Source organism: Dermacentor andersoni, chromosome 10 (genome assembly GCF_023375885.2).
Source record: "Dermacentor andersoni chromosome 10, qqDerAnde1_hic_scaffold, whole genome shotgun sequence".
NCBI lineage: Eukaryota > Metazoa > Arthropoda > Arachnida > Ixodida > Ixodidae > Dermacentor > Dermacentor andersoni.
The window spans coordinates 111,860,426-111,921,965 of record NC_092823.1 but is presented as its reverse complement, the minus strand read 5'-3'; the positions used below and the strand labels follow the sequence as shown (position 1 = coordinate 111,921,965).

At 43.1% G+C, this 61,540-nt stretch overlaps 1 protein-coding gene across 2 annotated transcripts; it reads right to left on the bottom strand.

Annotated features, from left to right (window-relative positions):
* Window positions 1–1,204: 1,204 nt before the first annotated feature.
* On the bottom strand, window positions 1,205–37,961 carry LOC126544687 (uncharacterized). 2 transcript variants are annotated; one of them, XM_050192139.3, is made up of 5 exons: window positions 37,230–37,961; window positions 26,174–26,242; window positions 22,703–22,789; window positions 2,780–2,866; window positions 1,205–1,360 (listed from the first exon to the last, which is right to left on the bottom strand). In XM_050192139.3, exons 1-5 carry the CDS (start codon window positions 37,336–37,338, stop codon window positions 1,311–1,313), a joined length of 402 nt encoding a protein of 133 aa, XP_050048096.1. In that variant the 5' UTR covers window positions 37,339–37,961; the 3' UTR covers window positions 1,205–1,310. The 2 variants fall into 2 exon arrangements, with proteins under 2 accessions (XP_050048096.1, XP_054933779.1); XM_055077804.2 differs by lacking the exon at window positions 37,230–37,961 and adding an exon at window positions 27,230–27,276.
* Window positions 37,962–61,540: the final 23,579 nt, after the last annotated feature.

The following is a 61,540-nucleotide window of genomic DNA, read 5'->3' as shown; positions in this document are numbered from 1 at the left end:
CCAACGGCCTGACGTAACACGTCTGCTTAGGAGACCAGGCGAGTGCCTAATAAACCTTCGTATTCTATTTAATGGCATCAAGGCAAGACCCTCGCTATGAATGACAGAAATGAATGGAAACAGAGTGGCTCTTTTTTTTCCCTTGTTAATCAAGACCATATAGCATCAACACTCTTCCAGTATTAAAACTACTTCTTATACTCAACCAAGGTTATGTGAAGAATCACGGGCCTATCCCAATAGTATTCCTCCACTGGTTGAATAGTGACTGAGAGAATGATGGGCCGGCAAGAAGGAGAAAGCTTGAGAAAGTTTAATTGGTTTATTCAAGGCTGCACAAATAGAATCAGGAAGGGCTGAACCCAACGTCGCTGGCCACAATGGCCTCACCCTATTGCGGAAACAGCCTTTCTTTGCGTTCAGATATGCAGTCCACCCTGCATGTTTTGGACAACAACGTTAGTTAACGTCACTAGCAAGTCTTCTAATGTCACGTTAGTCACAGGATTGAGAAGGCGGTTAGTTTTCCCAGCTGAGGCTATCACACTGTAACATTTTCTTTATTGTCTGTCTTTCTTTTTCTTTGCTTGACATTGGCAACAGTTCAGTGCGTGTATCGTATTTGACGACAGTGTGACTGCTATTCTCCTGATATGGTCAAGCGCTGATTGCTGAACCAGCAGACACATAGATGCCTCAATTCGACGGTGGCCCAATAAATTTCATTCCCGGGGCCGTAAGTTCCGCAGCCCTAATTTAGCTGGGGTCACCTACGAACGAATTACCAGTGGTCTCGTTTGCATACTGTGTTTCCTAGCTCGCCTTTGGTACGTATATATATGTATATTACAACACATCGGATGAGTTTTGTTTCTGACGCTATCTCAATACAAATGCCTTGCATTCTCAAGTTGTATCGAAAGTTTTTTATCAAGTGTGAGTTCCAAGCCAGCTCTTCAACAACATCAAAAGTGCTCCGCCATAGCAAAAGTGTTTACTAGCCACTAGCGAAAGAGAAGTGAAAAGAAAGCAGCGTGATGTACGTCGAACTTGTCGCAACAGCCTTTCTCTGTCTTTTGCTTCAATGACCTGCAGCAAATTCATTCAACAAGATACTTTTTAATCATTAACTCCACATCATTCCAAGCATTAGAAGCAGAATACCTTCAAAAAGCATTGAAGAACTGACCCACATAAACACACATATTACGCATGTTCAATGCGTTGTACTTTATTACAAGTTGTTTCACGGCCGCAGAAGCTTTCTCGGCGATTCGATGGCCAATCGTGTCATAAACTCCCGCAGATGTTCATCTTCTTTTAGAGGAGGAGGAGTTTTGAATAAGTACCGTTGCTGGGGCTGCGAGAACAGATATTTTTTAATCAATAAGAAAATTCATGTTTCATTTATGTACACACATATGAAAATTTAACTGCAGAACTTCCTGCTTATCTTTTGCAACTGCGGCGTTATCCTTCAGAGTTATCCTTCAGAGCACGAACGCATAAGAAATCCAATGTAAGTGCAGTTAGGTCGAGTCCGCAGTGTGTGTCCAGAAACATGTGACAGGAAACTCTGTTCGCGCGTTTAGCTGGCTTGACCGGAAAATACATCACGCAAACTCCATCGGGTTACATTATCCCTCAAACGTTTGGCTCGGTCGCCTTGCTACGTAATCATGTAAACAATCTTTCTTTCCCTCGTGGGGTGTGAATCGGCACAAGTTTTCGTCCATGACCTAATGGTAAGTTCAAGACGTTTCTGGCAGAGACAGTGGCCTAAGGCAGCGGCAATCTGCTGCAAGGCAATTGCAGGAGCCTCGAGCTGTGTAAACTTGCTCACAGACACTGGGCTAACACCCTAATTTCACTCGAGGTTGGCTGAACGCTCTCGCAGTGTCCTCAACGGGCTCCACCTGTACACTGATGATACGCTATCCTTAGTAGTACATATGAGTGCCCGAACGTGGCCGCTGTTTCCCCTCTGTGCAGACGAGAACAGGATTTCAGTTATTGTAAAAGCGTTCGTAATATTCGTGAAAGCCCCGCGTCAGTACAAACAGCCCTTACAAAAGAAGGCATCCATTATTTTCCACCTCCGTAGCCGATTTTTCGGCGACTATTTCAGAGTTTTCCTTAATGTTGCAAAAATTCCGCAATGTGAAAAACGCAAGAATTGAGCGTGAAGAAAAACAACTGCTTAGTTGCTTGTTTTATATTATTTCAAGGTATGCATCTGCCTATAAATATGACAGTTTCGTTCTATCAGCTGTCTCTAGAGAGCAAATAATCTAAAATTCATATCCCTATTTTTTTTTTATTTTTTTTTTTACAATTCAAAAGGGCCGAGTGCCTTCAGTAATGTACTACAATCGCGCCGGCATACTAACTGCGTCTTGAATACTAGGGGGTTTCTGTCGACGCTTGAGACCAATAACTTTACCATGAAAGTGTAGTTGAAGATAGACAATGAAAAATAACAAATATAGCAATAGAATAACGGAACATATGGCTGCTCACTAAAATTTTTTGAGGTGTTTTAATGCTTTTCGTGATTACACCCAATATGTCAGTATAGGCAGATATATAAGGAATTGAAGTCGCTTACGCAATCTCATTAGAGAGGATTTTTTCTGCGTAGCATCGGCGACAATAGGATATTCCGGGATGTTGGCCGGCTGGCGTTCCCATTTGGGCACTACTATAGCTTAGGACTCTCACAAGGTTGACGGGAACTTAAGTCTCCATCGTGCGGCTTAAGAAGGAGATCGCTACGAACCTGTATTTGGCATCGCAGCAGGGACAGTTTCGGAGACGCCTGACTGGGCACCTTCATCCTTCTCGCCTAGTTTGGTCTTTCTGTAACCTAGGAGGCAGCACCCATAAAATGCGTAAAAATAAAATCGCACAAACACGCACTCCATCACTTTCGCATCGATTAATCACTTTATGTTGACTGAATAATCTTTTACACATAACTGTATTGCTTTATACGCCTCCAGTGCATTTTACGCCTTACCATGCATTTCCCAAAGTTTGTGTATCACGTATACGTATCACGTGTACTGCACTTGTAAATTCGAAACCACACTTGTGAGATTTGGCAAACTGACAACTGTAGAAAGAGAATGGCCGTGTAATATATCAAGCCCCGTGAAAAAGGCAACACAAAGGTGTCAAGGTTTATCGTTTGTTTGCTGAGAGCCTGCAGTAAGGTGAACATTTCGACGCATATAGCGAAATCTTGCGAATTTCTTTGTGAAAAGTAGAAAAACACAAGTGGGCCGCCAACTTTACATTTTCGTTTAGTTTGTCATGATGCTCTCGTAAAGATCACTGGACAGACAGACAAACAAGAAACTTTATGTGGTCCTAAGGGACTATGTTGTAGTCGCGCGCCGCACCTGCGATTGAACAATAGTCTGTGGAATCGGTATAGTATTTCCCCATTTGCTATACCCACTTCGGAAATTTGAAACAGGTTTTAGAGAAAATAACACTGAACTTTTCGGTTCTGTCATCACATATATTTGTCTTCTTTCTATACCCTACCTATTGTGCAGCTCTCTACTCTCCTATACTTATTGCCAACACGATATATGTTCCCCTGCGGCAGCCGCTAACGACGAACAAAGCACACCTCAACGTCAAGGCTTCGAGGTAGAAATGCCTCTCTTCTGACTCAAAACTGAAACCGAAAGACAAAACCGGAACGAAAGACAGAAATTCTCGTTGTTATCGTATTTTCTGTCTGTTTCTCTACTTTTGTTGTTTTTTAAGTGTTGGACGGCCCTGAGAGCAATCACAAAAATAAAACGTAGCTTAAAACGACAATATAATGAGTGAGGTGCTAAGGCTCTGTTCATTTATCAAACAGATGTCCAATAAGTTCCCGCAGAAGCCATCTCGCGATGAGTGTCGACGTTGATGCGGTTAGCACTGACTCAATGTAGCGACGCCATGTTACTAAGGCCGAAACGCGACATGTAGAAGGCGCGTATGCAACTGGGCTTCTCTCTCTCGCATTGCTCTGGGCACGCTGTGCCATCTAGTAGTGCTGCCACGAAGTTTCCGTGTGACGTGTGACTCAGTATATATTCTGACGTAAATATGAATATGTATGACGCGGTTTCAATTCCTCGTAGGACAGAAGAAACCCTGAAGGAGTTTTTCTTTTATCGAACTCCCTGTACAACGGCACGTACCCAGGGGGCACATATCCAGGTACCCTAGTTGGCGTCGAGGAGGTTAATTGAAGAGTAACACATAAAGGAGAACATACCCAGCCAGTGACCCAACAGAGTGGGAAGGAAGCTTACTGAAGAGCTGCACATACCCAGTATCACATACTCATTGACCCATGTTTGTCAAAAAGATGGTTCATGCACTAACTCCCTGCATTTGGCGGGCAAGTGGTACAAACATAGAAACAAACATGCAAGAAAGTGCGTGAAATATCCTAAGACTCCTAATCGTATTGAAACATGGGGATAAGAGAATCGCACTTTCCAGTGTACTTTCCGCATTTTTTAGGTCCTTCTTTCGTGCGCCTGCTTTCAAAGTATGTAATAAAACATCAAAATTCCTGCCAGAAACTTGCCTGGAAGGGCGTGATATATTACGCATGCGAATTTATATATATAGCGTCGCTGTTACCTTAATTCATACGCATTTTCTGTACAACGAAGGAACAGTATTACCACCAAGAAGTTTCGGAAGCTTCAGCTTTATAGGTTGTTGCCGACGCACTACTAGCTAGAAGTTGGTTAGGCCATACAGATCCGGGTATGGCGTTTATAATCGTTCAAAATCCACACGAGATGCTTTTGTTCTTGTTCTGTAGCACACGCAATGAAGAAGAAGAAAAGGCTGTCGTTGTAAGATTTTTTACGATAACACATGAAGTTGGATTCCTTGAAAGTGTAAACACACTAGACTACAATAAAAAAGCCTGCGAACACAGCCGAACGCTCACTAATAAAACCTTGTACTTTATATTGCACCTGCCTCTGAGCAATTAAATAGATCCTTTTTAGTGCAGCAGCGGGGCCAACCATGCAGGGTGGCAAAAGTTTTTTTCTCAGATTTCTAATGAACGCAAGATCGGTAAATAGAAAGGAGACAACATTTTTTTTCTTAAAGTGTACAATGGCAAAACTGTTTACAAACAGCGGTACTTTAAAGAAAACATACATCTCAGAACGTAATGATCATTTGCTAAAGAAAGGAATATTGGTGTACTACAAATTTGTTCTCGATTGTTTTTTTGTCAGGAATATTGCTGAGTGGAACGGTTTATCTGAAGAACGAATATGGTCATAAACATGAATGTTGCCCCCCCCCCTTACTATAACTCCTTTTCGCAATACGCAGTGAATCGTAAATAATATAAACAATTTTAAGAGCCTGGAGCAATATTGTGATAAGGTCATACATTAACACAGTTTCGGCATACCCTCTATAAGTAGTGTCCGCATGCAAAACGGTTCGTTTCACTAGTAAGGTAGCCCATATTTAAAGGAGCAAAACTACAGGTTGCAAGACATTCCAAAAATTGTGTCGCCTATAAATGAGAACTTATTAGCCAATGATTCCCGTTGCTTTAGCAATATTGACACGTGTACTTATCTTTATCGGGCGACCACGTTTCGCCGCCGAACAAATGTTATCGCACAGCGCGGGACGCGCCTGCATGTATCCGAAGTTTCTGGAAAGTTATCGATGCTTCTATCCGCTGTCTGTTGTCGCCGAACCTTGTATTATCTGATTTCATCGCGTGACGCGAATGGTGTAGAACTTTGTGGAAGGCACGAGGGTCCGAACGATTAGACTGGAACATTCGATGACTGCTGTATAAAAGCCGACGCGCTTGACCCGCTGATCAGATTTTCGACGATCGCCGACTGTGTTCGCCGCTACACTGTAAACAAAAAAACACCCAGATGGGCGTTTTTTGCTTGTCCTCTAGCGCATTCCCTTTTGTACATCTTTTTGCTCCCATTGAAAGGGCGTACGATAAAACTCCCATTGACGTGGGCATCAATTGGGCACACAACGGGGGTACCGTATACGCCCACTTCACCCCCCCCCCCCTATTTGACTGGGAGGTACAATGGGAGTATTGTGAAGGAATTAAAGGCATCTTAGTTTAGGTGCGGCAAGCTCGTAGCGAAATGCATGGTGGCGCGGGTCACGCGCCTACGCAGTACCAGACGGAACACCGCAGGCCGAAATGTCGAACGCCGGCGATCAAGGCTCAAGGGAACTCGGCCGTCCGTGAGCTGCCACCCGAGCAGGCGTCGCACCTGCTCGGAGCGAACGCCGGCGTCCGACACCTTGACCTGCGGTGTTCCGTCTGCTGCTGCATAGGCGCGGCGTACCGCCACGATGCATTTCGCCGCGGGCTCGCCACACGTGGTCTAATCGACGGCACAGGGCCACCGCTGAATCGACCAAGTCACGCGCACACGTGGTCCAATGGCGAATGAACCCGTCACCGCACGTCTTCATTTTTTTTCCATTTCGCTGATCACAGAGCCCCTCTTTGCAAAGCTTTTATACAGTCGTCCTAGCTTATCGGCAGTGCCTCCGAGGCCAGCAAACGCCTTCGAGAGCAGTTGCTACTTGCTGAAAGGAAAAATGCACGAGACACACACTGACAGTGAAGAAAATTTATTTTACACCAAATGTAAGAAATATAATATGTTCACTTCCGGGCCCAAAAGAAAGCACATTTCTGCCCCAGTAAAACAATTGTCTGGATTTTAAAAAAGAGCACTGTACATTGTAAGCATGCCAGTTGCTAGTATTCTACATGTCCTAATACAATGAAATTAGTAAATGAAAGAAATGCTAAGAAATCTTATCTCGTTTCATACTGAACTGTAACTACAGAGCCATGTGTTTGAACTGTTACTTTGTACTGACGCTCCACACTTTTGCACAGACTATATACTGAGCTCGCTTGACTAAGAGTAAAACTTCATTTGGCCTAGTTGGCACATAATTCTGAACTTAAAACTTACAGCGCAAACACCTAAGACGAACCGCAAAAGGCAGACACGACACACGCTGGCACTAACTGACAACTTCTTTATTTCTTCGTCGTCGATGCATATATATGCCCTAGGCCACACAACTGCACAGGCACACACATTACATTACAGAGATCTCCCAAATTATCACATATGCAAACGTAGGAACTCAAATTCAGATGGGTGCAGGGACAAAGCTGTGTCACTGATGCAATTATCATTTTGCCTTTTTATGTCGTAGGCCTCTAAGGCAAGCCACGCAAGCTCATTCATGCTTTTGCCAAGAATCGACGTCCCATCAAGTCGTGCCTCACAATTTTTGCAAGAGTTTATATGCGCAACAATGTGCACTCTTCTATCTACATTTTTGTTTACTTTTTGTGCATGTTCCCTGCGCGGTCCCTTAAACACATAAGGTCATCTATCAACTCAAGAAAATTGCTTGCAGGCATAGTGTTCCTTTGGCGTTTTCTGCACCGAACAAGCTTTTAAAGCTATGCTCCCGCACCTGCGGAGAGGGCAGAGGAGGACGCCAAATTCGGCATGATGCTTCATACGTGCTGTGCGCGGTCGGCGTGGTTTATACAATTCACTCTCATGTGCTAAGACATAGCTTGGCTAGATATGGCATTGCATCAATGAGCGACTCAGGGAACATGCGCAACAAGTAAACAAAAATGTAGATAGAGGAGCGCACCTTGGTGCGCATATAAACTCTTGCAACAATTGTGAGGCACAACTTGATGGGACGTCGATTCTTGGCAAAAGCAAGAATGAGCATGTGCGGCTTGCCTTAGAGGCTTACCACAAGAAAGGCAGGGCGATAATTGCATTAGTAAGATATCTTTGTCCCTGCATCCATCTGAATTTGACTTCCTACGCTTGCGTATGTGATAATTTGGCAGATCTCTGTAATGCAATCTGAGTGCCTGCGCGGTAGTGTGGCCTAGGGTTTATATTGCATCGACGACGAAGAAATAAAGAAGTTAGCACCAGTGTGTGTTGTATCTTCCTTTTGTGGTTCGTCTTAGGTGTTTGTGCTGTAAGTTTAAGTTGCTTGACTAAGCCATTCCTAATTAACAGTGGCTGGTATAATGAGGCCGATCAGTGGTATTTTGCATGGACTAGCACACAAATATGATAAATGTCAAAGTACTAAATTAAGAAATTGGGACTCATCACACAAACAAGCTACATAATTTAGTGCTGGATTTCTGAGCAAGCTATTAAAAATTATTGTATTTTACGAACCAGAACCCACCTTCTGATTATGACACATGCCATAGCGAGTAACCCGAATTAATTTGGACAACCTGGGGTTCTTTAACAAGCACCTGCCTAAGTACACAGGTGCTTTTGCATTTCGCTCCCACTGAAATGCGGTTTTGTTTAAGACTACATTTACGAAAGTTCCAAACACGATCCCCCCTATATTTTTACAGTGGGTGCTCTTTAAATGGAGCCTCAAGGTGCCAGGGAAATTGGTTCCATTTACCAGGCATTATATTTACTGAGAGACATTGCAGAGAGCCAACCAATTATCAGGATGGTGTCCTATTTAAGCGGCAGTTTCGAAGCGATTTTCGTTTATCGAGATTCCACTGTAGTCCATATTAGTGGATGAGTTGTGTTCCGCATGGACACATTAGCATGGCTACCATGTTTAGTTGAATATTGTGCAAGCAGCAACATTTCACTGTACTCAGTGCAATATATAAAGCCAGCAATGTAACATGTTGCAAATGCAGCCACGAACAAGTACCTTCCCTGATCATATCCAAAAGCAGCATCTTTATACGAAATTAGTCATGCTTTCTCCCGTTTAAGTGCCTTGTTTTCAGAAATCAAATCCTCCTTATCACATTGACCTCCAATTGTGTCATTCCCCGAGCTGAGGTCATTTGAGATTGCATTTAATTGCCCTTCAAATAGCATATTGGTCTTATTTAAAAAGCACATGGCATCACAGTGACCACCTAGACATAGAATTCGAGCTGCAACACAGTAGCAAACATTCTGAGGTAGAAGCCTAACTATTCTTTTGAATTTGGATGCATGCTCAAAACACTGCTACGCAATTGCAGACAGGGCTGATAGTGTAGCAACCCGGACAGATTTAACGGACATAAAGGAGCAAAATTGTGTGAGCTTCGAAATATTATTCTCTCTGAGGAACCATGCTGTCCAATTATAAAACGGGGATCAAAATAAAGTAATTGGATAGCAAATCTGCATTTCATTAAGTAAATAAAATACTGTTCATGCTACCTTCCAGGGTGCACACTACATTCCCTTTCCTTGAATGTGAATTTGCTACCTTTCCATGGGTTGCCAAATGTATAGGTGTATTGTTGGTCAAGGGTGGTGGAATGGATATAGGTCTCAGGCTAGAGGAAATATTTAGAGAAGGAGACTTGCCAGGTTGAACAACTAATGTCTCAGGCTGGAGCCATTTGGTTCTCTTGCAAAGATGTTGCCTCCAGCTTGAGACTTCCTTTGTTGGACAACTGTTGATGACTAATTTCGCCATCTTTTCATTTACCCTCGTCTTATTCAACCTATTGCTCCACGCAGCAGCTGCACTTTCTTTAAAAAATAAAGATATTAATGAGCTCAAAGGCTTTGTGCATGGCTGCATCCCCAAGTGCAAAAATTTGTTTGCAGATTGAATGACAGAGTTGATACCTTTCTTGAGAATTCAATAGGAAGAACCAAAAATTAAGCTAACAGACTGGTTATGACGACAAGTAAACATGAATTGATGTGGAGTGCCATTTCTTCATTTTGCACCAGGCTTGGGGCCAGCCAGACTTCTTCCTAAAATTGAGAAAATTTTTCTAATGAAATACATATTAAGAGTATTTTCTTCATAATCTGAAAATTTAAAAACATGGTTATTTGGTTAATCATATTTAGTTGGGAACAGTGCGAAGGACAGTGACGAAGTAAGGGCTTATGCAGTAATGCCACATAGTGCTGGCTGAGAACAGATTCAATTTTAGAACAGACAAACAGTTAAGTACTTTGGAATGCTTCCTAAAAGCCATAAAAACCAAAGCAGGAAGCAGTTGTACAAAATAATGTATGTGCATGAAAAATGCATCTGATCATCAGTTCGCAGACATGTATGCCATTTGCTTGTCAGTTAACAAAACACGTGTTACACTGAAACATTTCTCCTACAATTTGGCAATTCTGTGGGCTTTCATTATTGCTCAGGTCAGTTGGTTTATGTGGTTACTGCTACTAGTGTACGGTGAAGTGTAATGTAGATGGGCAAGTACTACTGACAACTATGAACATTGGCAAATTTTGCTGCACCAGGATAACGCATGCATTGTCCCGCTGCAGCGAAACTTTCCAGTAAACGTCCACAGTTGTCTGTAGCACTTTCCCATCTGTCTCGCCTCACACTGTTCCATCTATAGCGCTTCACCATACTGTAATATGCACCACCGACACAAAATTCTACCCTTGTGAAGTTCATACTGCTACTTCGCACTCGTCACATTCAGGCCGCCAGGCGTACTGAGCCCAATGTAGTATAACTGCATAGACTGGCAGCTCCTGTCATGGACTTATTCTGGTGTAATGGCACCACAGAAGCAAACGAAGACAAAGACATGCAGGACACAAGTGCCTAACCTCAACTCTCGCTTTAATAAGAAAACAGACATCATATACATCACATAGTGACAGGAAGTGATGTCATTAATTCAAAAACAAATTCTTTGTGCAATGTAGCTGAGAATGACTGATGCATTTGTCCTTTTCGTGCTAATCTGCCAAAGCTTAATTATCTTATGCACATCTGCTCATAATTTTTGGCTACAAGTTTTGATGAACACAGGAACGAACCAATCTATTTTGCAGTGCATCACTATGTGCGAATGAGAGTTATTCCACACAAACTTCATTAGCCGCAATCTCAAATTAATACAATGTGTGTATGCAATGCAAGCATGACTGGATGGGAATGGCTGACTGTACATAACCTCCGTTGCACAGTGCACCGCCTGCAAATTGTGCTGCACGCAACAAATTAATTTGTTTTCCTGGCTTGTCTTTTTTTCTCATCAGAGCAAATCTCTCATCACATGTTTCATACAGAAAAAAAATTTTTGCCCGTAGAGACCAGCTACACAATTACCCATGAAAATTACAAATGCATACGAAACAACTGCAACCACTTTTTTACTTCATCTCATTCATTATATTCCATATTCATGCCTAATTTAGTTGCGCAAATCATTGTTTTCTTAGGCCCTTGTTAGGAGAGTTTTGTGCTGTAATAAAAGGCAGAAGCCAAAAAAAGGAAAAGGTTGGTTGTGGTTGAAGCACAATATGCATCTAGTGAGCTAGGCCGCAAGCGTTGTGTAGTCTGCTGCCATCATAAGGCCGTGCCTACATTGGACAGATGGGATGCTCTATTAATGCGAAATCAGGGAAATTGAGGGAGTATGAGTCATCCGTGTGAAACAATCCTCCATCACACAATGTTAAATACTGCAAAGAATGTGACTGCGGTCCTGTGTTCCACAAAACTTGCGTTGTAGCCAGGTATTACGACCTGACAACATGCAAGGTAATTGTGGCTTGCAACATTTAAAAAGTATGACGAATGTATCAGTGATCCATTAGTTGCACTGCATAAAGAATTTCTTTTAACAGATATCATCACATCATGTCTCCACCTGTTATTAAATATTGCCTGTTTCCTTATTTTAAAGCTTGAAGTGAGATCCGGTGCTTGTGTCATGTGCGTACATATCTTTGTTTACTTTTTGTGGTGTCATTACACCAGAATTTATATAACCAAATGGCCACACACTGCTTTTGTCACGTTATAGTGGTGCTTGCAAAGCCTCCCAAACAGCAGCCTATTTGGTCAAAACATGCTTTTGTACATATGCTCTTCCAAATAGAAAAGCTATCAAGAAGGTAACAAGAATCAAGAGCATTAAGTTAAATCCACTGCAATGCTTTACTTTTTTGCCTTTATTCCTTACACCTAAGTGGATAAGAAAGAGTGTGAATGTTACAGAAATGCACTAAATAAGTTGTTGAAATTATGCAAAAATGTTAACGCAACTAAGCATAGATTTATGTGCAATAATAGACACCAGTCTCAATTTCTTTCCTTCTGACATAAACATAGTATATCTTATTCCTTTGGCATGAAGGAAAGCATATGTAGACCAGACAAGCTTATATTTGAATGAGAGCCTTCACGATTAAGCACCACTATAATGTGACCATAAGAGTACATACACTGTAAACAGTGCCGATGACAGCCCAAATTTCATAAGTGCAACATGTTAGCGAAAGCAGCAACCATTAACCCAGAAACTAATCAAATCCCACAATATAACAACAAGAAAAAAAAAGATTAATGTGTCAGCGCAGCACATGTTCTGTGAAGTTACAGAAAAGTGGTATGCTTATTAACAAACCTGAAACCACAGCACATTTGTATCCGACCACCCCCTGCCTCTTTATGTGCTTTCGTGCCTCTGACAAGGCATTACTGGATATTTATTTGCTTGTCTGTTGCAAAAACACATCAATTATTAGTCAGTGCACAGTGCACCATGCCATTTATCTATTGGACTCACTTTGTGCCCTTAGCACTGCTCTCACCCATTCAGAACTAAGGATTGCAAAAAGACTTGTTCCACTTAAATCTACATGCCTTAATATGTGGGTTCTGCAGTTGAAATAGGGTAATTATAAGTAAAATGCATGACATGTTCTGATGAACTTTGTTTTCATAATCTAATTGTTTATTTGGGCACATAACCAGTCAGATCATTTGTACTAAAACAAGAAAACAAATTCAACACACTAGTTTATACTGGTTGGTGCTCTATTGACTTTAGTACACACATTGAACAAACGACAGGCAGTGAGAAATACCAACAACCACTAACTTCCACACGGCATTATTGGTCACATGTGCACGATATAGCTACAAAAACCCAAAAGAAAGTAGACAAAGAAAAAAGTACATTTTAACAGAAAAAGAACAAGACAAAAAAACTTCTTTTGGTAGCTAAGTCACAATCAAGGTGTAAATGACAGCTATAGTTTGGCAAGCACACATGTAGTTACTTTGCTCAGTTCCTCGATATCCCAATTTCTTGTTTGACAGCAACACCAACGGGACATTTACGCATATCTATTGCACATGCCATTTTTGCTCGCTCCAAAATCCTTTCGTGGTTATTCATTTAGTACCTGCTTCGCCTGTACTGGCATTGCAGGGGGGGTATACATTCTGTGTAATGTAACTTACATTCAAATCAAGCACACAAAGCAGGGAGGGAATTATCTTTGAAAACTATGCAAACAATTGCAGGCTGAAAAACCTTGCAGTCCCTTTGGTCCAAGGAAAAAACAATGTGAGGCATCACCTATAAGTAAAGGAAATTAATAAACCTTTTTAGTGTAATCTCTTTCTTGTGAGGTATGATGATAGCCTGATATGAATTTCTCTATCTCTACATGTTTGGAACAGTATATGCTTGAAATAATCTTAACTGAAGAGATTTCCCAGTGTTTTAAATCCTGCCATTGCAGCTTACCCTTACTCTCAGTAATACAAAGCCTTTTAGTATGACTTCCTATTACAAATCTAACTGCCATATTTTGAACATTTTCAAGCAGACCAGCTGACTCAATATTATGGGGATTCTAGCAAACATGTACTTATTTGATTAGTGAATGCACATAAGCAAAATACCGCTGTTCTTTGAGGTTTTCGGGAAGCCAACAAAATGTGTATGGGTGGACACACGACAGCTACTACACCAATAAGCATCGTGGCCAACCAAAATTAAGTTTATTCCTATATGGGCGGGCGCGGCGGAGTGTGAGCAGACAATGGTCGGCTTTTTCTGGAGTCATATACAAAGGAACCCCAACATAACGAATGCACTAAAATCAGCAATTTGGTTTGTTGTACTCAGATTCGACCGTTTAGTCAAATAAGTACATTTGCAAATGGATTGTTTTCCCACGGAAAGGGCCGCAGTCAGAAAACGCAAATCTGAATGAGAAAAAAGTTTTGAATTTGAGAGTCAGCGACCAAAGATACGGTTTCACGGTGTGTTAACGATACCTTCACATAGGTAGCATGAAGCAAACCCAGCCTTGCTTTCGCATCCACCCTGTCCTCTTTGATACTGCCACACACAGTGGAACGACACCATCATGAAAAGTGCTGGCAGTGGAGGTGAATGCTTTGTCTGTATCAAACTTCAATGCATCTCTGAAACTACAGATTATGCAACCCCGTGTACTAAACACGGGGGAAGACTGCGCACATAATACCACGCCATATCAGCACGTCTAGTCTTTCCACAGGCAGCAGATCACCTCTAGAACAGGGTGTGCAGGCTGCAGATGTGCTCAGCTGCGCTCCCAGCCATGGCGCTAGAAAAGAAGACGCACGGACTGGGCCCTTCTGAGGGCCCCCTTAAAAGCTCAGTTTGTCATTTTTTGTTTCTGTAATAGGCTAGTGATAAAAGTGAATTTGCTTCATGCCTATTAAGAAATGTTGTACACATGGTAGAAAAATTATGAAAGTAGAACATTTTATTACTTTTCACCCCTCTCAGTTGGAATATCGTACAAATGCATAAGCAGCCATTTTTGCCTTGTTTCATCTAAGATGTTTTTTTCATGCTGAAAGAAAGGCATGTGTTTAAAAAATAAGCTTGGTTGCAACATGTAAAGGAATTATGTAATGTCACAAGGGTTCCTGAAATCAAAATATATTTGTGATTTCTTTGCGACTGGAACACTCAAAAGGAAAACGACCTTTTAAACAGACTAAAACAAAGCCACAGCACATGCATCCATACTAAGCCGGGGACTGTATCAAGCTGATATGAGAAGACTTTCAAGAAAGAATCTTTCCCGGTTTGGGAAAATTCTTAAAACAATGGTTAATACCTGGCCCCACGCCTTAAATCTAGAAGGAATAAAGTTCTTAAGCTACTCTGTGTTCTTTCTTGAACCCAACAAATGTGCCGAGAAAAATGGGTCAAGTCTACATCTTGCCGCATCTGTGAACAAAAAACTCGCTTTAGCTGGCTGCAGTGCTCCCTGCGATGAATATTCAGGCAGAAAATTGTTACCCCAGTGTGACTGTGCACCCAAGAAAACAAAATGTGGTAGACTACATCAATGCAAACGGAAAAATCTTTAGTCCATGCTTGCTGGCAACCTGTGTCTGTATTGGCCTCTAGGAGAATTGTGGCCCCCACGTGCTGGAATATTTCCGTGGCATAGAAAACATTGTGTGATACCAGCTATCAAGTGCTACCATGAAGTAGCTACCAGCTATCAAGCTATCAAAAGAGCTATAGGCAATTTTGCTGCAATAACAGTACTGTTTTTATAGCATTCGTTGTGGGGAGTGCAGCTTGCCCCTTTTGCCGGAGTTCTTGCTGAACGGCGATTTATTATCAGTTTGTTATATGTGGAACTTGAACAGCTTATATTTTTGTCTCCTCAATCCACACTTCTGCTGCACTTTTGCCAGCATCTCTACACAGGGTGTCTTGACTGAGGTCATACCAAGTAAGCACGCTACAAGCCTTGTGTGCATCGTTTTCATGACTCTTTCGATGACCAAATTTCATTTTCAGTGACTTTATCAACTAAGTATCTAGCGGCAGCTTGAACATGGGTACTCATGAGAACTCGCACCAGGCTTGGTCAAATACGTCCAGCACTGCAGCACTGAGTAGTGAACCATGCTGTAAGAGTTGGCAACTAAATTGCCACCTTGTGATTGAAACTTTTCATCCTTACAATCAAGGCTTCAATTGCCCAGCCAGCGAGCTGCAGCAAAGGTGTGAACTATAGTCATCTGATGTCACATTCTATGTCATAGCGATAGCAGGTGATCCCTCCAGTGGTGGCCCTCAAGGCCAACAGGCATCCCTTTCTATGCACGTGCTTGTGTAGGACTGGGGAGATGGTGCCAGTTTGTTCTTCAGCATTAACACTGTTCACGCTGTATCAGGAACACATTTTCTTACTCAGTGCAATAGCCCTTGAACCTACATAATTGCCAATGAGTCCTTTGTCGACCAACCTTTCCTTTGCCATGTCATTTCCTTCTGCCTTGATGTCACAGCAACTTCAGCTATATGAAGCAATGATGGTGTTTGAGTACCCACACAGCCTTGCAGCTTTCCAACCTGAACATTGCTTCATTAAAAGCTGACATGATTTGGTCTCAGCAGACAGATCAGAGTTTAAAAGAAGCCTTAAACTTCTTTCGAAGTCATTCTAACCTTGTCAATAATCCCGTGCCTTTTGATGTGTTATTCAGCATTGTCCAAAGCAAGTCGGCTCTTAAAAATCAAAATAACAACTTTGTGAGGCCACCTACTAGGCTACCACTGTCTCTTCAGCCAGCCTGAAGTGTCTTGCAGCCATCAAAGCTGGAGTGCAAAAAAAACGACAAAGAAAAGTGTGGCAGACAAAATGCTCATGGAAATTTATATGTTTATGGACTGTTACACTGACTGAAAAAGATGGTGGCTTCCCAATACAGTCTTGATGTACGTAGCTGTTTCAGTCACGAATAAACAGCCAGTTGTGCAGTCCTGCACAAGCACAGTGTACAGATGCCCATGGATTAAAATTTGTTGTGTGTGCATGTGGTACAGTGTACCACATTTCATGTTCCTGAGGCTGCAGTACACTGGGAAGACTGGTTGCAACTTCAATAGTAGGCCCTTAGAGTATTGCAGCCCTTTGTTCATATTTTGCTGCAGATTGTATCAAATGCGAATTGTTTTGCAGGACACGTCAGTTCAGTTCAAGCAATTAGACAGAGTAACCCAAGAAATAGTTTAAGCCTCGAAAAGGTCTTAATACAGTCCCTAGTTTAGTACAGGTTTTCGCCTGATGTTTTGGCTTCTTCTACGGTATAATGCTGTTGCTTGCTAGGTACTGGTGGTGTGATGTGCACACTCTCTTGTGTTGCTATAATGACAACTTGTAAAAAAGATTTTCCTTCCTAACAAACATTTGGATACAGTGCCTGTGAGCTCATCTTTTAACCTGTTTTTCATTTGATCTGTGCATTTACATTGAACGTAAACTAGAAAATATCAGTACTGAGAATCACAAAAGAACACACCTGTGTAACGATTCTGCCGAGATCGTGGGAGTGGTCCAGCCACAGGATGCAACGCAGGTAGAAAGGCCTCCTGAGTTAAAGCAAAATAACAATCGTTGTAAGATGCGAATAAAAAATTTTATTCTGTGAGGCTTTCAGCATGTATACTAATTACCACATTTGTATGTAAAATAGTTTTGCATAATAGCTGAGCAAGGTTAACGTCTCGCCCTGTGACTGTCAGCCAATGCTACTCATGGCAATGGTGGCAAATATGGCACATCCTTTCAAATGGAACTTTTGTGGGTTACATGAATTTAAAAGAACTTAGGTTTACATAATACATAACACCTGTGGTTAGAAGGATGTCTTGCATGCAGCACCAATGCCACAAGTGGCACTGCTTAACACTTCCAGGGCCAGACTTAGTACATAAACAATACAAATGTGCAACAATGTGAACAGGTGGTTAGCTGCTGCTATAACTCAAAGATTGCATGCATCATGTAGATGTGAATGCAGCTCCCATCAGGAGCGAGTTGCCCTTTAGTGCACTTCACTTGTCTTCCTCTTTTGTCTTCATTGCATGTTGGTGCCATATGGTAATAATGAACAAAAATTAAGCACTTCAGTTCCCATTCTTGTTTTACTACATGCTGTAAAGTCATCTAAGTGCGCTTAATACTCTTAAGAATGTACTTTAGCCATTTTGTCAATATTTTTCGCTTGGCTTCACTACACCTTAATGTAGTGCAAATTCTAGACAATGCTTACAAAAAAACCTACTCCACACAATAACACCTCCAATTAACAGTACACAGTCTATGGCTTCGAGATGTGTACATACATACTTTATACATGGTTACAATGAAAATATAAGTGGCTGTTCTAATACGCACACTTAGCATACTGCATAACAGTCACCTGGTTCCAAAATGGCTTTTTGTTATCACACATAGGACGGCCACAACTATAAATTTAATTCTGGCAGTAACTTAAGCCACGGCCAAAACCTTCATAGTGCAATCAATGAAAATTTTCGAATTTAGAGCAGTTAGACATAACAGGGCAAGTAGTTTTAAAGTGTTAAATAATGAACTGTTATGGAATATGGCGGTAGAAGGCCATGCGCCTGAAACATAGGTACTGTTTATCATATAAGCACATTCTTATATTTTTGCTTAGTTTCCTAGGGATTGCATCAAACAGTTTGCTTGTGTAAATTTTGCTACATGGCTGTATCGTATTAGCCCTTATCTTTTCGCATTTGGCTTACTGCAGCTTTATGCACATGCATAAAGCTACTACTGCTACCACTTTCTACACTACTACCTACACTACTACCTTCAGCTGAAGGCCAAGCACTATGCTGTCCAACATACATGCATTTAACAACACCGAACAGTAGACAGAGAATGAGCAACTCTTTTAAAAAGTGCAGTTCTTTGGAGACACATTGATATATATCTGGAAAACAGATTTTTGCTAAAATTATAACTTAATATAATTGGTACTGAGCATAATGCATCTTGCAATAAACTTGCATTTACCGCACACCATTATACACACTGCGACCTCTGCAGCTTCTCCACAATCTGGCACAATGTGCTCAAGCTGCCTGTAAACCCTGGAAGGGGTCTATGATAGTTTAAGAAGCTTAGCAAACATGAGAAAGACCTAAAATGAAGGTCAGAGAAGCAAAGCAAATTTTTAACCATTCCTCTCTATGTTGCTATGAATGTCAAGGTTCCAGCAAATGATGTGTTTGAACTGTGTTTTTAATCGTGCAATACTAGAGAGCACATTTTTGCAATAATAATGTGACAGAGAAGAATGACAGAAACTAACTTAATGAATATTTTTCTAAACTTGCATGAGGTTTTCGTCATTATACTGATGCACACACCTGCATACCTCTACTGTGAAGTCTTGTTTCAGTTTATTTTATTGTCACATAGTAATTTACACCATACACTTGTCCTGAAATACATCACGTTGGGCTCCTTCAGTATTTTTTGCTTACTGGAAACACACATGCCTATACAGGGCAAGCACTCAATACATGCAAGACTGCCACGGGAATGGCCACTCGAGGTCGACTGTTAGTACAGCGCAAAAGACGAGGACTGAAGGAAGAACACAACACAGGCGCTGTCACACAGAAACATACTCAAGGCACTTTGCGAGATTCTCAGGCATCTTTCATGCTCTAAAAACACATTATGTAGCACATATTGAGCCACAGATAGCTGTACTGGGAAATTTTCACATTGCTCTACAATTTTATAATTGAGACTTTTTATCTAATTACATTTGAGAAGTTGATTAATTGATTAAGACTAATTAGGTAATTAGGCAAAATGCAGCAAATCCAAGTATTTCCAAGAGACAGGAAACAACATTACATAGGTTCTGTGCAGCTAGATGGCATATTCATATTTTTAAAAGTTTGCTAGAGTTACGTGGGATAACCTGCATACCTCCTATGGAACAGGTGTCACACCAATCACTTTAAGTAATGCCGCTAAACTAGCCATTGCACTCAAAACATACAGGGTAAAAAAGCAAACTCTAGGTAAGAGCATACCAAGGCCTCTATTGCTGAAAAGGGAAACTGATGGGAGGCGCCCGATCTCCGGCCATGAAGCTGCTTCATCCTCACAGTTGGCAATGAAACGACCGCAGCCGCAGTCCTGAAATAAAAATGAAAAATTTGACACTACAGTGATCACACAGAACACAAAAAAGCTGGTCACAAGCTTATCTTGGAGAACATCTGCTGCTACATTAGGTTTTGTATATTCGTCAGCTTATTGTTAAACTAAGCTTGCCAATATTTTATATCTTAATGGCTTTGCTCTTTACAAACCAATACCTCTGCCCAACTCATGCACATATGCACTACTTAAGCTATGAGATGTTTACTGATCCCTTACAATGAATGGCTTCTAAGACAAATTATTTCACACAAAAGGATGCATAACTTATGAGTGTTACTGACATTGAATACCAAGGTAGTACCTTTTTTTATAGACAATCGCGGACTTGAAGCACATTTTTCTCACAGATACAGGTTACAGGTTGATCGGTCTGCCCTTTTTTTTTTTCACCAGCAACAGAAATTTTGTTATTAATACTCGTGCAATATAGGATGACGCTGTGATGTGTGATATGAACCTGAGTTGAAAAGCGCAACTTCTTTGTGTTAATTTGGCACCTAGAATTCAATACTAAATATCTGTACCCAATAAGCAATGGCACAGCAGCAAAGTAATTAAACATTAAACAAGTTCAGGTATCCAGAGCACAGCGCCAGCTGTTGAATAACAACATTGCACAAGCATCGACTATATAGATATAACGTAGTAAGTGCACCGCAGGCGTAGTGGCGGCCTCAGCAAAGAACACAGGCATGGAGCGACGCGCCCGTATGACCTATCACCGGCAATGCTATCGCGTAAATTGATATATCTCGTCACGGCACGGGCACCGTTTTCTGCCGGCCGAGGTGCCGGCGCCACTGGTACTCACCTGCTCCGGCCGCCGAGGTTCAAGTGACGGCGTATCCAGTAATCTGAACCCAAGCAGGACACCTGTTACCGCCAAGCAGTACGCTAACAATAAAGAGGTTCTTATACTCTGACCGGCAGCTCATGCGGCGTTGACCCGTAGTGCCGTAGGAAGCTCACCACACGCTTTTAATACCACAAACGCGCCGCCGACATTTCACGCCCGTAGATCAAAGTCGACGGGCGCAGGCTCTACATGCTACGTGCCGCAGTCGCGCACTGCCTGCACAATCAACGACGTGGGCGCGAAGAGACACAGACGATAGAAAGGAGCGTACTGGCAAATCTGCACAATGCGCGCTAAGTGGGCGACCTACTGCACACAATCGCACGAGCTAGGGGATTGGCGCCACGTACGCGCCAGCTAGCAGATACCGCGCACAAAGAAGCGCCGCCGGTTCTCGCTCAAATGATCGCTGTACAAACACTCACACACGCGCACCGCAGTAAGCCCTTAACGAGCCGCCACATTTTCAGGCCGCGGTTAGGCGGCGAAGCTTAGCTCACCTCGCACTGCACGTAACTATTATGGTAGTGGCTTGCGCTTCGGGGATCATGTCGAATGCTCACATCCGCCCAATTAAAGACGCGGCAAAGTCCCTCATTATATAAAATCCTAATTTTTAAGTACACTCGCTTGACTCTGAGCACTCAAGTCGCCTCGATTACGACAAAGCTCGAAGAAACACAGTGATCGTGCAAAATGGTTCTGGACGGTCAACTGTCGCGCCATGTTGTATCGAGACCTTCAACAAGTCATATCAGCGCGTCTCCTCACTTAGAACACATGCACACTCATAGAACATGTAATAATCGTTCAAAGTCACTTACCGTGGAGTCTTGGGGGTTCAAAGCAGTGAGAAACATCAACCACGGTAGAAGAATGTGCCGTCGCTGGTCGAATGGCCGTCGCTGAAAGCTGCTTCAACGCGCGCGCGCGCGCTCCGAAGGCTGGTGTTCCTCCGCGCGTAGTTCCGACTTCGGCGTCCTCTGCAGCACCAAGGCGCGGCTACTCCGAACAGAAAAACAGCGCCGACACACATTGCGCCGGATATTTCGAATCTGACTGCAGAAATAATCCTACTGAAATTGTCGCTGCGGCTGACTGCCTTGTTGGTCATGGCTGAGTTATTCTTTTCTCTGTTTGGCTCGTCTCAATTTCCCCTACGCCACCGTTATTCCTTGAAAACCCCCATTTTACAACCGCAATGCCCCTTCAAATGGGGTCGGGGGTATAATAATGGTTCTAGCTTATTTTACTTCTTCTCGTGGGCGTACTCATTTTAAGCTAGGGGGGAAAAATGGCATATCAACTGTTAAAACGCCCATATGGGCTCATTTGTGTTTACAGTGTATCGTTGCGCTTTAAGTGTAGCCTGTTTTGTGGGCACAGGTTCGCCCATTAAAAGCTAGTTTTGTCTTTCACAGTACTGCTACTGTGTTCTTTAACGTATATTATTTGTGTTCTTTAACGTACACTATTATTTAAAGAAACGAGCACATCTTGAATGGTCGTATGCATCTCGCGTAAACGCGAAACAAAAATTCAGCACGGATAATTTTAGCGTTTGAAACTTGTACTAAGCCATAAGTGTTGCTCGCTCAACTACGCGAGAGTCCTTCATCTGTTCTTGCGAACAATGGGCAAACTAGAAAGCCTCAAATTCGAGCGGCGTTTTGACACGGAGACTTCTCACCTGGGCTCACGTGTATACAAATATTTCCGCCGAAATTGGATCCATATTGAGAATTAAAAATTCGCTCGCTGTTGGTAACCTAAAGCCTGGATCGTCCTGTGATGCCCATGTCTTCTTATCGGCTTCTAACTAAAAGAATAGGACGCAGCTTGATTTGCTTTCATCGTACTTGTGTTGTATACTCTAATTTCTCTGACTGGCACTTTCAGCAGTTAAGCATACTTGATCGTTCATGGGAGTTGAAGGAAAGCCATTTCTTACCTGTAGAAGATGCACTCGAAGAATGATGATGGGATTCATTCATCTTCTTATGCACACCTCTCATGAATGCATTGAAAAGGAGCTTCGCTGTTGGTCAAAACGCACGTCAATGAAAACCATGCCCCAAAAGATGGTATTCTGAAATTAACGCTCGAATAGTTATCAATCGTATGTTCAAAGAAGCTCTAGTTCTGATCGCCTGTCATTTCAGTACAAATTTGCAGAACGTGGAACACAGCGTTGCTGTAACTTTAGTAACACTGAAAGGGTACCCCTGAAATACGGTGCATTATTAACTGTTGCACGCGTTCATTACCTGGTTGCAAAACTAACTGAAACTGCGCCGAAGCACATTTTCTAGAAAAAGAAGCAAGCACCAACAGAGCAAAAAAAAGTTGTCAACTTTTCGCGTTTGTTTAACGACAACCTAACGTTGTTAATGGCAAAACTACACCGCACACTGAGGCCAAAAGAGACAAGCAGGTTACGACAAAGCGCCTACTTGCAACGAGCTTTTTTAGCAAGAGTTTGTATGTATGTATGTATGTATGTATGTATGTATGTATGTATGTATGTATGTATGTATGTATGTATGTATGTATGTATGTATGCACGCATGTATGCAAGTATGTATGTATGCATGTATGTATGTATGCATGTATGCATGTATGCATGTATGCATGTATGTATGTATGTATGTATGTATATATACAGGGTGCCCCAAGTACCATGCATCAAGATTTAAAAATATGCAGTTGCCACGTTGCTGCACTGAACCAAGGTAATATTCTTTGCCGTCGCTTGGAGATACTCAGATTATTTTTGTTTTGTATTGCATGTAAATACTTAATTATTTATAATTACGTAATTGACTTCTGAAATATAACTACAGGAAAGGTGTCAATGAGAAAATCGCAGAGCACCATAAAAAAATTCCGATACAGCTTTCTGTTGCTCAGTGCACGCTACATAAAAGTATTTTCCCGAGCGTGAAAGAAGCCCGCCAATACACGAAAAATTGCCAAGCGACTTGCCGCTCGAGGCAGTTTGCGTGTATTCGTATATATATATATATATATATATATATATATATATATATATATATATATATATATATATATATATATATATATATATATATATATATATATGCTGGCTAAGGCAACACAAATACTGCAGTACTGGTATTCATCCCGGCAAGTCTTCTAGGCTGCGTATATGTTGCAATTCTTCAATTTCAACCAGTTAATACAGAAAGAATACTAATGTGCCTTCTAAATATACACATGATCATTGACCATTTCGATTTGTCGCGTGAGGGATTTCGAATCTTCTTAAAGTGCACCTGAACAACTGCGTCGTACTTCCTGATCGGCAATTTGTCCCACTAAAAAACAAAGAAACCATACACACAGACGGTAACAGTAGCAACCAAATAAAAATATTGCGCGATAAATATAGATGTCGTGCGATAACATACATGCTCCCGTGCAATCGCTTGTTGAGAATCCGTGTGATTCCTACATTGAGCAAACATCCGTTGCTGTTTTACAGACAGCGTATGAAACGTATACGAATATATGAATGCTTCTATCTCGCCAAAAAAAAAAAAAGAACGGTTCGGTACACTTTTCGATGACCGCAGACAGTGATTGGGCACATTATTTATTGCATGCACCACATGTACAAAGTGATCTGAAGTTTTCAATTTTCCCGGGACCAGTAGATTCGCAGTTATCGACTTTCTTTGTTTATTGCAGAGATGACGGGGAGGGTGCCGTAATTTGAGCGCTGGAAGTCCAATTATGCGGAGTGCACCATGTTATCCCTCATACCAGGTCATCGCGCAATCCCGGAAGATGGTGCCATAGTAGGTCCTCTTTCCGAATATTTCTAACACCGTCCAAGGAGTTTGAAAGCAACGCTGGACACTGTTGTTGCTGTCAGAGCTGGACGAGTGAAACTGCCAAATATTTTACTCTTTCCTGTATTGTAACCAATACTTTTTTGTGCACTTTCCAATTTCGTTTCTATAACAGAATATGTCGTGTGATCTAAGGAAATTTTCCAGCAGTTTCTACATTCTTCCTTCTGGTCTTCGATGCAACGCCGTTCATTAAAACTGATTCGTCAGCAGATGCCCAACCAGAGCACTTATAAACTTCATGAAGATTTGAATAACAGTTGGGGCCTTATGACGAAAAACTATTCCAACGGGTTTTATGCAAATTTCCTGACGTAAAATGCACGTAACTCCCAAAGAAAACGTCGGCAGTGACCCATAGCCTTGTTTGCATCGCCGAATAAAAGGCTCTTCTCGTTTATAGGAGGTCACTCTTGATTGCTCTAATGCTACTGGCATTGACTACATTGCCCACATTGCGAGGCTTTTCTCTTGCATAACACGCCGGGTTTCGTGACTGCATCCGCTGCGGCCTCGCTGTTCATAACCAATACCAGCGCAGCACGCACTCCGTGCTTGCCGCTTGGCTCCTTGAGTACCAGCAGATGGCGCTCGCCTCCGCCCTTCGGCGTGACCGACGGCGCTGGCCATGGGGGGGCAAGACAGAGAGAGAACCAGAAAGCTCGCCCTCACGCATCCGCGGCTGCACGGTGATGCGGAAGTGAACGCTTGTTGCGGATTGAATTGATTCGAATTGCGCTACATACGAATGCGCAAGCTGTCTCTGAGACCATCATGCCTATGAAAGTAAAGGCTCGGTATGATTTGTGTGCACCCGCGCTTGTGTGTGCGTGTGTGTGAGTGGTGGGCGTGTGCTTGCGTGTGTGTACTCATGTTTCAGCTTTTTAGGCGCTCACACAAAGCTTCGCTCTATATAGGTTCTAACTCCTTGGATCTGCTGCATCTTTATTATAATTGACGGAGAATAGGTTAAGTGCGCGCAGAAGTAAAAACGGTTCCTGTGGGGCCGAGCTACTCCAGTGAAAACTGATAATCAGATGAGGAGGTTAGTGCCGTAGTCGACGATTGGCCCTTTCTTCCTGCCAATCTAGCGGTGTCTAGTCGAAAATGCCGCTCAAGTTTAAAAATGTGCCTAAAGCTGGTCCTCAGGGAAAAGGAGTTGGCGCAAGCATGTCGTATACGTGCCTGAAGAGCTCTACTATGTTATGCTGATGCGCAGCAGCTTTTATTCGAGACCAAGAGATACATTCACCGGCCAGCTCCTAGCAGACAGTGCCAGAGCGATGTTACGAGGAGTGTGGAATGTTAGAAGGGGGTGTGGCTAAATAAATCAATTAATTTCGTTCTGATAACTTCTTCGCTGTGTAAAGAACAACAAGAAATGCACTGTGAACATATAGATATATAAAGTTCGCTTCTTCAGACATAATTAGCGATCCTTCTTGCATGCAACAGTCAAATGATCTTCAGTGTCATGGCCCACCAGAAATATACAGGTAATCATAAACAAATAGATATATTCGATTCTCAGTCAGCATGATGCTTACCTGTTTGTCCAACGCTTACTGCTAGGCTTCCCGCTTTCTCCATAACGTCCTCTGCTGTGCTCGCTTCAGCTTCGAGATGGTATAAAAGAGAGAATTATAATAATTTATCGCAAGCCTTTGGCTTCTCTCTACGCGCTCCTAAATATATTCAATATTACTAACAAGTACTTTCTTTTGTATTCCTTTGTGTTAATTCTTGGTGCACCATACTATCGTGAGGTATAAAAATAAGGCCCACAGCCTACGTTGTTGCCACACAAAGACAGAAAGCAATCATGGAGTAAAAAGAGAAAAATGAAACTCCGGACTTGTGCCACTTGCAGAATCACAACCTAATTTTAGAGCAATTACGATGAAAATTTGTATTGCATGTGAAAAACCGACGTGCTTTAAAACGTAGCCGTATATTATTCGTCTGTCTGAAACATTTTCACAGCATACAACACTTTCAAGCACTTGGTAAGGAATTTTCACAAATGCAGTAAATCATTTCAACGCATTTTACTTCAACAGTGCATTGCTCATAGTTTCGTTAAATTTGATATCGGTTGCTTTCAGAGCACTCCCAGAATGGCAGGAATGGGGGCACCTTATGCACTCTTCGTTAAACGCCTATATAACCCTCCGAAATCCTTGCATACATTAGCTAATACTACGGTCATAATACTACGGTCGTTTCTACTTCGCCTAAATTTTTCCCATAGCCTTCCTTCCCCTAACTTTAAAGAAATTGAACAAGGTGTCTGGTTTAGTTCGCAGAGGAAACCGGGGAAACCTACCATAAACATTGCGTAACGTGTACACAGAGTAAGAAAAAGTGACGCTTCCACGCAAACTGAGGGATGAGAACACTGCGCACGCAAAGCTACGAGCATCGGTCTTCCTAGACTGTTCCCCGCTAACCAGATCGCTTTCAAGATAAAGCCAGCGCGACCGCGCACGGCCGAAGTGCAACGCCGCGCCTCCCTCCCCTCCCCTGGTGTCATGAGCGCGAGAGAATACTGCGCGCTTCCGCCTTTTCACACGCGCGAGATTGAGGCGCGATCGCAGGCTCACCGTTTCACGCTTTCACGCGCACACACAGCGTACGATGCGCGAGGACGATGTTACCTCAGTGCGTCTATATCGCAAGAGGAGGTCAACCTGGTGTGCCTCTGCCTACTTTCGTCCTCCGCGACGCTTCGTCTGCTTTGTCCTCCCCGTCCACCTTTGTCCTACACTTTCCTCTAGGTGGCGTTACCTTGCCAAGCGTTCGCGCTATTTCGTACTTTCCCTGGCGCGCGATTTCTTTCAACTCCGGTTGCCTTCCTCGCTCGCTTGCTTCACGGCTTCAGACAGACAGTACCGATTTAAAGAGCTCAACAGTTGCGCTTGCGAGTAGAAAATTTGACGCTCAAACTGCTCTGGCAGTTCGACTTCACTCTGCTATCGGCTAGTTTCCTAAATTGTAAAGCGGCGGCCCCGTGGAAAGGCGGTGGTCCCGGGTTTGATTCCTGGACCAAGTCGAATATTCTTGAACTGCGAGGCTTTTCTTTCCAGAAACCCATATGGGTTTTCTTTGTAGTATTTGATGCGATTGGGTGGATGTCTCATCTGGCCTTAATTATCTTCACTTTGTGGGTTTCCGCAGAGTTATTACGACAAACTCTTGCCTTTGCTTCGAGTTGTTGACAAATTCGACTTCACTTTGCCATCTTCTAGCAGCCTGGTTAGCGCAGAAGGTAGAGCGGCTGCCCCAAAAAGGCGGTGGTTCCGGGTTCGACTCCCGGTCCAGGGCGAATTTTTCTTGAACTGCAAGGCTTTTCTTTCGAGGAACCCATATGGGTTTCCTTTGCAGCAATTGCTAGGATTGGGTGGATGTCTCATTTTCCCATTATTAACTACTAGCGATGTGCGTAATGTTGCATTATTTTACATACAACCTTATTCATTTCCAATACCCACTGGATAGAAGAACAATGTTTAGATTGCTGTCAAGGCAAGATCTCTACACTCGTTGGCTCGCAGAGATGGCTTTCAGCAACACGACACACACTTCAAACGCCCATAACTAAGGTAATTTCCTTTGCTATCGACTAGGCCCTGTTAGCTCTAAGGGCCCAAGCATGGTCAATCCGCCCGTCCTTTCCGCCCTCGTCCGCCAGCGTGCGGACGCCAAAAAGACAGATGGTTTCGCAAAATTCGGGGCACGCTCAATCCACACGAGCGGATCGCACGCGCACTCCTAGAAGGCGACGCGGCCTGTTGACAGCTGGCAACCATTCGGCGGAGCAAAGGTGTTCAACGTTGGCAACTACCTTTGGCAGCAGACAACGCCTCCTTTACGTAGGCGCTGCAGCAGACGACACTGGCATATTTTGGCAGATGTGATTGCAAGTTTCCGCATCCCGGTGAAAATGCGACTCTAGGCTGCCACATGCTGTTCTGCAGCCGCATGTGTTGCATTGGCACCGTCATCCTTCTTCGAAACACTGCACAGTCGTCTTACCTGCGCCACCTTTTACAGATGTAATCGCATCACGCCGCAGCATGCGACGTATTCTCGGACGATTACTTTCCGTGCGCGCTGCCTTGGCTTGTTGAACAAAACATCTCTAATTATCTAACGCGCTGCGTTCTACGTCACGCGAAAGTGATGATGTCGCCGGAAGCGATTCAACCGAAATCCCCATGTTCGGAGTGGTGGCGCGGTTTCTGTAGTGCTTGTGACAGCTTGCAAGAATACGGAATAAATGCACATCTGTCGCGGAATACAGCTGTGTAGGTCGCCAAGACAAACCTTTTTACCACTGAGCACGCGTGTGAGGCTCCGAGCACAGCTTGCTGATATGCTTGCATTTGCTTGCTCATGCTTTCTTCCTCGCTCTGTCAATTTTAAGAGAGTGCTTAAAGCACTTGGATGCATAAAATGCCTCTACTTTTTTACATATATGGAGCCACCAATGATGAGGCATCAAACATGCATAATGAAAATTTAATACTTGTTGCTTGTAAACTTTCCAAACAAAATATAACCTTAAATAATGTGCTCAGTGATGAATGAAGTTCTGACTGTGTGCAAAAAGGTTGTGCATAAGTGGTTAATTTCATGGAGCAAGGAATCGGAGGTCAAGCAGTGAGTGCACAATTCATAATGACTGGCATAAAAGCAATGTGTATGTATAGCGGTGACCTTATACAGATATATGCTAGTGAGATGATTCCAAGGGGAGTATTTATTTGAAAGCAAATAATTTATATTGCTTATACGAGAACTTATTTTTAGTGAAATGAAACAATTGCATTCTTTCTTGCCAGCCTGGGTGGCTAATCTGTTGCCACCTTACTACATAGACATAGCTAATGTAACATTTCAACAATGTACAAAATATTACCAAAGTGCAAAAAATTAAGCAGTACCATTACGGCCATGCTCCCTCTCTCACCCATGGCAGCAAACAAGGATGATCCACTTGAGACTGTTTGACAATTTCAGCATCATACATGCGTGTTTTATTTTGATTGCTCTAGCATAAAAAATAAGCTCGAAAGTTATATCCATCCATCCGCACAAGATGCACATGATACATGAACTATTATAAGCTCTACTCAGGTTCTTTTAGTAAGTTGGGCATGAGCTGCATGTTGCATGTTGTTTGTGTATTTATGCAGTGACAACCTAGCTAGGTGATGCACAGTGCCATATTTAGGAAAACGAAAAATACATAGCAGAATATAAACAGCTGGTCAGCGCCTGTATTTTATTTCAAAGCAAACCGAGATTATCAAATGACTTGACTTAGTAGTTCAATGACCTCTTGTGGTGGGAAAAGGTTGATGTAGTTAGTGGTTTCGTGTTCGTCTTTCTTCATTAGGAGCTGCTTTAACATGCACATGACAATGACATGAAGGCTCATATGGCGGAAGACAGGGCCGCACAAAAAGTGAGGAGGCACTCATTGCGATTTCTTTATTTACATGACAAACCAGCAAATAGTTCCTTAGGTACAGTTTTGTGAATAATGCACAAGGTATTCTGCGTAACACTTGAAGATTGTTGTGCTCCATTATCTATTCCCTATTCGGGTAGCCAAATCCGTAATGCTCCCATTAGCACTGTGAGAGCACAGAAATGTGCAGTCACGAGGCCATAGTGGCTCTTCCTCTGTGCCAAATGTAAAATTGTTCAAGAAGAAAACATGCATACTGTTGAATTAGGTATGCACTCACATCTACTATTCAAATCCACACATCACAAGTGATCTTTCATTCCTTGGCGCATTGCTCACCATTGTCCAGACTTTGTTTCAGCGCTGTTCGTGTGCAGTAATACAATTTGGTGAACCAAAGCTGTGGTTATTCAGCACACTGAAAGCAACTTTGCGTGTGCTTAGATAACATAATGCTCCTACGTATGGTTTAGCTTAGTATTATCAGCCACATTGTTTACTAGTTGTTCACTGTTACGCCTGGACTATACGATGCCACTGGACAATGCTGTATTCCTGCAGGCACTATAGAACACCTTGGCTATGCACAAACAACCCTTTACATCGCACTTAAATTAAGGTGGTGTAGATTTTCTGTCACAGTGGGCTTATAAGCATAACTGCCGAGCATTAAAAAAAGTGTTTGAAATGTAAGGGTGGATGCTCAGCTTTGCAGGTGAGCATCCACGCAAACAAATCCTCGTGTGGTGACCTCGCAGTCACAATGCATGTAGTTTTCTGTGGTTTTTAGCTATAAACATGTGAAGCAATCTATCAATTCAAAACTATATTAAGTAAACTGAGACACCATGAAATGCAACGTAACAGTAAGGTGTACACATTTTTGTCACATCAGCCATTTGTGGTGCAGGTCAAACATGTATACGCGCTATTTGTAGCTGAAAACAGGAGTATTTCACATTTAAATCTCAGAACTTTCAAAGGAAAAAATTTTTAATGTGTCAGGCACACATATATGGTAACTTGACCCATGCTTTGCACACAGGTAGCTATGTTTGGCACAACTTGTGTAGCACATTCATACTGGACTACTACATACAAAATCCGTTTTGCACCTCTCCTTTGATATTCTACCCTCCGACGCAGAAGTACAGAGTGGAATTTTTCTTTATGTCAATATTCAAAAGGGAAACAGGTTTTTGGCACCACAGGCCTCAATATTCGACACAGGGCACTTAATGCATGTTCTGAATGTGCATTCATTGTGGTGATATATCTTCTAATGTGAAAATAGTTTATTCGATGTAGTTTTACCCCTATATTCTTGAACTTACTCATAAATGCTCTGCCCTACTTGTATATACCTCCTTCAGTACTGGCATCTGTGCTCTGCCTTCATTAGCGCAGTAAATGTTGGGAAAGCTGTTAACACATAAAGTAGGAAGCCTATCCAATATAAACAAGAAACTTGCAGGCAGGGTAATCACGACAAACCAGCTTACATGATGGCGCTATTTTACTTGTTTTAATTTGTGATAGCACTAGTGTTCCCACTTGTGCTGCCAGATGGTTGTGACCGATATGCTTGCGAAGGTTTGGGTCATTCACATTTCAAGGGATGAGTAACTGTTGCATACGTGCTACATCTTCCTCTATCAATATCAAAGACTTAACTACATGTAGCAGGTTCAGCTGCGTAATTATTGGTGTAGCTGAAGCGATGTCACACACATAGTTTCCGCACACTACCTCATTGCCGAAAAGCATGCAGCAAATGGTCTTTGAGCTATTGATTCAGTGGTGGCTTTTCAGTAAACTGATTATTGGAGGAGCAGGTTTCACTTCATCGAAAGGCCCAAGTGAAAATGAGCCTAGAATTCATGACGCCAAATACTGTCACCATGTATGACTGAAGAACAACACGTGACAGAACGATGAGCAGTGTAATTCATGTCACTAGTATAAAAAGAAGTGCAGCTGCATTCAGAATTTCACTGTTGGTATACTAAACACAAACCTCTACATGAGTTGTTTGGATGGCTTAATCAACAAGATCCCCCTAATAGGCGATGGCAAAAGGTGAATAAAAAGCTGCTGCTTCAAGTACTGCATTGGTCTAAAATCTGCGCTCTCACATGCTGCGGATACTGTCCATAAATTGGTTTACATACTGGTATGAAATGTTGTAAGTGCAGCATGTGATAAAGTTTAGGTAAGATAAGCTGAATACCACATACACCATTTTTGATGGGGTATAGTTGGTGCAACGTGCCTTCATATTAGAAGTTGTGCTGTTTTATTCACACACACATGCACGTAAATGCAAGGTACGCATACATTTGTGTTTACGTGTTACTGTGTGCATCAAATGAGAAGCACAACTTATACAACAAGACAAAGACAAACAATTTTTTCGTACCAGCCTCATTCCTATTAGCTACGCAATGACTTATTTCTCACATGGAGCAACTCAATTCTGTGCATACGTTAGGCTGATTTTGCTAATCTAAGCTATACATGGGTGTCATTTCCAGATATGATAAAATAAAGAATGACCATGTGTATGGGCCTAAAATTCATGGTTTGACAATGTCTTATCTGGCTGGGTAGTAACTATTTGTCAAAAAAGATAAGTGCAGCACAGTGACAAAACAGTGTGGCTAACATAATATAGAGACAGGAACTCTGCCAGCAAGGTCACTCGAAAATTTTGCCAGCAGTTCGCCCTCATTGGCTGGCTTCGATCACATAACTAATGTTGACATAATTGTGAAAATATGTGTTCAGGATATACTCATGACAGCCAATAGGCACGTTTTACATTGTGATAGCAGCTGACTTTTCAGAGGAAATGCATTGTGGCCATGAACATGTTAAAGAATGACAAGAGGCGAGGCACCTCTTTCCATAGTCTGGCAGCGTAGATGAAAATGATTAATTTATTGAGTGGAACCGTGGCCTGTGCAAAACAAAGATCAGTAAGATAGCCACTTATAGCGTCCAACATCCTACACCCACGAATGATAGGTAGCAGTAAGCTTACAGATAGACGAAAGTGCACCGGAAAAATATTTAATAGACATACTTTGCAGGCCCAAGTCAGTTTAATGCACATTTTCCTATTACTGTTAGCAGAATGAACACAAGGATAGAAAGTAAAACTCTTATCAGGTACACAGTGCTGGTACTTGTGCTATTGTTTTCTTTAAACCGAAGGCTCATGCCAAAACAGGTAACACGAACCGCATAATCAAATAGGGTGGATATACAAAGTAACGGCAAACCTTCGCTTACCCAATTCTGCCGGCATTAGTAACGTGACCATAGCTAGCCAGTGAGGAAGAGCTCTAGGCAAAATTTCATTCATGCATTTCTGCTGGCTGCTGGCTGAACATCATATATCGGCATACACTTACTTACTTGTTGCTTTTTATTACTTGTCTTACGTGTTCATTTTCGCATTCATATTGCTTTTTATTAGCAAATGTAAAACTTGTACTTAATAAGAAGCAAATACCCAGTTCTTACCTATATCTTATTCATCTACCATGCCACTGGTGTCATCACAAACAGACTCTGTGCTTAGTCACCAGCAGTTAGGATTTTTGGGTATATGTAAGTCGCTTGCATCACAGAGTATAAAGCAGTTTACATCGTGAAATCTACAAATTCTTGCTAGTCACACCAATGTCCACATGATAAAAAGCAAGGCTGCCTGAAATTTTCATTCATGACATTAGTGCTGTCAGGCATGTCCACATTTCAAGACAAGTATGTATGTCCTAATACGCGTAACGATTATGATGTTCCCTAAACTCCCCACAATAGAATCACCTTCAAAAGTGCAGTAACAACTTCTGAAACAAACTATACATGCACGAATCAGAAAAGGCCGGTGTGATAGGGCTAATATGCAAGGGTACTAAATATGAGAACGCGATTGGCAACACTTCTGCACAGTTCAATTCTGATCACACGCACATCGCGTAGAACAAGCACTTCTACACCCAGCAACGCAGCGATACTTAGCACATATATATCACGGTTTGTAGCTTGCGAACACATTTCGTAACAGCAAGAACACAGCTAGAACGTCGTGGTCTCCTCGGCGCATCGCAGCCGGCAAAACGGCTCACAGGCAACATAGAACACATTTCATAACAGCAAGAACAGAGTTCGAACGTCCCGGTAACCCCGGCACATCGCAGCCGGTAAAACGGTTCACACGCTGAATGCAAGCGATAACGAGGCAATGAAAACTTATCGCTACTGATCGTATCATTACTTCCGAAAGTTGCGAAGGGCTGGCGTTCACCACTTCGCGGCAACGAACCGCATGCGCAGAACAGATACCAATAGTGTTTGCTGGGTGCGCCAATCGGACACTACTTATTTCGCCACGCACTGAACATGTGTCCTTCTCAGAATGCACGTGTATATGATGGACTTCTCGTTTTGCGACGCGCACGCGTAGCATGGAACACGAAATCACGAAGTCTACGGCTTCAAATATTTCTTCCGAGCTCTCGTAAACACAACACGCTTCCTCTGCTCGGTCTGTTTCTTTCGGCGATCGCACGCACTGACGAGGCCTGGAAGGGTGCACCGGCTTGCTGCCATCGGTTACTATCTCTGTGGGTGCCAGATAACGCTAGTAAAAATCATAAGAAAGGGAAAAATAGACTGTTTCTGACGCGGCTGTAGCTTAGGCCTCGCGTGCCTGCTTCGCTTCGCTTCGAGCAAGCGCCATCTTTGCCGTGACGACAACCGACACCGTCCGCCTCGCACCAGCCAATGAGAGACGAGCAAGCGTGCGGACGGGAAAGTTTTTGCCGCTCGTCCCTCTCCACTAGAGAGCCATCCTCACGCGGGCGGATGAGGGCGGAACGGACGGGCGGATTTACCATGTTTGGGCCCTAAGGCTCTGATTTCCAAAGCACTGATTTGCAATTATAATAGTGTATTGAACATCTTCCTTCTAAAAACGGACTGCTCGGATTCGGATGAAAACGCACTTCTGAGCGCACTGTTCGGGTTTTATTGTGGCAAATTGTTATAAAGCAACAGCCACAAATGGCGGAATATCAATGCCTTCGCATGTCGCCGCTATGGTGCCCTCTAATGTCATACCCTCGTCGTTTGGCTTGGGCATGCTGAGGCACCAAGACGCGGTTAAAGACTGTCTACTGGGCAGCTTCCTTTTATAGTCAAACAAGCATGTCTATCCAATGCCTAATAACGCTACTTTCAGGGTTTTTAACATTCCTTGCTTTCAATTTTTCTGTTATTGGCTTGGCCTACACTCACAGCAAAAGGGTGGTATAGTACTGGATCCTTTGTGGGTCTGGGCAATTAATCAAATAGCAACGTCAGTGAAGTCTGCCACTGTGACAACGTACTGAAGGGTTTTCGTTTCATCGCCGACTTGAACGCACCTCACAACTTAAACATACGAGTGAATCATTTGAATTTCTGTACCTCCGGGCTAGTCGCTTCCCCCGACCTCCTTTGCAGCGCCGTTTGCTTTTGTAAAAACAATTGCTGTTATGTTCATGGTCTCCATAATCGTCGCTGCATGGCCTCTTTTGAGACGGCTGAAGTCTACTCTAGTGGACGGCGCGTGTCGGCATGAAGTCTCGCCCCAACCATTTATTCACGACCCTGCTTATCAAAAGCATGCATAAGAACACCCCGGCATCACAAACGTTAACGCAAATTGTCTGATCCTAAGCAATGTAATGAAACCAGAGACAGACTGTAGCACGTAGTCATTTGTCCTCGCCTTTTTAAATATAAACATTATTTGGATTTTCCTAAAGCAATTCCTGTGAACAACTTTTGTGTACACGAAGCGTTTAAAGACCGATGCATCATCTTGGGGAGACCTCTCTACTCCTGTAAAACATAGAAAGCTCGAGTGCGACCTGAATAATTGCTGGGAATGCCTGGAAACTGGGCAGTGATGACCTGCATTATAAAGGGGGTAGCTACGATGACGCCATGATGACGAGAAGGGGACAACGACAATTTGCTGAATGCCATGAAGTCTGCTTTTGCGACACGAGTGCTGACAACACGGCAAAGATCTCAGCTCAGACAGCTACGCTGGGTTGGGTTACTGCCTTGAAATTTTCCTAATCTCATTTTCCATTCATCGACATTGCCTCTTCTAAATCTTACCTTAGTACCTCCTTCACCTAGCCCACGAGAACACTTAACAAAGTGCGCTTTGAGTGTTAGATAGGGAGTTACACCCGATGTAACACTCAAATTGGGCAACAGTTGTGGCTTCACTCGTTACACGCAATTTTGACATTTCATGTCATCCTAGGTTATTGTTTTCATATTTCGCGAACTCCTGTTACCGTAGCTCTCTAAACAGTTCCTCATAAAGATTTTAGTAGTGCACGGTGCACGGCGTCTCATTTGTTGAAGTTCCCTAGGTCTTTGCGCTTTTCGCAGTGGGAACGTGCCACGGGTAAAGGCAAACGCAATAAAAGCCATCTCTCGGGGACTTCGCGAACCGGGTGTGTCCTAAATGTCATGTTTGTCAGTGAGCGCCGCTTCGCACACATACATCTGCTGCGTCCGAAAATCCTTGAAATTCCTAGGCAGCCTCTAAGCGTTGCGCAGAACTCTATTATTGTTAAGCGCGTTTTTAGGGTTAGTTGTCATTGGATATTAGAGATTGCGCTGAGTCGGGAAAAAAATGTTGAGAAAAGTAAAATTCTGTCTGCCTTCAGATCTACATTATCGCACAATTCTTTTTCTATGTCCAATCTTCACTCTCTAATAATTTTTAGGTGGCACTGTGCCTGCCTAAATTTTTGGAATGTACAGTCTTCATTATCAAGTGCTTGCCTCTAAGCATGTTGAGAAGTTGGGGGCTTATGACACATTCTCGCAGTGATTGAAGCATTACTTGAATCAAGCATTGTAGCGCATACGCATTTCTTCATTTTTTCATGATGTATTCAAACTATTTCTAACACGCTCGAGATTTCCAGGAGCAGACTCTTCATTTTTAGTTTGATGAGGACACAGAATCTCTTCCTGCGAATCAATTCAGCAACGTACTAAGAGTACTGCTACATGTAGTGAACGTCGCAAGACAACGCAACACTTACCATTGTTGATTTTCGTTACAACCATCAAAATCACAAGCACATTCAGGATAACTAGCCTCTTCATCTCTTCTGATTTCCTCCTTTCAGATGCGCCGGTATGGTTCGGCATTTAAAGCAAGAAATTTCTTTCCGGAGGAGCCATATCAACCTACGCACAGTGATGTCGCAATGCCAAGCGCCGACCGACTCCACAAAAGTCCAAAGCTCTCTTAGCAGGTCACGTGCAAGCTCCCTTGAAACCTTCCTCTCATTCTCATGACCAATGTAGAGAAAGAGAAAGTTGATACAATGCCTGCCTGCTGCAGAATGGTGTCCAGCTTTCGCATCGCTAAATTAAACAAAAGCTCGACGGTCTTTCCGCGGGAGCTATGAACCTATTGGAAGACCGGATCTGATAGCGGTCAGCAGAGAAACACAATGCTGCAATACATGCAGCTGCGTATGCCTTCGTTTAAGCAAACGCTGGCAACGTCGTAGTCACATAAAACAGTGAGTGCAGCGTATACCTATCCTCCTTCATCGTTTTGACCTTGCTTTGTATTTAGAGTTTTTCAAACTTGCCAAATTAGTTTACTGAGATAGACATTCCATATGAAGAGGTCAAACAGAAACAAACAATAAGCCTTTCCTAGAGGATTTCCCTCCGTGAAGTTCGATTTGATTATGTTTCGAGGACCGTATTCACAACAACCTTCGTTCGCTAAATCTGTCCATGAGGGCACATTCGAGCCAATCGCCATATTGGACCAAATATTTGTGAAAGCGGGCGGCAAATGGCGAAGAGCACTTAATAACAAAAAGCTTTGCGTATTCGGCCTCAGTTTCCAGTCGGCGGCATTGTTAAACTCCCAACTACGTCTCCAGTAGTTGATGACGTCTCTGCTGGCGACTGATTGGCGCCGCAAAAATAAAAAATATCCGCACACATCACCGATTCATTTCGCTCTGAACCGAATTACTGAGACAGAAGGATAGATGCCAAAATCATTAAGCTTAGCTTTCTTTTCTTCCTCGTGACGTGACTGTGTCGACATCTCACAAAGTTTATCCGCTTGATTTGGTGTTTCCGTTTCAGCAATGCTTGCGACCATGGTGTTCAGTGAAATAACATAAGAACTATATGAGGCTAACTTTCTCAGCCACGCAGTGCATCAACATAAGCATTTAAGTTAAATACCGTTATAACTAGTGGGGTTCATAAACATAGAGCGTTAGATTTATATGGCGACCGGTGCATTGTATAAATATAAACGTAGCATATATTTACACCGTCCATATGTTCAAACTGAAGGAGCTTGTATTCATCAGATTAACTTGGCTGGGATATAATTTACTACTTCAATAAACCTTATTTTGGCAGAATGTTTGTTGGATCTGCGTTTTTTTCCAACAGCTTCAGTGGCAGCGCAGTTTTTGCGTCTGCGTGCTGGCTAGGGCTGCCAACTACACATCGTCTAGGGGCAGGAATGACCCCCATGCCAGTGGTAAACGTTTTGTAGTACTTAGCCTTATTTGATCAGGAGGAATCCATGGATGAAAGCGAAGACTTCAAGAACGCGATTACGAAGGTGATGTGGTGAAGACGGCGCGACAAGAAAGCTGGCTGGGCGTACAAACCGTAACAGCAAAACCACTTTCCAGTCTTTACTGCGGTCTAGCAAGCTGTAGGGCATTTTGCCGGTTATCTTTGCGCGTTGAATCATTTTTCGTGGTGAAATTAAACGTCAAATTCACTGCACTTAGGCTCAATTGTACATCAATATAGGGGCTATGCAATGTTGAAGGGAGCAGCACCAACACAAAGCGTCTATCCGCACAATGAATCAATTTGAAGGAGAATTAATGGCCAAATAATTTGACACGCACCTGATGAAGGGGACTAGCATCATACATTATGCCGAATATACCGTACCGAGTTTTTAAAAATCCGCTCGAAATTACTTAAATTTAGGGAATCAAATAATAAATGATTTGCACAGGATAAATTTCACCAAATTCAAACGTTTCAGTATGACTCGATGTATCGTACCGGAGCACCAACGTTCTACAGATGTCCAACAGAGATCCGAAGCGGGAGATTCAAACATGCCACTGAACATAAGCAAGGAGCCTGTGGATAATTATTGGATGTCCATGGTATCGTCCCATGGACACGAGTGGACGTCCATAGAAACGTCCCACGAACGTCATAATGAGATGCTTGGATGCCCGAGAGATGTCTATATATGGATTGTTCTTATTGGATATTCCCAAGTACATCATAAGGACATTTATCAGGATGTAGGATGCTTCTGGGACATATTGTGTTGCCTATCGTGCAAAGGACGTTTGTGGGACACTTATAACGCGCCCAAGCAGTGCAGCAGGCTTGCTCCATTTTACATACCATTAAGCAAGCTTGGCCTGGTTCTCTGTTGACCTGTGGGCCAAGCATGAAAAAAGTATTGCATGGCTCTTGAAGATATATCTAGTGGACCAATAAGAGGACCAAATATTTTTGTCGGGTAAAAGCCCAAATATCGGAAGACAGGGCAGGAATACACCACACCGCATCTCATAGCAGGCTAAAGAAAGCTGCAGTGCAGCTAAACATCTTGCACATAGTTCCCTGCTACGGTAGGCTAATATATTACATACAATTTGATAGAAGTGCATTAAATAAAAAGATATAGACATGCAAACTATACTTATTTCTCCTAAAAAGAATGAAGCTAAAGACAAAGTTCTGCAGGCTGCTGAATTATTTGGCAATCTTATTAAAATACAGCATTTATTTCAATAAAACAGTTGCAGGAAGCGCACAAGTTCAACTCTCAAATGCATTCAGCAGTTTCCAATAAAGCACATCAATGCAAACAAATAAAATTCCATAATTTCATCATAGCAGCTCAGCCATTAGGGGTAACTTATAATCTACCATGGTTAGTAAAAGTGTGCACGAATTAAACTCTTTACAAATGCACTTCGGGTAGCAAGACAATATAAAGATTTGCAGTGGCGCCACTACGGATGTAACCATGAGGCTTGCAGTGGGCTTACTTCCGTGGTCGCAGGAACATCAATGCAAAATTTGCTCAAAAATTCAGATACGTTACGCTCTTTAGGCTACCAAAGCCTTTCTCTAGGCCACATTTAATAGTGAGGCACGCTAACACGTGTTATACTAAAGACGTCACAACTGCATTAGACATCAACGCACTCACTTGAGACCACTTCAGTGGTCATATCAAGATAGACATCTGCTTTATGGCCATCCATTTATATAGCAAATGCACTCTATATTCATAACACATTCCGTGAACGGTCACCAGAGAAAACATTGACGCTTTCGTGTAGTGACCAGACCGCTACAGTTGAGCTAATATTTGGCAAATGCACCTCGGCCAGTAAAAGAACTTTAAAAGCCCACTGCAAGAATGGGGCGTACAAAGGAAGTTAGTAGGAGGCCAGCTGCAGGCTGGCTCAGTCCATCGGTCGCAAGCACATAAATGCAATATATGCTGGAAAGTTCAAAAGTGTCTTATTGATGAAGGAAGCGTGCTCCAGCTCCAGTGGTGGCACATAGTAACGTTGCTAAAAATTTAATAGATGCACGTTACTAAAGGATTGCTTAAGCAGTTGCAGATATGAACATTACTGGAGAGTTCAAAGGTACAAAAGCTGGTACAAGACACTAACTTCAGCACAAAACTAAACTGATTTCGCAGGTACTAGAAGTTACAAGATAATTCCTGTACTTGAGTGGACCCAGATACAACTTAACCCTAAGTGTTCAAAGGCTCTAAGGCCTCTAGGCAAGTAAACAGAAGCTGAAGGCAAACTTTCCGTAGTAGCAGCCATATCGCTGAAGCCGTCACAGGTACCTCGGAGACAACACAATTAACTAAAGACTTGCAGCATGCTCGCTTCAGCCGTCATACACATAAAAATGCATTTTACGAGTTCGCCTGTACCAGAAGTTAACAGATGATTTGCGTGGGCTTGCTTCAGCGGTCACACGCAAACACAAGTTCATACTAAAAATTCACGGATATTGGACAGCCTCGATGGAAGTTACCAGAGGCAGAGCATGGCTGTTCTATCATGGCAGCAGATACAAATACTTCTAAAAAGAACACAGGTATCCTGGCGACTAAACATTTCACTAAGGCTTGCTGTAGGCTGGCTTCAGCGGTCGCACACAGTTACATTGCAGTTCATATGTACTAAGATAATAAGAAATTTAGTGGGATCTCTGTTGACTTCCTTCAACAGTCACAGTGAGCAAACTTAACCCAGAGTTTCCAGGTACTTCGGCCCATAAGGAAGTTACCACTCGATGAGGGCAGCCTTTCATCCATGGATGCAGATGCAGAAGAGAAGAGGTCACGGGCACGAAGCACAATTTGCTAGTCATCCTGCAAGATCAGTTCCAGCGGTCGCAAACACAGAAATGTACTGTTAAGCTAGATCAGAGGTACTAAGGAAGTTAGCATATTTGTTTTTGCGCTGATCATCAAAAAAGGGTGATGTGGACCCACAGTGACACCAGGCTGATGGCAGGAACACAACATGGCTATAAAGTATGCTATACAAACGTGTTGTAATTATGTACAATTACTATCCACCATGTGCACGTAAACAACCTTCACATTTAAGAGCAATCTGCTGGTTCTGACAGCAACTTTGTTTCCTTGTGGCTTTACAAAAACTTTCTGAGCTACAGTCATCAGAAAAGAAGTAATTATTTCAACTCTGTGCAACGATAAAATGATTTCTCCTACTCCCTACGTCAGCATATCTTTGTTAAACGAGCTGATAACAGTAAAACATGGCGCCATTTCGCCCGAAAAGCGAAGCAGTGATTGCGACAGCAAATTGCCAGGCAGCTATAATTAAGCAGCTTAACAATAACGAAGGCTTACTGTAATTAAACATCACAGTAAACCTTCGCTTCGATTTTAAATTAACAAAGTAGGTGTCGTGCACAAAGCCTGACGGTAAACTCGCTGTAGGAACGCTGGCGTCATGAAGCAAAGCAGCAGCGACAAGCGATCGCTTCTTGCTATTTCCAGCCACAATGCGTTTTTAGAGCCAAATCTGCGAGACCTTCGACACTACAGCTGCGCGTAAACAGCTGTTCACAGCTTCACTAAGAATACAATGACAATATGGGGATTCAGCAGTCTCGTAATCTTGTCCAGCACTTTGCGCACACATGTCAGCACATACTCTGGCCCATATGATAGAAAATGCGAGAGGAAAGAAAACTGAAGCAGCAGGGCTGGTCAGCCACCCATTGTGAGAGGTGCTGCCGATGAAATACAAAATGCCTACGATACTTCAGATGTTCGGCCCTTCCGCAGTTTTGCGCTTGTTCTTGCAAATACGGTTATGCAAAGAAAAGTCAAACAGTAGACGAAGCTTAAGCGACACGGTTCTCCATTACGTTCTCCATTACTTAAAAAATTTATAGTTTGGTTTTACGCGCAAAAAACACAATCCGATTATGCGACACTCCATAATGGAGGTCTCCAGAATAATTTGGACCACCTAGGCTTGTTGGCGCTCACCTCAATCTTAATATACGGGAGTTTTCGCATTTCCCCTCATCGAAATGCGGGCGCCGTAGCCAGGACTCCATTAGTAAAGATGCGACAACTGCGAAGGAGCAATAGTCTAAAGGGCGTAAACGTTTCAATCGTTACAGACAGTTGAGACTCAAGCTTTACATCACCATCATGCTAGCATGCACCCGTGAACGTGTAAATAAACAGCATTTTCACAATCGTCCAAAAGTTTTGTTATCTCCAGAAATGTTAGTGTGCATCATTCTTTGGCACAAGTAGTATACCTGCCTAGAAGTAACGTGGGAATTCAGCAGCTTAGCCGCCCAAACCTCACGTGCAGAAAGCGCTCGGATCCTGATACAGGTACTTACAAAAGTTTAATTATATCAACCTTCGTATTGTTTACAACTGCTCTCGCAATCGCGCAGTCCTGCGAAGGAGACTCAAATAGCAGATGAAGCTTAAGCGACACGCTTAGCTAGAGAAGTCGCGACAGAAATTTGACTAACAGTCAACAGAGACAAAAGTTTCTCATTAATAAATATGTGACAGCGTGCGAACTATCAATAGTGTAATAAGTAGTGCAACCGTTTAGATCGTAACAGACAGCTCAGACGTGAAAGCTTGACCTCACAATCATACTAGCATGCATCCGACAACGTGTAAATAATCAGGGGTTCAAAAGTAGCCGAACAATTTTGTTATTCCCAGCAACGAACGCGTACGGCATTGTTTGAAAGAAACGCGTGGGGAAATTCAGTAGCGCCGCGGGCCACCGATAACGTGCAACAAGTGCTGCGATCGCGTTTAAAATGCCCACAAATATTTAGTTATTTCAACAGTAAGCCGTTTTCCAATTGCTTTCGCAATCGCGGTTGCGCAATGAAATCTCAAACTGCAGACGAAGCTCAGGAGACACGGCTAACGATTGAGGGTGGTCGCGTGAAACAAATTTAGCTGTCCGCGAATATCGACAAACGTTCCCCATTACTAATAGTAAACAATAGGACCACGTGCGAACGATCTATAGTCTATGTAGCGTAAATATTTCGATCCTTACAAGAAGCTGAGACCTAATCTTGATCTAGTTACCATGATAATAGCATGCATCCGACCTCATTCAAATAGGCAGCCGCCCAAGAACTCGCCCAAAAGCTTCTCGAAAAATGTGCATGACACTGTCTGGCACAAATGTACCAGCCATAAAGGGAAGCGTGGTAAGTACAGCAGTGCGGCCAGCCAAATAGCCTCCACGTGCAACAAGTGCTCCGATCGTGGTAAACTTGCCTAAATCTATATTTCACGTCCCAAGTTCACGTATAAACGTGCGCGCTGATTGCTTCATTCCAAGCACAACAACAAGCTGTTCCCTCATGCTTCAATACCACGATTTCCACTTATTGTATAGAGTCCCCCTCCACTTTGTAACGCTCCACGTGACATTTAGAATATTGAAATAAGTAAATAATTAAATAAGGGAACTTCAGTTTATGCATCCTTACGCAGCTATTACGATTGCTATCGCGATCGTTACGCATAGAAACGCCAATGGCAGACGAAGCTTATGTGACATGGTTAATAACTACGAAAGCGCGAACAGTCCCCCCCCCCCAACTCAGACAAACTTTCATAACACAAAATATGCGACCACGTGCGAATGAGGTAATCAGCGTACATGTTTCGTCGTTACAGAATTGAGACGTGAAGGTGACCTTAACAGCATACTAGCATGCATCCGTTCCCGTGTAACTTAGCAGAAGTCTAGCAAGTCGCCCAAAGATTTCGTCATTATGACAAGGTGCATGACACTGTTAGCCAAAAGCAACGCCAGCCTTAAGTACACGCGTGGTTAACTTCAGCAGCAAAAACGGCCATCACGGGCAGCAAATACTCAGATCGCAATAAAAACGCCAACAAAAATTCTGTTATTCTGAACGTACGCAGTTTTACGATTACTTTGGCAATCGCCTTTACGCAAACAAAGCGCCAACAGCACGCGTATCGGAGTTTAAGCGACATGTTTATGACTACCAGAGCATGAAAAAACAGCCAAATAAGGAGTGGTTTCGATGTTACGGACTAAAAGATATGACCGAATTCGAACGAGCAATTAAGTCGGCGCAAATGTTTCGTTTGTCACAGACAGCTGAGGAGTACACTTCACTTGATGTCACCACCATACTAGCATGCGATTACGTCCAAGTAAGCAGAAGTCTAACAAGTCGCCCAAAAGCTTCGTTATTCCAAAAAACGTGCATGGCATTGCTTGGCAACATTAATATAGCAGCCCTAAGGACAGGTGTGTTAAAATTCAGCAGCGCGGCCGGCCATAACGTGTTGCGGCGGCCCTGACTGCGATACAAATGTGTACAAAATTTCAGCTATTCCAACCTTACACTGCTTTATGGTTGCTCTAGCAATGAGTGGTAATGCGCCGCTTTTCTGGCGACTGCATTGGAAGTTTGGTCCTGAGTGCAGCAGTTTGATGTTGCTGGCTGACATGTCTTTTCGGAAGAGTGTGCGCTGAAAGCCACCGTGGAAGAGGTTTAACATTCCGCGTTATCATCACGTAATGCACGTTGGATTGTGTGTTGATTCCACATATGCCCGGTATTGGACATACCGTTGAAAACATGCTTCGCACATCCATAAGATTAAAGTTTTGTGAGTTGTTTAGATCCCAGAAGTTCAATGGTGTAGATGTCCGAGGGATTTCTTAAATAGGACATCCCAAAACTAATGTCCTCATGTTATCCACTGGACGTCCCATACGGGACTTGGACGCTCAGATCTAATCGGGATTTCCAGAAGGTATACGTGCTCTAATGGATAGTAATTCGATAATTAAAAATGCAAATTGGATCAGTGAAGCTTCTAAACAAAATAGCCATTTGAATGGTCCCAATGGGAGATTTGAACGGCATCATCCGAAGAGCGTATAAACGTTTCCGAAATTGAAGAAAGTGGACGCTGCTAAATTTGACAGCGTAATTATTCCCGCATAGTTTATCGAAGAAAAGCGAAATTAAACAGCCTAAGACCGCAATGAACTTTTCATAAAATGCACACGCACCGTCAGCAGTGTCCGCAAGGCACTATGGGAAATCGGGGCACCGGCAACGCTGCCACCAGAAGGCGCAAGACATTGTGGAGAGAAAAGAAACACAGCATGTCACACTCCTGTAACACGTGAGGGCGAAAGCCTGCTGCACAGATGGTAATACGCCGCCTACTATCGTTGCATTGCTTCTTTCACTATTCGGTTTCTTCGGCTCTTTTTCTGCGCTTAGCTTCGGCACGCGCGCTCGTACGGCAGGGTCTCTTCCTCTCAGCAGCAGATTGAAAGATATGCGCTTTTGTGTGTTGTATGGGTGACTTCAATGAACGTATGCGCTGTCCGTTTCTCTTGGCAGAGCACTTGGCGCCTCAGCCTTACGGCGGTACGAGACGTTGCATCGTTTGCTTGCTTGTGGAAGTATCAGCATTGAGAAGCCCACGTGGTTTTTGTATCACAGAATAGACACCGCGTTTTTGTATGTTGTATATGCGTTATTACAATGAATTTATTCACTGTACGCTTCAGATTGATGAGTGCTTGTAGCCTCTGCATTACGAGAGGGATCAGTTATTGCATTTTGCGCTTGCTTAAAGGGGTATGAGACATCGCTGATGATGATAGTTATTGCACCATTGGAGCAGACGAAGCTTCTTTTTTCAATGCCATCGGAGGTATGAGCCACTTAAGGCTTTCACCTTAATAAGTGCCTTCTCAAAGGTATTTATGTAGTTTGTCACTCGGCTAATCGTGTAGGAAGCATAACGCAACAGCACCACACGCCTGTCTGCAATAAGCAATATTAGCAAACCACTAAGCTTTCCCAACAGGACATCTCACGAACGCTACCATGAAGCTGTCACTTGCCCGTGACAATGATCCTACTATAGCTGCGACGTATTTTATCTAATTTCATATTATGTTTATCCTGCGGTTAGTTTTGGCCATAAACTTTCTCCGAGGCAGTTGAACAACGCGTCCGCCAAAAATATCAGATAGCATAGTATGCAAATTTAAGCATTTTGATTTGATGCTCGTACTTTCTTTTCTAATTTGCTACGTATGTGAAGTGTCTGGTTCGACATGTGCCTATACAGTCCTTGTGGGAAGGAAACTGCTGCTACTAATCCGCACCGGCTGTGACAAGAAAGCCGGAAGGCTATTTTCTGGAGTTTGTTTTCCTTTCGAATTATATTTCCCGTTCCTGATTAGTTCGCACTGCGTCACGACACACATATTTTTGGTATTACCAAAACTGCGCGATCGATGACGACAAAATAAATAAAATACAAAACTTGCGTTCAAGTATTAGGCAATATTTTATTTTTACACTGCGCATTTTACGAAGTCTCTCCAGAGTGATCAATATATTGCGAAGTGTTGTCGAGCCACAAGGCGTTAGAAATAGCTTTATTTTACGTAGGCCTTCACGTGTGAGAAAAAGAAATACTGTTTGTACGCGCGTGTCTTGGTACAAGCATATTTCACCAGCACCTAAATAGAGTAAAGTTGATGACCTCACTAATACCAATGTGCATTCCTTGGTTAAACTGCGCCACAATATGACGCCACCAACGCCGTTGTTTGCATCTAAGTCTTCGGTAACGCCGTCTTTCGTAAATGATAATACCTCTAATGACTAAATGAAGATGCTAGTCGGTGACTTCCGCAACGAGCGGGCATCTGGTATCAGCACAAAGGTGAGCGGCGGTAATTGTTTCTGCATGCAACATTCATCGCTACGGCCTGATGAGACAAGCGCCAGCTTTTAAAATAGCCTGCAAAGCGTCGCAGGTAGGTTTTGATTTTCATCGAAGCTCGAAGCCATAAACTACACTCGAAATGTTGAAGTTGCGGCTTTTTTATTGACGGATGCGTTAAACTTTCTCGGGGGAATGCACAGGTCATCCGTCTTCTCCTGGTGTGATGAGCTCTAGTAGAAGGTGAAGCTGCCTTTGAAGTCCATGATAGCCATTCAGGAACCCCCACTGAACTCTGCGACCGAAAGCACAAGTATGTTACCCCACGAAATACGTCATGCCTCATTCTGTGTCAATATTTGTAGCCCTAGTTTCAACATCATCCCCACAGAGAAATTTAACCAAATAATCCGTTATGGTGTGGTAGTTTCAGCAGGATAACTAGAATGAACCGCTTATAAGGGGGCAGTGTAAATTCCTTAGAGGGGACATCGTCCAAGAATTACACAAAATCATTCATCTCCTAGACGTTACAAAAATAAAGTTAGATCTCCTTTCCACTGTCTGTAAACGTCTTCTAGACACTGTTGCCTTCCTAAAGGTTGACTCTTCCAGCTATATAACGTTTTCATGCCTTCAAGAAAAGTAGCCTTAAGCAAGTCCATTTTCTACCAATAATGGTACGCAGTTTTCCCAATTGGCTGTTCATAGAAACATTGCTGATTTTTTTCTCAACAATTGAGTTAATAAACACGAAAAGTGGTTCTGTTTTACAAATCCGGCGACATCCATAGCCCCATGTACGTATCGGCGGACTTCTCTTCCGTTTGTCCCATTTTTCCCACATTTAACGAGCTTCCTCGGTTCAGATATTTTTTTTTTTTTCATCTCAATCAGCACGGTTTTCGGGAAAATGGTTTACCCGAGGCGCAATTGATTGAATTTACTAACGACTTGCATGCATTCATTTATTCTAGGTTTCTAATGGACTGCATATTTTTGGGCTTCTGCAAACCTTCCAGAAAAGTTAACCATAAGCTAATGATACATAAAGGAATGCGGAAAGAACATTTTTAAGGCTTTGTGTTTAGCGCTTCCGCAGTCGGTAGTAGCATGGGGAAACATGTTAAGGACACTCCTTTGCCACAGCGCGCGACAATTGTTTAGTTATATGCTCGTATTTTACGACCAATCGGCGGTTTCGATTTCGAGTAGCACTTGGCGCCCCATGACAAAAGAAGCATGCTTAGAAACCGCAATGATCATCTGAGCGCGCAGATCTGTGACGTACGCTGGCTTGCTGTCTACCATACCATCTGCTCTTGTTTCTTGTCCTATTCGGGGCGAAACCTGTGCACCGCTAGCCATCGTATTGCTTCGTTGCACAGATGTCCACTGCGGAGTATGATTCCAGCATTAATGAGTGTCAGCGTGTGTGGTTTATCGGGTAAACACAGAGGATTGCGGCAGGAACAACATCAGTGACGACATCTGATGACGCAGTGTCTAACGAAAGACCACACAAAAGTTATACTGCAACTAACATATTGTACTCAAATCTGGTTTGAAGCGTCTAGAGCGACATAAACGTTAAGGCACTGTACTTTTAGGCTAATTCTATTCGACAACATGACTGGTGCAACTCAATACAAGAAGAATTTGGGAACGTATGACATATAGGCAAATCGCCACAAGAAGTTGCCACTAGCTTTGCTACTGCCGGCCAAGGCTCAGTAACTTGGTGTGTAAACGGTCAGAAGCTTGAACCTATGTTTCGTGTCTGGGAACTGCAACACACGCAATGCAAACTGTACTGAAACGCCTTCCGAACGGTGACACAAGCCAGCGACGTCGCACGCTACCGAAACCCATGATGTAACATTAAAGGGAAAACAGTCATCCACGTGAACTGTAGCACGAAGATACAGAAAAAAAAAGCCTCTCAGTTCAAGAAAACTTCGCTTTGATCCGGGATTCGAACTCTGGAGCAACGCTATTCCGGGATGGTCGCTCTATCATCTGAGCAAACCAGGAGGGTAGCAGATAGCAGAGGCAAGGGGAATTATTCGGCAACTCGATGCACTGAGACACTAAATATTCCAATCAGTTCTGCGGAAGCGCGCATGGTGGAGCAAAGTACATGAAATTGAAAGATTGTCGTCCACCTGATTTGTTGCATGAAGCTACGAAAGGCGACCGTCCCTGAAAAGCATTGGTCCTCGGTTCAAATCCCAGGCTTTCTCTCTTGGGAACCCGTGTGGGCTTCCTATAACTTCTTGCTACAATTCCGGTAGACGACGTTTTGATGACACAAGAAGTGCAAAAGCTGTTCATTTATTGATATAATAGTTGCGAGGGAGGGAGGGGGATGGAGGGGAGCACCTGGGTCTAAGCAATGATCATAATGTTCTTCTGCTGTGGTAACATCACTTAAGTACATTATGGACGACCACATAACTCCATTGGGAACCAGCACAAGTGTTCGCTAAAACAGTGGCTGCCCTCATACCATTGCCTACGTAACATTAACTTCTTCGATCAAGAAACATCCAACACTGTTGTGAAGCTAAATGTCATTTAGCATACTTTAAATATATAGTTTTGTATGACAGTTACAATCCTTTTCTTTTTAGTTACAGGGGAGTGGATGCCTACCTGCACTGGCTTGCTTGCATTCTAAAAACACACTCAAACCACTTTCTTTGTTTGGCCTAATTGCTGTGCCGACACAACCTACATGTTTTAATAAAAATGAGCGCAGGCATGAGAAATCTGTTGATACATATAAACTGCTAATAACATTTTCCTCGGTAAGTTTCAGAATAGTACTCAACAACAATAGCCTACTTGTTGCTCTTCTTATTTATTCTATACTGCGGACACAAGCCGAAAGGAAGATAGGCAATACAGATGAATACAACTCAGCGATATGCAAAAACACCAACTACAGTCGTGTAATCAGACTAACTTTATCTCGCAGTCTGATCTTTTTTTTCAGTAAAAGAATTCCACTGGCTTATAAGCCTTTGGGAAAAAAGATTGCTTGAGCAGGCCAATGCATGCAAAATATGGTATTAGTGTGTTTTGTTGATAGTGTTTTCTGGGCCTCCTAAGCTAAAGGGCTGTATGGTGTGGATCTAGAGCAAATTTGTTATCGCAAATTTCGGAGAAATGTTCAATCCTAATCTTTTGCATTCGCACTTGTAATGGCTGTGTGGGGCGTTGGTGTTTATTATGCCATAGGGGGACCCTAAATTAATAACTTAATCCGTTTAATGTAGACTACGGATGGCGCTTTCAAAGTTAGTACATTGGGAGATTAGGTATACTTCATATAGGGTATACTCATAAAGGTTAGGTATACGCTAAAATAATAGGTATGAATTTTTCATGGTTATAGTAAGCGTTGCAAGGGGAAGAGTTCCAAAAACGCATGGTTGTTCTGCCTAAACCATTGCTTAGTTCGCACTCAAGTTTTGCAGTAACGCAGCATTGTGCGGTGGACTTGCTTTAATATTATTTCTGAGTTCATTACTCGCACGCCTAACCTGCGATAAATCGTCAGTGCGTATCACCAGCGATTGTCCTACTCTACAAACGCGCTTCTCGCTCGGCATCGGTAGCTCCACGTGTGACCACTACAATAACTCAAAGCACTCGTTCTAGCAGTGACAGAGGACCCCGTCGTTCCACTGCAGCAAGATTGATATTTAAATGCGGATTATTATTGTCAGCAATCCATGTATTTTTATTCCTACCTCGGTCCGCCCAAATTTGGCCCACAAGGTCGTGCCCCTGAGGGCAGCTGCGTTCTGCGCAATCAAACAATCAATCTCGGCAGGAAACTCTGACATACAGTGCCCGCTCCCACGTATCTCAAAGGCACATAGGCATCTCATTTGAATACTGCATGGCTGAATTTTATTTGATTATGTTTCTTACATTCGGAGTACAGCATTCTTGGGGAAAAAGGGGCATACGCCACCACGTACTCCGACTAACATTATAGCACAATACATTCACCGACAAGCAACGCAAATGGGCGGTCTGTCTTCCTCAATAAAGATTACGTCACAGCGTAAAAACTTTACATATAGTGTTGGCTTAAAGCCATCTATAAGAGCACATACCTGGCAATGGAACAGAGGATAATAAATAACAAGCGGCTTTTTTTACTGGTGGTTTTCCCCTACCGGTTATGGATGCCTCTGTAACTGTTTGAAATGGCCGAGCACTCTCGGGGTACAGACGTCATTCCAGGACAAATCTCCATGGTGCAATGAGAAAGCCACATTTTACCACATAACACCGCCATGCCAACAAATTCAAGTTCCAATCATGTCGCACCCAAGAAACTGCTGTCCAGTGACTACTGCGCAACACCAGATAGGTCTAGTGCGGCGTGCACGACGGACAGCAGCACCCAGTGGTGCCCTGGACTGAGGGCAGCCGATTATTGCGATAGAGGACGGACTATAGCCAGTGGCTGAAGACCTCCGGGGAAGACACAAGGAAGAAGACTCCCCAGAAGAATCCACCCTGGCCGCAGAATAACACAGTTACAAGAGCACGACAAAGTTTTCACTCACTCACTCGCGCACTCTGAATTGTGCAGGGGTAAAACTAAAATTTACGAAGAAAGGTTGTTCAAAAAACGACATACGTCTCAAGGCGTAATGATCATGTGCTAAAAAAATAAGGCATATTGGTATAGGTCAGATCCATTCTCAAATTTCTTTTTTGTCACGAATGTGGCTGAGTGGAACCTCTTATAACGCCTTGTGGAATTGTGGAGAGATTTTGTAATGATAAACAAGAAAAGAAGCCTGAAGCATTTTTGTATTTATGTCATACATAAGCACAGTTTCAGCATATCCTCTATAACTAATGTCAGCATGCAAGAGGCTGCGTTTTACACGGAAGTTAACCTATATTTAAGAAAACGAAACCAAAGGTTGCACAACATCATGAGAATGGTGTCGCCTATAAATTAGGGCTTATTTGTCGATAGCTCTTGGGACTTGGGCAATATTTTTACCGAACAAGCACATATTGAAGGGTCGTGCGTATCCAGCGCGAAGGTGAAACAGGAATACAGCACAGGGAGTTTTAACGTTTCAGTCTTCTGCAGAACCTTAAGTATTGCTGGTTCAAGTACGCGAGATTCCTTCGTCTTTTCGTATGAACAATTGGCCAACAAGAGAAGCCTCAAACTCCAGTGGCATTTCGACAAGGAGACGTGTCGTTGTCAGGGCTCTCATGTAGACAAATCTTTTCGCTGAAATTGGCTCTAGATTGAGAATTCAATTGTTAGGTCATTGTTGCAAACTTGAAGTCTCGGTTTTCCTGTGTGCCCCTTATCTTACCTTCCTATAGGTTTCTACGTAAAAAGGAAGGAAACGGCTTAATTTACTTTCATGGATCTTTTGTTGTATAGTCTAACTATTCTAAGTGGCACTTTTAGCGGTTAAGCATACTTCATCGTTCGTGGGACTTGAATAAAAGCCTTTACTTACCTCTAGAAGTTACACTCGCAGAATCATGATGGGATTCATTATGCTGCTTACGAACACCCCTTAGGAATGCTCTTGCCAGTTGACTTGCTGTTGGTCAAAAAACATGCAAATGAAAACCATGCCGAAAAATATAATGTTCTGAAATTAACGCTCGAATACACATCACTCGTATGTTCAAGGAAAGTCTACTTCTCACGGACTGTAATTTCAGCACAAATTTGCAGAACCTGAAACACCTTGCTACTTTTTTTTAGTAACACTCAAAGGGGCACCCCTGCAATTCTCTGCATGGTTGACAACAGCAGGCGTCTATTACATGGTAACAAAAATAATTGCCAATACGTCGAAGCGCATTTTTTAGACAAAAAAAACGAGCGCCAACGGAGCAAGGAAACTTGTCAGCTTTGAACCTAATCCATGGTAAAACTGACGCGGAAGGACAAGGGTAGCGTACAAATAAGTGCCGACTCGCAACTCATTTTCAGGAATAGATTGTATATATATATATATATATATATATATATATATATATATATATATATATATATATATATATATATATATATATGTGTGTGTGTGTGTGTGTGTGTGTGTGTGTGTGTGTGTGTGTGTGTGTGTGTGTGTGTGTGTGTGTGTGTGTGTGTGTGTGTGTGTGTGTGTGTGTGTGACAAACTTGTTCTTGGTGCAAAACTTGGCATGTTTGCTGGCGCAATGCGAAAATACCCGTGTACTTAGCTTTAGGTACACGTTAAAGAACCTCAGGTGGTCCAAATTTACGGAGTGCCCCACTACGGCGTGCCTCATAATCAGAAAGTGGCTTTGACCCGTAAAAGCCCATAATTTAATTTTTAGCATGTTTGCTAGGTTACGTATATATGTTTCAATTTTACTAATTGGCGCGCAAGTGATAAGAGAATCTTCAAATATTGCAAGTGAACAACTGCTGTGTATTTCACAATAAGCGATTGGTTGCAGGATAAAAAAGAAAGTAAACACACAGGCAGTACCACTCGGAACGAAAGAAAAATATCGCGCGATGAATAGAGATGTCATGCGATAACATACAGGCATCACCTAACGTACAGGCGCACGTGTAACAGCTTGTAGAGCATTAGTATGATTGCTCCCTTGAGAGAACATTGGTATCTGTTTTGCAGACAGCGTCGAACACGAATTCAAAAGAAAAATCTTTCTTCGGCATAATACTCTTTATTGCGTACGCGTGACTTTGACGTGATGAGTTCTTGTGGTTTTGTGACGTGACGTGATGACTAAGCGAAGTGGGCACAGCCCGACACATTTTGACGAATAACAGATTCTAATGCTCAAAAGGGCGTAGAATTGGAAGTAATTATTACTTTTTTTGGTTCGGCCTAGTTATGCATACACGTAACAGGGGATGTCATATCAGATGGGAGTTTTCGCTGTTTTCGTGAGGTCGTGTGACAGGCTGGCGAACATATGCGCCCGCAAACATTTTTGGCCAATCGTGAAACGCTAGTGGCAGAAATGTAATAGAAGCAGATTGTAATAGCTTTACGTTTTAGCTCACTGCCCCTCCAGCTTACCAGCAAGCGCTGAAAGGGAATATTACAAGTAAACGTGACTAAATGAAAGCAAAAAATCTTGCTTTTGTAACTTCTTCGCTGCGTAAAGAAAAGAACAGCAACAAATGCACAGGAAAATGGCAATATATAATGTTTTATTTTTCATACATAATAATTAGCGATCTTCCTTACGTGCAACAGCCAACTGAAATTCTGTGGCCTGCTCCACCAGATGTAAGTCATCATAAATAAATACGCATCATCAATTCTCAGTCAACATCATGATTACCTTTACGTGCAGCTTTTGCTGCTAGGACTCCTGCTTTTTCCATAACATTCTCCGCTGTGCTCGCTTCAGCTTCAAGATGGTTTGAAAAAAAGGAAACGTAAAACACAACAGAGAATTATGATTATTTAGCGCAAGCATTCAGCTTTTCTTCACATGCTCCTAAATATATTACAGATCACCAATAAGTGCTTTTTTTAGCATTATTCTGCGTAAATTTTGGTGCGCCGTAGTATCATGACATATAAGAATAAGGCCCACAGCAGATGTTGTTAAAGGACAACGACGTCAAATAATCCTAGCTTATAGGCAGAAAGAAACTGAGGACTAGTGCCACCTTACACATTCACAACCAAATTTTTGAGCAGTTGCAATAACAATTTGTAGTACATGTAAAAAAATCACATATTTTAAAATGTTGCCTTATTTGACTGGTTCGTCTGGAAAAAATTTGGCAGCATACAACGCTTTCGAGCACTTCATAAGTAATTTTCACAAAAGGCACTCATTCACTTCAACACATTTTACTTGTCGCACAGTTTCGTTAAATTTGATATCGGTTACGTCCAGAATTATCCCAGGGTGGCGGGATTAAGGATAACTTATGAGTTGTTCGTTAAACACGTATATAATGCTCCGGCAATTTTGTATACGTAAGCTAATACTAAGGTCTTAAGCGGTATACACATTTTGAACTTTACCTAAGTTTTTCCCATAGCCCTCCTTCCCCTAATTTTAAAGAAATGGAACAAGGTTTCACGTTTATTTCACAGAGGAAACACGGGAAACCTACTACAAGCCTTGCATAATGTGCAAAGAATGCAAGACAAACGTTTTCGCAGATACTCCTCTGGGAGTTGTCTAAGTATGCAGTGTTCCACTTGCTCATCTCAAAGCAGCGCGGTGTCATTATCAATGTTATAAACTTGATTGGACAAGCGTAAACGCTCATCAAACCTTATCGGTTGTTATCAACCTTATTGAACATGATCTGACCCTTATCGACTCTTATAGCTCTTTCTCAACCTAGATGTCCAGCGAAGCTGTTGAAAAACCGCCTCTACACTAGCTCAGGGGATATGCAATCCTTTATTCGTGGTTCGAATGATTGTTTGGAGCTTGTTCTTTATTGAAACGTATGCTCGTCTTTATGTGTTATGGGTGATTGCAATGAATATATGCACTATTCGCTTCAGTTTACAGAGCGCTTGTAGCGTCTGCCTTACGTGGGTACGAGCAATCGCAGAAATCGGCGCTCCTGTGAGTCAGGCGAGGCCGAGATAACCACAGTCCCCACAGACCCAAAAAGAAGACTCGAGGTACGCCTCAACGGCGGCCTCATACCAGAGAAGCCATTGCTGAGGGTGCTGGGCATGTGGCTGCAGTCCAACCAGCGGGCCACACACACCCTTACACTCCTCAAAACCCGTGTCAAGGCGATATCACGCATGATCTCCCGCGTAACATCCAAGAACAAAGGCATGAAGGAAAGGGACACCCTCCGACTGGTCAGAAGCCTGGTGGTGAGCAGAATCACATACAGCCGGCCCTACTACCACCTCACAGAGTGCGAGACGAAACAGGCCGACACACTTTTGAGTATGTCTTTCAAGACCGCTCTCCGCCTGGCGATGAGTACATCGACTGAAAAATTACTGGGGCTAGGGTTGCACAACACCCTCAGCGAACTGACAGAAGCCCTTTACGTCTCGCAACAACAGAGACTTGCGCGGACTCGCACGGGCCGGCAGGTCCTACAAACCTTGGGGTTGCGAGCAATATCAACACGAAACCAAGAAACCTGCTTGATACCTCGTCATGTCCAGAACAGGTCTCACGTTGCCCCGACACCACGCAACATGGACACTAACCTACACTCCGATAGGAGGAGAGCAAGGGCCCAGTAAATAGGGAAAGCGTTCAGGTTCTATACCACAGCCCGTTTTACGGACGCCGCCATGTATGGGACCAACAACGAGGGCGCTGTGGCAGTGGCATGCGACCACCGAGGCCACGTTACCTCCGCTGCATCGACCCGCCCCTGTACGATTACGGAAGCCGAAGAGCTGGCCATCGCGTTAGCCATCCGCGAGGGCCTACACCCAAACCAACCTCTGACGATCCTCATGGACTCCCAGCAGGCCTGCCGCAACTTCCTACAGGGAAGAATTGGAAGACCTGCTGCCCAAGTCTCAGCGAGAATACTCAAGGAGGACAATGAGGACTTCACCACCCAAACGATCACCTGGATACCGGGCCACACTGGCATCACGGGCAACCTGCAAGCCGACAGAGCAGCTCGAGGATTCGTACATAACCGAGCGCTCATCACGCCGGCTGCAGAAGATCCGGACCCTGTCGACCTCGAGGGGCCACGCCAACCCTTTAGCACATTACGTGGAAGTGCACACTACTCAACATAGAACACCCAGACACGAAATCCACGAGGGAGCAATGGGAGGCAATGCTGTCCAGCTCGGCCCTCGATGACCAGCTCAAGCTGATAAAGAGAGCTGAGAAGATGGCAAGAGCCAGCGGAGCCCTGGACTAGGGGCCCCCACCATTAGCGATTCTTCTTATTATACTTTTGATAAAGTTTATCTATCTATCTACCTGTGCTTGCTTACGGGAGTATGAGCCATTGCTTAAGGGGGTATGAGCCATTGTTTGGTGGGGTATGAGCCATTACATTCATCTTATATGACGGACGGACAAATTAATCCGCCGTGGTTGCTCAGTGGCTATGGTGTTGGGCTGCTGAGCACGAGGTCGCGGGATCGAATCCCGGCCACGGCAGCCGCATTTCGATGGGGGCGAAATGCGATAACACCCGTGTGCTTAGGTTTAGGCGCACGTTAAAGATCCCCAGGTGGTCGAAATTATTGGAGTCCTCCACTACGGCGTGCCTCTTAATCAGAAAGTGGTTTTGGCACGTAAAACCCCATAATTTAATTTTTTAACGGACAAATTTTATGTTGTGCAGGCATAGAAATGTTTACGCATTTGTGTTCGGTGTATTTCTAACACTTCTAATTAGGCAAGGGACGACAATGTTTCGTCGCATATTGCAGTAGAGATAACCCCGATTCCTACAAATTATAAACTTGAAACGAATCACGGGTCACTGATCAAGTCTGATAAAATATCGACGTTCCGCAACCGCGTACCGATCCCTTGTTCACTGAGTTGGGGAGGAAATTGTCGTCATTTTTGTAGTCAGCACGTGACGTAAAGAGCGTTCGTAAATGGCAAGTATAATCCTTGCTGTCCGCTTCATCGTATCTGGCGTCGACTGAATGATTAGCGATTCTAGCAGCCACCCGGATGGCATGTTCTTTTCGTTGGCGACAACAGTAGCATTGTGCTAGCCAATCTTCTAATTCTGTTTTTGCGCATGCAAAACTTAGTTCTGGAGAACTTCCCTGTTTCGCCAATATGTACATGGTGGCAATCAGCGCATGGTATATTATACACGATTCCTGGGAATTATTCAATTGGCAACTTGTACTTCACATTCATTACCTGATCCCGGGGCTTCCTGTCGGGATGTGGGCAATGCGCAAGTCGTATTTTAAAGATACGTGTGACAATGCCTCGCTGACACCTTGCATGTAAGGGATGGCTGCACGTGCACAGATTGTACTGTTGCTCTGTGAGCTTGGCCGTAATATCCGCTTCTCATTTCTGCATATGTAAAGACTAGGGTAGTGGTAGCAGGTTAGCTGAGGGTGGACCGTCCATAATTTGTTTTTCAATGCATCTCCACCTCAGCAGACATGTACGGCGCGTGTTATCAAGGACGATACTACGGACTTTCTACGTATTACACCACATTGCGCCTACAATTACTCCTGTTAGTACTGTATATAAGCCTTTTGTAACTGAGAGGCCTTTCTGGTAATTGAGAAATGTAGCCAGTGAATGCATTGTGATCCTTTCCATCGCCTTTGCAATTTTTTTCAAAACCTGTATATTAAGCAAACTTACTTTCGCAGAACAATTTTCTTTAGCTTTCATCCATATTTTCACAAAACTTGCTCGTGGTTAAATTTGTAGTTCTACCATGGCAACAGGCAAAATTTTGTGCGCCAAAGCGCTCGCTACATAAATTATTGAAAAATGCGCAATTACTTTGAACACTTCAAAGCTTGCATAACCATAATCCATGTCGTTCCCCTTGTTTACACAGAAAATAAAATTGATGTGACGTAAAGTTCTCCACGAAATGGCCTTATAATGCTCTCAAGCACGTGCTAAAGATAATTTGCCCAAAAGCTGTATTTGAAATACATGCATTAAACTTCACAAATAAATTTTATACAGCATTCTTCCTATGTTCCTCAAAATTTATCTAGACGGCATATGTAGTTATGCTGGGGCAGCCGGCTAAACCTGGTAAAAATAGACCCAGAACGCTCCCAAGCCTGCATGGATAATTTATTGCAGAGGCGGCAATTCTCACGCAAATTTCGACCTTCACCTACACATTATTCATCGGATGCCTCTTACATTTGCCAAATCTTTATTTATATTTCGTCCAACTAGGAAACTTGTTGTGATTGAGGAACAATAAATATATAATCGGTATACATTAGTTATATCCTTTGAAGAAAATATTTATTCAAGTGGGACATTCTGCCGCTATCCGTCCTAATGCAACAGCAAACGGCACTAAGTTAAAATTAGGTAAAAGGAGGGGGGGGGGGGGGCGGTCGTTGTTACGTGCAATGCCTGGAGAAGCGCTCGCGTTCCTCGCTTAATTATATTCCTGTGATATATTTACTCAAGCCTAGTTCTTTCCCTATTTTTAGTTTGGTTTATTTCGTTTTTCTAGTGTTCTCGGTGAACTAAAAATTTGGCAAATGTAAGAGGCACCCTATAAAATGCTGGAATTGTTCACCGAGGAGACTACGAAAACCGATATGATGCCTCATATATCCCATAAAAATTGGGAAAAGACAAGTATTCAGTCGCGAGTTTTAATTTATATGTAGCACACAATAATTTAACGCAATTAAACCTTTTGGTAGCCTTCTGGAAAGATTTCTATTTAATAATAACGAAATATGTAATTAGGCAAAATACAAGAATAATCTGACTTGTTCCAAGCGAGAGCAAGTAACATTACCTAGGTTTGTTTAGCTACATGGTTCTCGCATAATATTAAATTACGGCAAAATTGCTTGGGACGCATGGTGTATGGGCGAAGCCAGTTTAGTTGACGAAAACTTTTCGTAAAACGCTCATTCTATAACCCCGAATAAACAAGAAAAAAAGAAACTGAATCTGTGCACTCCATTGGAGGCTGAAAATAAATTAATGGCACGCACACTGTCAATACTTCCACGCAAGGTCTCACAAGACAACACAAAAGGAAAATCTGCGCAGCACAATTGTGTTAAACCTCCTGGTAATGTCCAGCGCAGGACTTGTTGTTCTAAACTTCACGTACAATTCTTGCCTCTGCAGGGCTTATAGCAGGTAAATCAATAGCACATGTGAGGTGTCTTCATCTGCTTCGCCACGCGCACATGATGTTGTTTCAACACACCCTACTTCCTGTAAAAAGATGGGGGAGTCTAAAGCTATTGCATTCGCTTAAAGTAGGCGTTTTTTTTTTCATCGGAAAGTAATTACTGACTTTCAGACAAAACCTCGTGCTGTTGCTAGTGTTACCGCCAGTCAGCCAACAAATAACCCCCCCCCCCCCCCCGAGCACTCCGTACAGATGGTTAACCGGCGAAGCTGAAACGCGCGGTCCCAGTGTTTATCACTGGTTTAATCACGGCGGTTCATTAAAGGGCGGCTTGGTAGGCTACCGGATCCTAGTTACGCAGTTGCTGCTTCCGCACGGCTGCACCAACCTGTTCTTGTGCCCGGGCTGCTACATCGGCACGGCGTAGACGAGCTCGTTGCCCGTTCTGCTCGCTGCGTTGCTTATCGAAAGCTGACTGCTCCTAAGGAGTACCCGTGATGCTTGGCCAAACGAATTCTCGAGCCAGAAAGAAACTGCTGCGCGCGCTCATAGCAATGGAGAGCAACGACGTTATTACTGGCACAGCTAATCAGACACAACCTTGATAGCACAGGACCTTTTCACTCTGATCCATGAGGTCATGCTATCGGGCCCGACTGCCATAGAATGTAATGAGGACGCTCCCAGGAAGGCCACAGTGACTTTGACGTAACCACTTCCATTACGCCGGCCTTCTCAATGAAAATTTCGGGCCACGTACCATGACGTCGTGGATCGGAGTAAAGAGGTCTTGAGCTATCTTAGTGGTGTTGGCTAATCGCGCTCCTCTTTATCTCTCCTTTTTTTTTCGAGCATGCGCATGGGGTTGCGCCAGAGCAGTTATCGGCGTGCAGGCGACCGATGGATGGACGGACGAGTAGGCAAGCTATATACAGCTTCGCTCTAAGAGATTTCTCTCACTTAGCCGCGATGCTATGCGCTATGTGAAGGGATGGCAGTGCTTACGTTCTCGCAGGCTATGCGGATAATGATGCACCAGAACCCATCGAGCAAACAATTCTTACTGTGCAATCTGTGTACTACGTAAACAAGCGCAAGTGATGCATGCAAAGTAAAATTTAACACTACATCATGGCTGTTGTATGCCGTCAGAATCGTCGCCAAATACCGTCAAGGAACCTA

Excerpts from the sequence above, each read along its gene's own strand:
- LOC126544687 (XM_050192139.3), bottom strand. The coding sequence starts at position 37,338 with ATGCCGAACCATACCGGCGCATCTGAAAGGAGGAAATCAGAAGAGATG. Across the intron at positions 26,243-37,229 it reads TGTAACGAAAATCAACAATG|CTGAAGCGAGCACAGCAGAG; the intron begins GTAAGTGTTGCG and ends ACCATCTCGAAG. Across the intron at positions 2,867-22,702 it reads TTCGAGTGCATCTTCTACAG|GTTACAGAAAGACCAAACTA; the intron begins GTAAGAAATGGC and ends GCTGCCTCCTAG.